The 72,089-nt window shown below is 36.2% G+C and overlaps 1 protein-coding gene across 1 annotated transcript; it reads right to left on the bottom strand.

The window, feature by feature from the left end:
* Positions 1–37,476: 37,476 nt before the first annotated feature.
* Positions 37,477–40,034, bottom strand: LOC132275488 (lysine histidine transporter-like 5). The gene is made up of 7 exons (XM_059777011.1): positions 39,967–40,034; positions 39,369–39,752; positions 38,696–39,098; positions 38,461–38,566; positions 38,163–38,254; positions 38,011–38,079; positions 37,477–37,664 (listed from the first exon to the last, which is right to left on the bottom strand). Exons 1-7 carry the CDS (start codon positions 40,017–40,019, stop codon positions 37,566–37,568), a joined length of 1,206 nt encoding a protein of 401 aa, XP_059632994.1. The 5' UTR covers positions 40,020–40,034; the 3' UTR covers positions 37,477–37,565.
* Between the last annotated feature and the right edge of the window lie 32,055 nt (positions 40,035–72,089).

Below are 72,089 nucleotides of genomic sequence, written 5' to 3'. Positions count from 1 at the left end.
GATTTAGACTTGTGAAGTATTCACTTGATTGTGTTATATGCATTGAAGGGCATTATTGTTAAATTTATATTCATGAGAGTATGTTTCTATATGAATATATTGTTGTCTTGTGATTTCGTAGCATTATGGATATGAAATGTTTATTATGCACAAATGAGAGTTATATTGCAAACTTGTTACTATGTAGTAGTAATATGTATAAGTTATGAACTTATTTGGCTTATTTTGGAATCTTGAAACATTGTTGAGTTGAGATGGCTAGGGTTTGGCTCTAGTACTGGGACGTGAGTCCTCTAAGTCATTGAGATAATGCGCACTTAGGGTGGTTTTCCCTGCGGGTTAGTGCCCGGAATAACCATTGAGGTCTCGGCAGAATTCCGAGCGTGATGTCTAAGTCTTCCACTATTTGTTTTCACATTCAATTCCAAGTTGACAATCATGTTTACCTTGTTGACTTATAGTTTTGGCTATTGGCAATTTTGATGTTGTTAAGTATATCCATACTAAATTGATATATTTAGTTGATTTCACACTTTTAGATTTATAGTTGATAACCTAGAGAATCTATGTCTTGATGTGTGGTATTAGATATTCTAATTATGCTAAATTGTTATATTTAGTTGATGTTGCATTTTAGACTTCAAGTTGATAACCTTGAGAATCTATATGTTGTTGCTTTGTGTAAGCATGCTCTTATGTTGTTGCTTTGTGTAAGCATGACCCTATGTTGCTAAAATTGTATGAATGAGGTGATTGATGCTAGAAATGATCTTAGGTAGCTAGGATGCTCATTGAGTCTCACCTTTGACATAGACGTTAGGTGGAATGAACCACAATAATTAAATTTTGCAAACTTGTAAAATGTAGGTCGATGCATGCTCATTTCCTACGAGTAGCTTTATGTTACTCACCCCTATGATACTAGGGCATATTTCAGGTACAAGAATTAAAGTTGGGACTTCCATTATACTTGGATGACTTGTAGACTTGAAGACTTCCATTTTCGTGAAGGTTGACTCGGAATGCCAATTGTAGTTTTAATTGTCAAATGTGTATATTTGATTCGAAACTTGTAATGTGTGCCTAAGCACACTTTTGATTCTCATTTTATGTATATGACATGAAGCCAAGGGCCAAACTTCTTTTAGAATCACATTTATGTCATAGATGTTGATTTTTGCCCTTAAAGAGATTATATGAAATTCATGCGTTTTAGTATGCTATTTTGCACCGGAGCGTGTATTGCGTATGAAATTCATTATCTAGAATTTATTTAACATGTATGAGGTGTGGCCAAAGGCCAAACGGTATTTTGAAGTCATTTCATAGTTTTGAATTCCAAGTTTTCATTCCAATTTACACTTTTGGCATTTTGGCCGTTGCGGGGTCATATTTTGCATTGGACATATTTTTAGGCCATGGACCATTGTAGCACATCTTACTAATTAAGTTACATTTGCGTGCATGGTCGTTTCTGGGCAAAGCTTCTTCTTTGGTGAAATGAGCCTCTTACGGACTCATTTTACACTTTTGTTGCATAATCTGATCTAAGGATATTTTAGGAGTTTCATTTAGGAAATAAATTCCGATCTTCACATGGTCACTTAGAAAATGAGATTTTAGGGGGGGGGGGGGGGGGGGGTTTCTTCTTTGTTTTTTTCCAGAAAATGTCGTCTTGGCATCCGAAATCGATCCCGAAGTTTAGCTTCTGTTTTTCCATTTAGCAGCTTTTTGGACCCTCTGGACCAGTTTTCTTGGGAGGGAATTTTAGGCAATTCACAGTGCGTATTTTTCAATTTTTCTTACGATTTATGTAGAAAATGCAATTTTGAGGGGGGTTTCTTCTTTGTGTTTTTCTAGAAAATGTCATCTTGGCCCTCAAATTTCCATTTTTTCTGGGAAAACCCCTTCTGCCAGGTTTTTGGGCTGCCCCTTCTGCCTCCTTCACATGTAAACGGTTAGAAGGGGCTTCGTAACCGGTTACATGTGCATGGGCAGTGTTTTGGTCGAAATTTTTGGTCTCCTAACCGATTAGGAAGGCTTGGTAACCGGTTAGATGTTCTTAGTTGTCACCTTTTTGACCGTTTTGCCCCTTCTTCTTCCGTTAGCCATATCTTCTTCATCCAGATTCCGAATCAAGTTATTCTTGAGTCTAAATTCATTAATTTTTTGTTATCTTTCCAATGGTGTACTCGGTGGCTCCCACTTTTAAGCTAGAAATGATGATTTTGCCCCTAGGTTCATTCTTGTTCATTTTTGAAACGTTGCTTTCGCATTTGATTCCTTTGGGTTCCGTGACCTCGTTGAGGGTCATAATGGTGTCTTAGAGCCATGTTGTACCTCTAGAGACTGTTATTTTATCTTTTGCTTCCGCATTTCAGATCCGTTATTGGGTCATTTTTTGGTTCATCACTAACGCACTGGGTTGAAAAACTTGGGCCGTCACAAGTGGTATCAGAGTTCCTTGGTTTGAAAACCTTAGAACGATGGATTTGGGGTGCATATCATGCTTTTGTTGTCATACTCTATATGTTTATATGCTTTATGATAACATGTTTATGTGCTTACGTGCTACATGTTGTATGCCATTTGTTTAACATTGTTTTATTCTAATGTAAAGAGCATGACATGTGACGTATGCTAGATTAGAATTGTATATACATAATTGTGTTATATATTTGGCATGACATGGGATTGGTCATTGAGGCACGAGTTGAGGTTGATGGTGATTGTAGTCACAGTCTCATTGTGGTATAGGTTGTTGTCGACCTAACATTGGTTTTGAGGTAGGTGGAAGGTCACCTTTTGTTTAGGCTCTTGTGAGATGAGTTATTTGGCGTTACCGTAGTGGTGGATTTGTTGGTTTTGGGCCATGATGAGGTTATAGACCTCTTAGGATCCTTGATTATTCAAAATGATTCCTCTAGAACTTGCGTTTTTTCGTGGGCGGGTACGTTTGTGTGCGGGTGCATGGCACTGTCATGCTGCCAGACTGGCAAGCTACAAGTACAGTTTGGATGGAATCAATATTGGTTTTGTTTTAATAGGTGTTGTCCTTTTTATCGATAATGATGATGGTTGTTTTGGAGATTAGTCATAGTGATTGATTTGGTTGTTATTAGTATGGCTGTAGTTGCCATTTTCCTTGAGGAGTTCTTGCGTGATGACGCTTTTGGGATCAAGTCGATTGATTGATGTTACGGATAGTGAGAGCACTGCACTGTTAGTGTCACTTGTAGTGTCACCTCTAGATTCGGAGATGGATTGTTAGAGTCTTACCATTATAGTAAGGGCTCACGTTTGCTTTGAGACAGGTTGTTGTCGCATTGGTTTTGGAGACAGTTTATGACTAGGAATTGTCCTTTCTTTTCTTAGACACTCTAGGACACGATGTCCATAGGGTTCATTATTGCATCATGTTGTCTTATGCAGTTTCGTTTACTGTCATGTTAGTAGTATGATTTATGATATTCTATTGCATGAGTAGGTGGAGGTATATCCACATTTGCCTTCTTGTTGTGTGGCATTAGCATGCCTTCTTTATATGCTTAGAGATGCCATGTTGTTACTGTATTTTACTAACATGATTTTTGTGCTTACGTGGAGATGTGCTGCATGTATCTTTGGTTTTTACCTATACGAGTAGATTTTCCTTCTGGTAGTTGCATTCCTTGTCATATGCATGACTTCTAGGTTTTGTATTCCTTTTTGTTTTCCCTCGGTCGCACGTAGCATGTATGCGAATTTCCATAATGGTTTCGTGTTTGGTTCGAGTAAGGGACTTCACATGGAGTGAGTCTCTTCTCTTCATTTGCGTTGTGTACAGTTTTGGGGTTGACTGATCCATGAGGTTCACCATCGTTGTCTTGAGTCCTTTGGTGAGGATTTGTTGGATTTTGGTCGACTTACTTCCATGTAGGGGGTGAAGTCTTTGGCCTTGTTGTCTTTTGTTACAGAGATGGAGTCGTGGAGTTATCCTTTTTATGACTGCTAGCTCCCTTTCTTTTATGTCTTCCTTTGGGGAGTTTCTACCTTAGTTGTTGACAGAGTTGTAGTGCTCAGAGTGAGTTGATTGGTGTGAGATCATTTTATGGGGACTTGTGTCCATATCATTGAAGATTTGTTTGATTGTGAGGTGATCTCGATGCTCTTTTGAGAATGTCTTTTAGAGACTTGTTTCCGTTTTGGAGACCTGGATGTGGTTAACTTTTAGGAAAAGTTTTGAAGGATCGCTATTCAATATAACTGTTTGTGGAGTTTTCTCGTCCTAGTTATGGCTAGGGGTAGTTTTGAGGAATCGTATTTCCAGTGGTTGTTTATGGATAGATAGAAATTGAAGAATTTTGATTTAGCTTAGTGTTGCCAAGCATGGTTTTGAGAGATTCATCTTGTGACCTTGGTTGTTGGCATTTTGATGTATGTGTCACTTGGTGGATTTGTATTTTGAGGATTTAGTTATCCATGATAGGGATGCGGATCTGATGTTTGATTATGGTGTAGTCTTGTAGTTAATCTGTTTCAGGGAGATATGAAGGACTTTCGATGAAATATCTTATTGTGAGGTTCGTTTTGATTTCTGTAGGCGTTGATTTGCTTGTTAGGTTTTGGATTCTTGATTAATGTTGTTAATAGGGGTATTTTGAGACATTGGAGATGTTGGTTTTGCTGTATTGAGGATTTGGGGCTTTAAGCAAAGCGGTACCTATAGCATTGTTGTCAGAGTTTTAGGATTGGCCAGGATGGTCTGGCCAGACATCTTTGGACCATATCTCAACTCTCACAAAATGTTGGTCTCCGTAGTGCTTTTGGCAATGATCATTTTTGACATTGATGTCATTTGTATCGAGAGATTTCTTAGGTAAACCTAATGGGGGGCAGGTTATGAATTAGTGCCTTATACTATCATGTTACTGTACAAGTTGTGTGTTGTGGGCGAGTACTAGTTGCCATCGATGCTACCTTACTGATGAGTAATTGTGGGCGGGCACTAGATACTGTCATTGCTACCACACATTTGAGTACGTCGTGGGCGAGTTCTGGTCGCTATTCGTACTGCCACGTTGTGTTTGTTCTGTACCCAGATTTGATATGTGGTTATCTCTGAGTTCTTTTGGTGGTTGTTTTTGGTTCCTTATGATGGTTTGTCAAGAGGGACGCTTACGGTTGTTGTTTTTCATTCTTTTGTCTGACCTTGGGTTCTCTTTGTGAGTTCAGACTTGTCGTGTGGCCATGTGGTCACTTTTCCCTTCAGGGGTTGTCTTGTCATGAGCACGCGGGTGCAATTGACAATGGTTTGTGTGTTCCTTTCAGCTTCGAGGTCGCTGGTGTAGCACGTTGTGAGGGATACTCGGAGATGTACTCTATAGTTATCCTGGTTTTGCTTTCTGTTTCGTTGGGCTGGATTTCGGGGACGAAATCCCTTTAAGGTGGGAAGGTTGTAATGACCTGGATTTTTCGGATAAATTTTTTCTGTTGTCTTTTCCCTTCTGAGTTTGGTTTCTTACCGATTAGTGTTGTCTCGAGTGCTCTGGAGTGATTTCCGAGACTCTTTTCTGCGGATTGACAACTTCCTTTGAGGATCGAGTCATTCCCACATTTTTCATTTTTCAACACTATTCACTGTTTGTCTTTTTTCCTATTCCGTCTTTTCCTCATTTGTCACTCTGTTTGGGTAACCACACTTCTTGTGTTCAGAGTTGGTTTCTGACTTCACGTATCTTCATTCCTAATGATTTCTATGAGATACGTATCTTTACTTTCGTGAGAAAGTACTTTGGTTGCTCTAGGTGTCCATAGGGGCATAAATGCAAAGTTCTTTGGAAACTTTTTCTTTTCTTGGAGTATTTTTCATAAATATCTTTTGAAGATATTTTATTTTAGGGGTATCTAAGAAAATATCTTTTGGCATTTTGGGGCAGTTTTGCAGTTTTCACTTTTTGGAGGGGTCATTGTGCAATTAATGAAAGTTATTGCTCAATGCCTTGTTTTGAGCCTGGATCCTCGTATGGGATTCATTTTTACATTTCGTCGAGTCGTGGACTTTTAGAATTTCCTCCTGGACGATGTTTTCCAGTTTTAGGGTTTCTGGCCCCGGTTTGCGCCAAACTTGTTTTGGGTATAACTCTCTGCTCGGGACTCGGTTTTCGACGCCGTTTCTTCCGTTATTCATATTTTCTCATTTGGAATCTTTTCATTCACAAAGTTTTACCATTTGAGTGCATCTGCTCAGATTTCACTTTTCTGGACCCGGTGGGGCCCATTCGGGACACTTTTAGAGTTTTTCTATAAATAGGGGGCCTTTAAGTGAAAAATCAGATTTTTGCGCTCTCTCTCCTCTCTCTTGACCAAATCTAGAGGCAACCATGGCTGCCATCTTCTCTCTCTTCTTTTGAGCTTCTTCCCTTCAATGAAATACCTTAATGCCTTAGTGTTTATTGTTCCCCTCAGCGAGGCCTTCGATTCCAACCGATTGGAATCTCGTTTTTACCATTTCTTGAGTTCGGGTTTGAAGTAAAGTTGTATTTTTGGTGGGGCTTCCTTGGGATTCATGTTCGTGGAGTTGTCCCCGATAAAACCTAGGAGTTTCGTCGGATTCGGAGCCGATTTATTTTGGTGAGGATTTGAGATTTCATCTCAAATGGAGGTAGGGAATGTTTTAGGCTTTTGTGTGTGTTGTATTGAGTGTTTGGCATGATTATACAACTTATATGTGTGCCTTGTATCAAATCTAGAAAGTTAGTAATTTTTAATTCTTTGTTTAAGATTTAAAATTCATAATGATATATAACCTTGATTTGAATTGTGGCATGGTAGAAAATCTTGTTTAAATATATTGGTTAACATATATTAAATTTGGATTAATTAAATAAGAATTGCTCTTTTTAATTAATATTCATCTTTTGTGAAATATTAAAGTTCACAGCCATACCTTGCATGAAATTGAGTTGTATTATGCTTCTAAATTAAGTTTTGGCATGTTTATTAACATACTTTAATTTGAGAGCATTTGGTTGAGTTTGAAAATCTAGAGACTTTAATTAAGAGAATTAATTAAAATCTATTTTGTGGTTTCATGGGCCTACTTAAGCTTTTGTGGGAATATATGTAATGACCATGATATATCTATTAGCATATATTAAATTGGGGCCAATTGGAAATGATTTGAAATCTAGAGAGTTTAATTATTTTGATGTAATTAGATTCTATCTTGTTTATCCATGGATTTAATCATGTTTTAGAAGGTGCATCTATTTTAAGATCATGGATTTAGACTTGTGAAGTATTCACTTGATTGTGTTATATGCATTAAAGGGCATTATTGTTAAATTTATATTCATGAGAGTATGTTTCTATATGAATATATTGTTGGCTTGTGATTTCGTAGCATTATGGATATGAAATGTTTATTATGCACAATTGAGAGTTATATTGCTAACTTATTACTATGTAGTAGTAATATGTATAAGTTATGAACTTATTTAGCTTATTTTGGAATCTTGAAACATTGTTGAGTTGAGATGGCTAGGGTTTGGCTCTAGTACAGGGACGCGAGTCTTCTAAGTCATTGGGATAGTGCGCACTTAGGGTGGTCTTCCTTGCGGGTTAGTGCCCATTGAGGTCTCGGCAGAATTCCGAGCGTGATGTCTAAGTCTTCCACTATTTGTTTTCGTATTCAATTCCAAGTTGACAATCATGTTTACCTTGTTGACTTGTGGTTTTGGCTATTGGCGATTTTGATGTTGTTAAGTACATCCATACTAAATTGATATATTTAGTTGATTTCACACTTTTAGATTTATAGTTGATAACCTAAAGAATCTATGTCTTGATATGTGGTGTTAGATATTCTAATTATGCTAAATTGTTATATTTAGTTGATGTTGCATTTTAGACTTCAAGTTGATAACCTTGAGAATCTATATGTTGTTGCTTTGTGTAAGCATGCTCCTATGTTGTTGCTTTGTGTAAGCATGACACTATGTTGCTAAAATTGCATGAATGAGGTGATTGATGCTAGAAATGATCTTAGGTAGCTAGGATGCTCCTTGAGTCTCACTTTTGACATAGACCTTAGGTGGAATGAACCACATTAATTAAATCATGCAAACTTGTAAAACGTAGGTCGATGCATGCTCATTTCCTACGAGTAGCTTTATGTTACTCACACCTACGATACTGGGGCATATTTCAGGTACAAGAATTAAAGTTGAGACTTCCATTATGCTTGGATGACTTGTGGACTTGAAGACTTCCATTTTTGTGAAGGTTGGCTCGGAATGCCAATTGTAGTCTTAATTGTCAAATGTGTATATTTGATTCGAAACTTGTAATGTGTGCCTAAGGACACTTTTGATTCTCATTTTATGTATATGACATGAGGCCAAGGGCCAAACTTCTTTTAAAATCACATTTATGTCATGGCTGTTGATTTTTGCCCTTAATGAGATTATATGAAATTAATGCGTTTTAGTATGCTATTTTGCACTAGAGCGTGTATTGCGTATGAGGTGTGGCCAATGGCCAAACGGTATTTTGAAGTCATTTCATAGTTTTGAATTCCATGTTTTCATTCCAATTTACATTTTTGGCATTTTGGCCGTTGGGAGGTCATATTTTGCATCGGCCATATTTTTGGGCCATGGACAATTATAGCACATCTTACTAGGTAAGTTAAGTTTGCGTGCATGGTCATTTCCAGGCCAAGCTTCTTTTTTGGTGAAATGAGCCTCCTACGGACTCATTTTACACTTTTGTTGCATAATCTGACCTAAGGGTATTTTGGGAATTTTCTTTGGGAAATAAATTCCGTTCTTTACATGGTCACTTAGAAAATGTGATTTTAGGGGGATTTCTTCTTCGTTTTTTTCCAGAAAATGTCGTCTTGGCATCAGAAATCGATCCCGAAGTTCAGCTTCTGTTTTACCATTTAGCAGCTTTTTGGACCCTCTGGACCAGTTTTCTTGGGAGGGCATTTTACGAATTTCACAGTGCGTATTTTTCAATTTTTCTCGCTAGTCATATAGAAAACTCGATTTTGAGGAGGGTTTCTTCTTTGTGTTTTTCCAGAAAATGTCATCTAGGCCCTCAAATTTCCATTTTTTCTGGAAAAACCGCTGCTGCCAGGTTTTTGGGCTGCCCATTCTGCCTCCTTCACATGTAAATGGTTAGAAGGGGCTTCGTAACCGGTTATATGTGCATGGGTAGTGTTTTGGTCAAAATTTTTGGTCTCCTAACCGGTTAGGAAGGCTTGGTAACCGGTTAGATGTTCTCGGTTGTCACCTTTTTGACCGTTTTGCCCCTTCTTCTTCCGTTAGCCATATCTTCTTCATCCGGACTCCGAATCAAGTGATTCTTGAGTCTAAATTCATTAATTTTTCATTGTCTTTCCAATGGTGTGCTTGGTAGCACCCATTTTTAAGCTGGAAATGATGATTTTTCCCCTAGGTTCATTCTTGTTCATTTTTGAAACGTTGCTTCCACATTTGATTCCTTTGGGTTCCGTGACCTCGTTGAGGGTCATAATGGTGTCTTAGAGCCATGTTGTACCTTTAGAGACCGTTGCTTTGTCTTTTGCTTTCACATTTCAGATTCGTATCGGGTAGTCTTTCGGTTCATCACTGACGCACCGAGTTGAAAAACTTGGGCCGTCACAGATTTATTATAGATTAAATCTCAAACCGATCAATTTTTGGCGCCGTTGCCGGGGATTGTAAACGGTTTTGTAACTGAGGCTTTAGGATTAACTTTGGTTTTATTGTGAATATTATGTTCTTGTGGATATTTTCTTGTTGGTTTCGACTAATTTGTGTTTCAAGTATTTTAGTGAGATTCTAGGTACTCAAGGCTTACTGAGCGAAGGCTAGCAAATTTGTAAGTCTAGGCGACTTCAGGTAAGATTTTGAAGTTCTAGTTTCAAAGTTGTGAATATCTTGCATGTGTATAATTTAGAGATACTTAGCTAGTGGAGCCCTTATCAAGGCTATTTTATTGTTTGTCTATATTGCAAAGCATCGGTCCTTGTCGTGGCCATTTACTTTTCTGTCTTGATTGATAATTGAGGAGAACGGGAACATCGTATGCGGATGTGATGGTAAAAGGATATTATGTTTGTTGTGAATTGCGTAGTTGATGCTGGGCCGTAGGTCACTATCCTTGCCTACTCTTGAAGTGCTAATTGATATAAATTCACTTGAAAGAACTCTTAGAAGAAACCTTAGGGAATCAAAAAATTTAAGAGGACTTGATCTTGAGATTAATACAATGGCCAACAATTAGGGAAATGTTAGGAATGAGGGGATCCATAATGATAGGGCTGAAGTTCCAAATGCTCCTATAACTCTTCGGGACCATTTCATCCCTACAACTTATGCCTCTCCCTCTTGCATAGTGTTGCCAAATATTGAGCCCACTCAATATGAAATCAAATCTAGCACCATCCAAATGCTTCCATCTTTTCGTGGCTTTAAAAATGAGGACCCCTATAAGCACCTTGATGAATTCCTTGGAATATGTTCTAGCATCAAGCTGAGGGGCTTCCTTGACAATGCTCTCCATTTGCATCTCTTTCCATCCTCCTTAAAAGAAAGGGTAAAATATTGGTTGAACTCCCTTGCTGCAAATTCCATCACTACATAGGCTCAATTGCAACAAAATTTCTTAAAAAAGTACTATCCAGTGAGTAAAACCAACCTAATGAGGCATTCCATTCTTAGCTTTTCACAAAGCGAGGGGGAACAACTCCATGAGACTTGGGAAAGACTTCAAGACCTCCTTAGGAAATGCCCGCACAACCTAATTCCAAAATGGCAATTGGTGCAAGCTTTTTATGCTAGTTTAACTGATACCCATAGATTCATGGTTGACTCATCATGTGAAGGGATGTTCATGTCCAAAAGTGCGGATGAGGCATAGACCCTACTTGAGAACTTGAGTAAAAACTCACTGTAATATAATTCTAGCAGTGCTCCGACCTCAACCAATATAAAGAACACCAACTCTTGTCAACCAAAAACAATACGAGAAGAATCCTCTCAAGTGGATGCCATAACTCACAAATTCTATCAATTGATGGCACCACACCTCTCTCCTTCATTGTCTCAAAATTTGGCAAGTGTGGTATGTGCATCATGCACAAGTCCTTTCCATCTCTTGGAAGATTGCCCCACACCGGAGCAATTTCCTAATCCCAATCAAGAGCAAGCAAATGCGATGTTTTCCAGGCCCGGAAACAACCCCTATTCAAATACCTATAATCCAGGATGGAGAGATCATCCGAATTTATCATAGAGGCAACAAGCCCCATAAAATTCGTAATTTTAAAATAAAGGGCAATAAAACTAGCCCCCTTCTCAATTTCAAAATAGGCAATTTCAAGCTTCTTCAAGCTACCGTCCCCCTTATAATCCCAATTTCTCCAATCAACCTCCGATTTTTCCAACTGATGAAATTTTTGCTGCAAACAAGCAAATGATGGAATCTCTAAACAAGCAAATGATGAAATCTAACAAGCAACTATTGACATCATTGCAGCCCACTCTCCAAATGGTTCATTCTCATACTCAGTCCATTGCAAAACTTGAAAATCAAGTAGGACAAATAGCAACTTCAATGAACCAACTTCTTCAAAGAGATAAGGGGAAGCTTCTCCCTCAACCATTTGAGAATCCTAGAAGGATGCATGTGATTGACGAAACCCCTCCTCCGAGTGGGCCTACTCATGAACAATTCCAAGCAATCACCACCCTTAGGAGTGGTCGAATTGTGGACAACAAGGTTGATGGAGGAAAAGATAGAACAATCCTTCCTTCCAAAAATCCCAATCTTCGCTCTTCTAATCCAAATCTCACTTTTGAAAATCCAAAGTGTAATGCTGAAAATTCCAAGCTTGTCAACCCAAATGTGGAGACATTTTATGAGCCTAAGGCTTCGTTTCCTTAACACCTCCAAGAGTCAACACATTTTGGGAACAAAAATTATAAAATGTAAGACATGTGGGAAGTCTTCATGCAAGTAAAAATCAACTTGCCTCTCTTAGAGGCTATAAAGCAAATCCCTCCCTATGCAAAATTTCTCAAGAATTTGTGCACTCAAAAGCGCACTTCCAAAAATCATTTGCTAAAGAAGGTAAGATTAACTAAAAATGTGAGTGCAATCATTCAACACAGTGCTTCTCCAAAGTATAAGGATCCGGGAGCCCCAACTATCTCGTGTGCCATTAGCGACAACAAGATAGAAAGGGCCCTCCTTGATTTAGGAGCTAGTGTAAATTTGATTCCATATTCAGTTTACTTACAGCTTAGATTAGGAGATTTAAAGCCAACTTCCATGGTTTTGCAGCTTGCCAACAGATTGGTTAAGCATCCACGGGGCATTCTTGAAGATGTCATAATCAAAGTGGACAAATTCTACTTCCCGGTAGATTTTGTGGTTCTTGACACGGAACCGGTCCATGAAAAAAAAAAGCATATTCCCGTGATCCTCGGTAGGCCATTCTTAGCTACGGCTAATGCTTCAATTAATTGCCAAACCGGGGTGATGGACATCACCTTTGGAAATATGCAAGTCAAACTCCATATTTTCCATGCCACTCAACATCCTTCTGAAGAGGATGATTGTTTTCTTATTGATGTGGTAGATGAAGTGGTCGAAGAATCTCTTCCCTTCATTCTAAGCAAAGATCCTTTGGAAACTTGCATGTCACACTTTGACTTCTCCAACTTTGATATTGACCAATCCATCGAAGAAGTAAACTCTTTGCTTGACATTAATGCTATCATGAATTGTCCTCCTTGGAAGGTACTAAAAGAACCACTTCCTCAGCTTTCCACTACTCCTCCGGTCCCTTCCTTGAAATCTCCACCACAACTTGAGTTAAAGCCACTCCCGGCCCACCTCAAATATATATTTCTTGGTGTAAGTCAAACTCCTCCAGTCATCATTGCTTCGGACCTGTTAAAAGTATCAAAAAAATAGCCTTTTAGTTGTGCTACAAGAGCACAAAAAAGCTATTGGCTGGGCAGTGGCTGATTTGAAAGGAATCGACCCTTCTATTTGTATGCACCACATTCATTTGGAGGACGACGCCAAACCTTCTAGAGAAGTACAGGGCCGTTTGAATCCCAACATGAAGGAAGTGGTCATGAAAGAGGTGATTAAGCTATTAGATGCAGGAATCATCTACCCCATATCTGATAGCAAGTGGGTGAGCCCCACTCAAGTTGTTCCTAAGAAATCTGGCCTCACTGTTGTTGAAAATTCAGCGGGAGAGCCGTGCCACAATGCACCACCACCGGGTGACGTGTGTGCATTGACTACCGAAAGCTAAATTCTACCACTAAGAAGGATCATTTCCCACTCCCATTCATTGATCAAATCCTAGAGAGGTTAGCAAGCCAAAGCTACTATTGTTTCCTTGATGGTTATTCCGGCTATAACCAAGTGGCAATTGATCCGCAAGATTAAGAGAAGACCACATTCACATGTCCCTTTGGAACATTTGCCTATAGGCGCATACCCTTTGGGCTATGCAATACACCGACAACCTTCCAAAGGTGCATGATGTCCATATTTTCTGATATGGTTGAAAAATTCTTGGAAGTGTTCATGGATGATTTTTCCGTCTTTAGATCTTCCTTTGACTCCTGTCTCCAAAATCTATCCCTTGTGCTTCAAAGATGCAAGGAGACAAATTTGTTTCTAAGTTGGGAAAAGAGCCATTTTGTGGTCCAAGAAGGCATTGTCTTAGGACATGTCATTTCAAAGAGGGGAATTGAGGTCAATAAGGCTAAAGTTGAGTTAATCTCTAACCTTCCTCCTCCCAATTTCGTTCGTCAAATCCGTTCCTTCCTTGGACATGCCTGCTTCCACCACCGCTTCATTAAAGATTTTAGCAAAATCTCTTAGCCCTTGTGTAATCTTCTTGCCAAGGATATTTCGTTCAATTTTGATGAAACCTATTTGGAAGCTTTCAAGAAGCTCCGTTCTCTTCTCTTATCAGCCCCAATCATGAAACCGCCCAATTGGTCTCTTCCATTTGAGATCATGTGTGATGCATCCGATTATGCATTGGGTGCGGTTTTGGGCCAGCGTGTGGACAAGCTTCCGCATGCTATCTATTACGCTAGCAGGACTCTCTCTAATGCTCAGTTAAATTACACCACCACTGAAAAAGAATTACTGGCTGTGGTGTATACCTTGGATAAATTCCACTCTTACCTTCTAGGATCTAAGGTCATTGTCTTCTCAGACTATGCCGCTCTAAGGCATTTACTCGCCAAAAAAGAGACCAAACCTCACCTAATTTGATGGATACTCTTACTCCAAGAATTTGACATTGAAATCCAAGACAAAAAAGGGACAGACAATGTTATGGACGACCATCTCTCTCGTTTGCTCATTGATAAATCTTCTGAATTTGCCGCAGTTCGTGATTCCTTTTCGGATGAGCAACTGTTTCATATTTCTCATTCAAATCTTCCATGGTTCGCGGATATTGTCAACTATCTTGCGGTAGGAAAAATTCCCTCCAATTGGTCAAAACAAGAAAGAGACCATTTTTTCTCCTAAGTCAAGCATTTCTTTTAGGAAGACCCGGAGTTATTCAAATATTGCCCGGACCAAATTATTCGGAGATGTATTCCCAAAAATAAATTCCCAATGTCTTAAATTTCTGTCGCACCCTTGCTTGTGGGGGTCACTTCAGTGCCAAAAAGACCGCTGACAAAGTCCTTCAAAGCGGATTCTATTGGCCTTCTCTGTTTCAGGATGCTTACAATTTCTGTAAATCATGTGAGCGTTGCCAAAAGCTTGAATACATGTCTAGAAGAGACATGATGCCCCTCAGTCTAATCTTAACCATAGAAATTTTTGATGTGTGGGGGATTGACTTTATGGGACCATTTCCATCTTCTTATGGCTATGAGTATATCCTTGTAGCGGTGGATTATGTGTCTAAGTGGATTGAGGCCGAGGCTACCAAAACCAATTATCATAAAGTTGTGGTCAAATTCATTTAATCAAATATTTTCAGTCATTTCGGTACGCCCCGAGCACTCATCAGTGATGGCGGATCGCACTTTCGAAATCATTATCTCAAATCCATCCTTGCTAAATACTCTGTCATTCATAAGGTTGCCACACCTTACCACCCTCAAACGAGTGGTCAAGTGGAAGTTTTTAATTGGGAAATCAAGCATATTTTGGAAAAAACGGTTTGACTGGACCACAAAGATTGGTCATTAAGACTGAACGATGCGATGTAGGCCTACCGGACAGCGTATAAGACGCCCATTGGCGTGTCGCCATATCGACTTGTCTTTGGCAAAGCTTGTCATCTCCTAGTTGAACTAGAGCATCGTGCTTGTTAGGCCATAAAAAGGCTTAACTTTAATCTTAAACAAGCCGGCTCTAATCGTAAATTACAGCTCAATGAGCTTGAGGAAATTTGAAATGATGCGTATGAAAGCTCCAAAATCTATAAGGCAAGGACTAAAGCTTTTCATGACAAGCACATTGTCAACAAGTCTTTTGCCCCTGGACAAAAAGTTTGGCTTTTCAATTCTCGCTTAAGACTCTTTCCCGGTAAACTCCATTCACGATGGGATGGTCCATATATCATCACTTCCGCCTTTCCTTATGGTGCAATAAAACTTCAAGATCCTACTGATGGATCTCTCTCTAAGGTTAATGGTCAACAGCTCAAGCCTTATGTTGACAGCATAGTCCCTATCAGCAAAGTAGAGAAAGCCCTATTAACGGACCCAATTTACGAGGACTAATGCGCGATCTTGGTTCATCTAGCTATTGACGTTAAATTTAGCACTCATGGGAAGCAATTCTTCCATCTTCCGAGCTTCCCTCTTCCAAGTGGAATGTGCACTCTTTCGGAATTGTCTTATCTAGCATTCCTGCGGTCACATTTGGTTTTCTTCATCGTTTTCAGGTCTCCATACCACTTCTGGAATTATTCAAGGTCATTCAGGCATTTGTTTCGTCTAATCCAAAATTCAAATGACATTCGGATCTCTTGGCTCTCACTTGTGCAATTGAGCACCGTGTGACGACCCTGGTTTTTAGGCCAGCGTGTCCTGTAATTGACCCGATAACGGATCCGAATGCAGAAGCGAAAATAGAAAAAAAGACTCTAAGAAGTCAAAGTGACCTTCCATGAGGTCATGGAACTCAATAAGTACTAATGCGGGAACGAATAATTAGAAAAAAAACACCGAACAGGCCCCCAAGGGCAAAATGGTTATTTTTGAAAATTATAGATTTGGGTGCCACCGAGCACACCGCTGGAAGGGCAACGAAAAACTAATCAAGATGGACTCAATAATCGCACGATTCGGAGTCCGAACGAAGGAGAAACGGCATGACGAAGAAAAACGAGCACTTAAAGCAAAAAGGGTAAAATGGTAATTATCTAGGAAGAACCAGGTGCAACCGAGCACATCGTTGGAAAGACAGCGAAAAATTAGTCAAGTTAAAAAAAAAATTTCACTTGAATCGGAGTCCGGACGAAGGAGAAAAGCCCAAAAGAAGAATTGATGTCGCGGCGGCCCGACGAGGGGCCATGGCGCACACGGCGCCCATGCGCGAGCCCACCGGCGTGCATGCCGATGCCCAAAGACATGGCTGGTGGTAGCCCTTGGCTGCTGCTACATTTTTTTTTATCTGCCCAGAACTGAGGCTTGAAACGGAGGTCAAGACGAGTTTTTCTGGAAAAACACGAAGAAGAAACCCCCCTTAAAATCGAGTTTTCTACCTGACAACACAGACGAAATCGAAAAAAACTCACTGTGAAATCCCCAAAATGCCCCTAGATCAGAACTGAACAAGAGGGTCATAAAGCTACTAAATGAAAACTGGAAGCTGAAACTTCACGAGGGATTTTTGGTACCAAGACGACATTTTCTGGAACAACATGAAAAAGAAACCCCCCCTAAAATCACGTTTTCTAAGCGAACATGTCGAAAGAAGAAAATAAAACTGAGGTGAAAGGTCCATAATGCCCCTAGATCAGAATATGCAAAAAAAAAATGCGAAATGAATTCACAAGAGGCTCAAAACACAAACGATGAGGTTTTGCCCAGAAACGACTATGCACGCAAACGTAACTTACCTATTTAGACGCGCTACAATGGTCCATGGCTTAAAAATATAGCCGATACAAAATCCGACCCCCCAACGGGCAAAAAGACAAAAATGGACTTGGAACGGAAAACATGGAATCCAAAAATGCAAAACAGGATCAAATGACCGTTTAGCCCTTGGCCACACTTCATACAAGATTAATAAGACCCTATGAAAGAATGAAAATGGAATTCCCACACCTGATGCAACCATGGTGAAGCAATGACTTGCGATTTTTCAAGGTTTTCATAATATTTCATGAAGTTAAAAAGTTGTATAAAATACAATATACATGTCATTGGCCTCCGGCCTCATCTCATACATATTAAATACATTGAAAGGAGTGTACTTAAGTACACATTACATATATGGAATCAAATATACATATTTTGACATATAAGTCTACAAAATGACATTTCATGCTAATATTTGCGTGAAATGGAAACTTGAAAGCTACACGACATCCAAGGAATGCTAGGCTTCACGAACCAAGTCTTCGTACCTGAAATATGCCCCAGTATCGTAGGGGTGAGTAACGTAAAGCTACTCGTAGGAGATGAGCATGCATCGACCTAGCATTTTACAAATTTATCACCTTAAGGTGAAACATGTTAAAGGGGCTCATGCCACCTAACGTCTATGTCCAAGTGAGACTCGGGGAGCATCCTAAGCTACCTTAGAGTCTAAGCAACAAGAATCATGATATACATACGTGTATGAAACGAATCATGGTTGGGATAATCCACAGAACATGACAAGAAGAATGCTTGAGCATAGATTAACATGAATTGCATTTTCAATACAATTGAACTAGGTCTAGAGTAATCCATACAACATGACAAAAGCATATTTGAATACAAGTTAACAAGAATCACATTATCCATGCAATTCAACAACAAAAGAGCATGTTATACAATGCAACAAGGTTTAAGTTCTCAAAGCCATCAACTTAGAATCTAAAGCACAAAATAACAGTAGTGGTTCATGCCACCTAACATCTATGTTATAAATGAATCAATAGGATCAATCCTAAGCTTTATTAGAACGTTAAAACACGATTTTCAATATCGATGCAATTTAACCAACATTGGAACTTCCAATACAATGCATAAAGCATAATTTCGCAAAGTTAACATCATGTAACTTAAAATGGAACGACAAATAAGAAACAACAAGTTACAACATCATCTAGTTATCAACTTGAAAATGAAATGCGAAATTATACAAAGTGGATACTCGGACGTCACGCCGGATCAGACCGACAACATAGTTACTTTAGGGTTACTAGCCCATGGGTAACCTCCCTATGTGCGCACTAGACTATATATAGAGGGACTATCCCCCGTACTAGAACCACGTCCTAGCCATAGCCAAATAACGACATCCCCAAGTTTCCAAAATCAACAAGTTATGCAACAACACATATATCAACTGGAATATGCAAGATAATCAACTATCTACCAAGCACAACCAAATTTGGAAACCTATACAATACATGCTTTAAGTCCACAACTAATATGATGTGATGAATGTCGAATCTTCAGTGTGCGATTTGTTACACGCTATGCATGAATGATGCTAAATATGAAATGTGCAAATCATTACATAAGGCAACAATATATTCAATAAGGAAAATATATTCTCATGAGTATAAACATAGCAACTATGTTATCCAATGCTCAAAACATAACCAAATGAATATACAACAAGTCCATGTCCAGGATTTTGATATAGAAACGACTTTCAAACACAATTAAATCCATGGCTCAATTCGATAGAATTTAATTAAATAAAAATAATTAAATTCCCTAGATTCTAATTCAATTCCAAATAACCTCAAATTAATACATATTAAAGAACATGGCATGGTCATCACCTATATCCATTCTAAAACTCAATTAGGTTATTGGAACAACAAAGTAGTACTTTAATTAAATCATGCTAATTTAAATCCCAAGGTTCTAAAACAACTTCAGATAGTCCCAAATTAATATATACTAGTAAACAAGTCATGGCCAATACAAATATCAAGTTAAAACTTTAATTAAGCTAATGGGACCGCAAAATAGATTTTAATAATTCTTTTAATTAAAATCTCTAGATTTTCAAACTTAACCAAATGCTCTCAATTTAACATATCTTAGAGAACATGCCAAGGACTAATGTAATATCACATTACAAGCTTATTTCATGTAAGTTACACCTATGTAAATTAAACTTTCACTAAAGTTAAATATAGAATAAAGGTTGTAATTCTCATGCAATTAATTCCAATTTAATATATGTGAACAACCACACCAAAGCTTAATTTTCTAGCATGCCATAATTCAATTCCAAGTTGTATATCACCATGAGGATTAAATCTTAAACATGGAATTTAATTAAATGAAAGGTTTCAAAACCTCACCGAATATTCTAAATCAAATATATGTGAAGTTATATGGCATGTAAATCAAGAATATCAAGTCGGAATTCAAAAGGAGTGAATAGTGCACTCGGGGCAAATTAATTAATCAAATTAATTAATAATTACTAATTTTCAAAACCCCTCCAATTACTTTCAAATTCAACTATGTTGAAGAGCATGCTAAGGCCTAATATAATATGCTAACACATATTAACTTCAAGCTAGTTAAGACCATGTGAATTAATCTTTCACCTAAGATAAATATTAAATAAAATCTTTAATACTTATTCAAATGTTCCAATTTTAATACACGACAATGAGCATATCAAGGGGCAATATAAAATCATGCTACATGTTTAAATCAAGTCATGAGCAACCGGGAAAATTAGATCCCGTACAAGAAAAATAAATCATAAAATCTCTAGATGTTATATTTAATCATGCAAACAAGTAGTATAAGCATCACAAGCATGCTATATAACAAGAATTTAAACCTAGAACATCTCCTACCTCAATTTGAGATGAAAATCCCAAAGGCCCACCAAAATAAAAGTGCTCCAAATTCGACGATACCGAGAGATTTTGTCGGGGACAACACCGTGAATAAGAATCCGCAAGAAGCCCCATGAAAATCATAACTTGACCTCAAAACCAAACTCAAGAAATGGTCAAAACTGAATTCTAATAAGGGGGAAAGGTAGAGCACGGCGAGGGGAACAACAAACGTTAAGGCCGAAGACTTTCCATCAAGGAAAATTGAACCAAAAGAGGAGAGAGAAGATGGCAGCACCCCTTGGGCTGCCATGGGAGCTCCAGGTCATGCATGAAGAGGGGAGAAGACGAAAAATGAAATATCTCACCCCCCTTTTATAGAAATCTCAAAAAGTGCCCCGAACGGGCCCCACTCGGTCCGAAAAAGTAAAATTTGAGCAGACGCACTCAAATGGCAAAACTTTGTGAATGAAAAAGATTCAAAATGATAAAATATGAATAATGGAAGAAACGGAATCAAAAACTGAGTCCCGAGCAGAAAGTTATGCCCAAAACAAGTTTGGTAAAAACCGGGGCTAGAAACCCCGAAACTGGAAAGCATCGACCAGGAGGAAATTCTATGAATTTACAAGTCAACAAAAAGTGAAAATGAATCCTGTAAGAGGATCTAGGCTCCAAACAAGACATTTTGCAATAACTTTCGTTAATTGCACAATGGCCCCTACAAAAAGGGTTAACTGCGAAACTGCCCCAGAATGAAAATATCTTCCAAAAGATATTTTCTTAGATGCCCCTGAAATAAAATATCTTCAAAAGATATTTACGAAAAACACCCCAAGAAAAGAAAATAATTTCAAAGAACTTTGCATCCATGCCCTTATGGACACCGGGAGCAACCAGAGTACTTTCTTGCAAAAGTAAAGATACGTATTTCGAGGAAACCACTCAAGATGAAGGCACGTGAAGTCAAAAACCAACTCCGAGCATGAGAAGTGAGGTTGTGCCAACAATGTGACAAATGGGGAAAAGACAGAATAGGGAAAAGGATAAAATAGCGTATAGTGTCCAAAAACGAAAAATGCGAAAATGACTCGGTCCTCAAAGGAAGTTGTCAATTCACATGAAAGAGTCTCAGAAACCAATTCTGAGCACTCGAGATGATACTAAGCGACACAAAACAGAGCTCAGAAAAGAAAATTAAACGAAAAAAATTCATTCTTAAAATTTCAAGAAAAAGGAAAGGAAGGCAAATGACCGAGTCGTTACAACCTACCCTCCTTAAAGGAATTTCGTCCCCGAAATTAGGAACATACCAGAGAGAACAGAATAATGACCAAACAAAAGGTCAAATCGAAGGACAGCTCACAATGCACTGAAGGACAAATCCTGAAGTCTAAAGATCAACTGAAAGAACGCGAAACCATGAACTAAGACAACACCTCATACGAACCGGCACGTTAACTCAACGTCAACCACCGAGAGAATCCCAAGAAAACAAAACGTCGAACACAGTGAAAGAAGAGAGTGACAAGGCAATACAAACAGTGACCAGAACCCGCCCACACTTACTCGTCAGCAAGGTAGCATGACGGTATAAGGCACCAGTTCATAACATGCCCCAACCAGGTTAACTCTGAGAAACCTATTGATACGGATGACATCAATGTCGAAAATGATCATTACCAGAAGTACCGCAGGAACCAGGCATCTGCGAGAGTTGGGGTAGCTAATCCCAAAACTCTGGCAACAATGACATTGGCACCATTATGCTTAAGGCCTTAGATCTAAAAGCCACGATGGAAAAGGAAATGAAATGGTGCCTCCCTGGCCCATGTCTCACTCCACTAGACAAGGAAAAGGAAATGAATCGTAGTCGTCTACGCTCACATGAGCCTCACTCACATCAACCAACAGAACAGACAAGAAGGTTCCCTACATGGGTCCTCATAGAATGAATTTCTCCTATCCAATGAAGAAACTCGTGAAACAAGAACTCATCCAAGGGATACGATAAATCCTAAGAGACAATGCAAAAACCTGACATAAAGTAAACAAGTAGCATGCAACATAGCATAACTATCTACTCACATAAGTAGTAAACAAGTTGCCACATAAGCAAATAGGCATGTTATCAAATCAAACATGTTATCAAGAAGCACGCAGACAGGTTATCACACCAGAACATGATAGTGACACAGAACATGTTATCAGGAAGCATGTCTACACAAAAGTATACTCAACCAATGATAGATGTCTCAAAACACCTGAACATGTGAACATGTTATCATACAAGACATGTTATTAAGATACAAATGATAAATCAAAGCAAAACAACATGAGCATAATATGCACCCAAAATCCGTCGTCCAAGGTATTCGACCTGGAAAGCATCGACCAGGAGAAAGTTATGCCCAAAGCAAGTTTGGCGAAAACTGGGGCCAGAAACCCCGAAACTGGAAAGCATCGACCAGGAGGAAATTCTATGAATTTACAAGTCAACAAAAAGTGAAAATGAATCCCGTACGAGGATCCAGGCTCCAAACAAGACATTTTGCAATAACTTTCGTTAATTGCACAATGGCTTCTACAAAAAGGGTTAACTGCAAAACTGTCCCAGAATGAAAATATCTTCCAAAAGATATTTTCTTAGATGCCCCTGAAATAAAATATCTTCAAAAGATATTTATGAAAAACACCCCAAGAAAAGAAAATAATTTCAAAGAACTTTGCATCCATGCCCCTATGGACACCGGGAGCAACCAGAGTACTTTCTTGCAAAAGTAAAGATACGTATTTCGAGGAAACCACTCAAGATGAAGGCAGGTGAAGTCAAAAACCAACTCCGAGCATGAGAAGTGAGGTTGTGCCAACAATGTGACAAATGGGGAAAAGACAGAATAGGGAAAAGGACGAAATAGCGTATAGTGTCCAAAAACGAAAAATACGAAAATGACTCGGTACTCAAAGAAAGTTGTCAATTCACATGAAAGAGTCTCAGAAACCAATTCTGAGCACTCGAGATGACACTAAGCGACACGAAACAAAGCTCAGAAAAGAAAATTAAACGAAAAAAATTCATTCCTAAAATTTCAGGAAAAAGGAAAGGAAGGCAAATGACCGGGTCGTTACACACCGACTCCTGTTCCGGCGGTTCCGCACTATTACTAAGGTCTCCATGAGCTTTCAATTCATGTTTGAATTGCCTTTAATCTCATCCCAGCCTTTGTAGGCCACGATTCGCTGCTAAAGGTAGTTTCTGAAGTAAACCTGCGGGCGCCCGCCAGATTCCCGCTGGCACTCCCAAAAGTGGGCAGTGAAGTCCAAGTAACTGCGGGCACCCGCCGTAGATTTGCAGGCCCCCGCCAATTCGGGCAGTGCGCCCATGGCATCCCGCGGGTGCCCACCAAAGCACCGTGGGCGCCCGCCACCCGTTGCTTCTTATTCTAAAATGGGCTTGCAAGCCCATTTTAACTCTTATAACCCATCCTTCTCTCAAGCCCATTTTAACTCTTATAACCCCTCCTTCTCTCCCTCTTAACCTACAACCCCCACATCTCTCACTCTTAACCTACAACCCCCACATCTCTCCCTGCCTATCTCACTCTCATTTTAATCTCTTCATCCATCTTCATCCTTCATCAACCTTCCTCATCCTCATTCCATTATTCCCCACCAAGCAAAGGGGTATTTCATTTTCCATTGTTGGGTAAGTCTCTTTTCTTTCTTTCTTTCAAATTTTTGATTAATGGAGGATAGGATTAATATTGTGGAAGATTTGCAATTGTTTGGGATTGTATATTGTTGATTGCAGGTCCAAAATTTCAGATTTTTCTATCTTTAAACCACTTTTGTCTCTCTTCCTAATTTTTTCGTGCACACCAGGTGTTTGACAAAATTCCTAAACCAACTCTTTCACTCAAATGGCGCCTAAACCATCTTTAAAGCGTGCTCGCTCATCCGAGGGGCCTTCCAATGTGCCTCCCACGCCAAATTGGGTTAATTGGCCAATTGAAACCGAAGCCAGATTCGACATCGAAAATGGTTTCGAAAATAATCCAAAGACGGCATGGGCAGTCCTTGAATTGAGGGAACGTGGCCTCGAATCTCTTTTTAAGCCACGTGCTAGTGCATACTATCCACGTGTGGTCCGCTTATTTTACTCAAACTTATTCCATTCCTGTGCGGAGTCGGAGATCATCAAGACCACCATTGATGGCGAGGCTTTCGAATTTACCCTCGATGATCTTGCTGCAGCTTTAGCTTGCCCACTGGCATCATCGGTGGATGATGCGGGCTTGCCCCTATATGTTAAAGCTCCGGCTCAGCTGTCATTGTCGAACATTGTGGGGGAGATTTCCCATAATCAAAACACTGGCAATCGAACCACAAGCACCAATAAATCATTTTTGCCGTGTCGACTGTGGTTTCTGGACTCAGTCCTGGCCAAAAACGTCCTTCCTGTGCTGGGCCATTCCCAGCGTAAGGGGATTTTTCTGTAAGCCCTCTATGCCGCTAAAAAGGAGCATTGGTTTTGCGTCCCGCAGCTTGTCTGGGACCAAATCCTCAAGATTTACAATGAATTAATTTTGGTCAGGTCGAGCAGCGCTATCACTTGGGCATTTCCATTTCCATATCTTGTCACCCGACTGCTCAAAAATGCAGGGTTCAGGTCCCCCGCACCATGAGGAGAAAAGGAAGGATTTCTTTGATTTCAACCTTTGGGTTTGGAAGTCAAGCACCATGTAGCGTAAGATGCCCTGTCAAGCCTGAATTGGCGATGAGTTGGACTAGGGTGTGCCGGCTCCCCCTATGGCTCCTACTCCCCCTGTTCATGATGCCCCCGCTGCTCCAGCTGCCCCAATTGCGCCGCCATCGCCTGTCATGAACCAAGCTCATTATTATAATCTCAGTGCTCGCCTTGATGCATTTCACATGCGCCTCGAAAGCATAGAGAGCACCGTTAAGGCGACTTAGGAGAGTCAGCAGGTTTTGAAAGACATGCTCCAGACATTGATTGACCGTGCAACTGGCGCGCTTGGCTGTTCATCTTTCGCTCCGATAAGGGAGTGATTTTATGTTTTTTGTATCAATTTTGCTCGCTAGCAATACTTCTTAGACTTATTTTGGGGCCACGTTTGGCATTTACTTTCCAGTTCCTATTTTGAACTTATAACTGCAACTTTTTTGCTGCTTTGCATGGATTTTGGTTTTTAGATAAATAAATTGTAGTTATTTCTATTCATCTTTGTTTGGATTAATATGATGTTGTTGTGTATAGATGTCTTTTGACAGTTTTTTGAAATCAAGTTTGGGGGCATGCTCTTGGAATTCACATGGTGGCTCATTTTTACACTACCACTTAATTCCTCTTCAACTTGGTACTTTTGTTCTTGTTACACTCCTCATTTTTCATTCATTATCTTTTGTCTTCTCACATTGAGGACAATGTGACATTCAAGTTTGGGGGTGCATTATTACATTTTTGCTCGCATGGAAGTTAATAAAATCAAGGCAAAAGTGCAAAAAAATCCCTGAACTATTCAGTTTTTTGCAAATACCCCCCTAAAGTACCAAAGTGTGCAAATACCCCCCTGAGACTCACCGGATCAACTTTTTTGGCGTATGTTGATTTAAAATGACCGAAATAACCTTATTTATTACATTATATATATAAAAAAAGCCTAATTATAAAATACCAATTATACCCCCATTGGATGACGTTAAGAAGAGTACCAAAAAAGCCATTCCTTGACCTCATCGTTAGATTTTCTTTTTTTCACTTAACCACACACACACACACACATATATATATATATCAATATCATTCCCTGGACAGTGTAAGAATTGGATGGCAGATCTTCTACAACCACCGGTGGGTCAGATTAACAGCGGAACTAATTTGATGGTGACTTCATAAGAGAACGTTGGTACGAAATGGCAGCAAAGGCCGAGCGTCTCTGATTAGGGGACATCGGTGATTAGTACGATTCGCACGTTAATCGAAGAAGTAAGCAATGGAAGCTTCTGATGAAGGAGTCCGGGAAGGCTTCAAAGACACGAGCATTGATGAATTTAAGCGGTGGTGGCGGCGGAGGAGGAGGAGGAGACTATCATCAAAACCCTCTAGACGACGAAGACAGAGAGGGTAATCTAAAATTGTTGGTGGCAGCCATTAAATCCACTAGCTTAAGTTTCACAAGCGGTTTCTGGAACAACGAAACCTGAACAAGCTTGTGCACCCTCAATTTCTCAATCCAACTATATCATCATCCCCTCTTTCAATCCAATAGTAACTACTCTTGGCTCCTCCAATTCAACTTCTTAAAGCACCACCACCCCAACCCAAACCCTAACAACATCCACACCCCGGCACCAAAAACAATCACTACAACTCTAATTGCAAGATTCTTATTACTCAAACCACCACTCTCTCCAATTGGATTCCCACAAAGTCCACTATTCCTAGAAAAATCCGTCGCATCAAAATCTTCAAAATTCATCGAAATTGTGCTGGAAAGATCATTGTTTGCAACAGAAACTTCTTTCCAAATTTGATAATTTGAACCGGCGGTGAGATCGTTACCGGAGAGATCGAGAGATTGCAAGTTATGACAGTAGTGTAGAGACTCCGGAATTTTGCCGATGAGATGCATACCGCGAAGCCCGAGGTTGAAGAGATGGTTTTCAAAATCGTTCCAGCATGAAACTCTGATGAATTCACATAGAAAGCGGATTGAACTGTTGGTGAAAGTCCATGAATTGAGCTTGCCATGGGGGTCAGTGAGAGAGTTCTTCACACCTTGCAAGCACTTCACATCGTCTTTGACGATGGAAACAAAGACAAAACAGAGAAATGCAATGGAAATATAGCTGAATAATCTGTAAAATTTCATGAGATTGTTGTTGATTAGAGGTGTAAGATTGGTTTTGTTTTGTTAGGGCTTAAGGTTTAAAAATTCAAATTTGTGTGTGTGTACGAATGAAATTTAATTATAAAAATTCAGACATATAATGCAATGCATCACTGTTCTTTCAATGATGGGTGTGATTGGCTTTGTCATGGGTCAAAATGGGTGGTGATGATGGTGGTAGAAGTGGTGGTAGTGGTGATACATATACATATACATACATACATATATATATATATATATATATATATATATATATATATATATATATCTGTAGAAAACCAGCCATTGCTCGCCGGAATTCTCTTTCGCCGTCGTCCCAATTCGTCGCCTTCGTCTTTCATCACTACCTCAATCTTTTCCTCTACTTTAACCTCATCACCGGCAGCATTGGAGGGGTTTGTTAATGGTCCCGGTTAAGTCGTCGACTCATTCACTCCTTACTCTCTATCCAACTCAGTACCCACAATTCGTTCCAAGACGACGACGAACCATCTCATCATCCAGCGAGGCCACCACCAGCATAGCATCCTCATCGAATCACTGTCGTCTCCTGAATAGTACTTCAACTCTGGCAGCATCCACAATAAACCGTCCTTATCGTTCAGTCACTCCGAGAACATATCCTCTGTTCCTTGTTGCTTCGTCGTCATCGGAATCCTCTGTGGTTGTTGATCCTCTCACAGTCCGTTGTGGATCTATTATCACGGTAGACCCAGTTCCCCCGTCTATGGCTCCATCTCTCTCTAACTTTCTGTACGTCTCTCTCTCTCTCTAACATAAACTTAAGTTATTGGGGTATATTTGGTATTTTATAATTAGGTTTTTTATATTTTATATAATGTAATAAGTAAGGTTATTTCAGTCATTTCAAATCAACATATGCCATCTGGTGAGTCTCAGGGGGGTATTTGCACACTTTGGTACTTTAGGGGGGGTATTTGCAAAAAACTGAATAGTTCAGGGGGTTTTTTGCACTTTTGCCTAAAATCAATTTTTGTTTAGAGAAATGATCTTGTAATCATAGAACTCATTGGAAATTGAATATGTGTTTAATACTTTGTGTATAGAAGCCAAGATAGTTTTGAAAATAAAAGAAAAATCTGAAATGATCACGTTAATTCACGATGGTTTGTATAAATGCTTCAATTAGATTTTCGTCGGATTTCTTACTCTTCTATGCTTCACACTGCACAGATGCACATCGGAAACCTAATTGTGAGGCATGTAACCTAATTGACCTTGACCATGAGTCAGTTGAATTGAATTGATGACCCTAATGAATGGATATCTTTGGCATATATATAAAAAATAAAAATAAAAAATAAAAATAAAGGCTGAATAATGAAAATGACTAGTTTAAGTTCGTAGCCTTGCCAATTCGAGTTATTAAGTCCTAGGAGTGTCACTACACTTAGCACCCTAAAGCCATCCGGTTTGGGAGTTGTTGGCCTAGCACTTGCTACATGGGTTGGTTAGAAAGCTTAAGGGACTTAGACATTACACAGTCATTCACAAAAATAAAAATAAATAAATATAGTTCATTGGAGTTCGTAGCCTTGCCAATTCGAGTTATTAAGCCTTAGGAGTGCCTCTACACTTAGCACTCTAAAGCCATCTAGTTTGGAAGTTGTTGGCCTAGCACTTGCTACATGGGTTGGTTAGAAAGCTTAAGGGACTTCGGCATTGCACGACCATAATACGTTTCATGTTAAAAAATAAAATAAAAAAAATTCAGCAGGCAACAAAAGTTGTATTGTGAATAAAGTCATGCCTTAGAAACCTCATTTAAATGGTAATTCAATGCATTGAAGGCTTGTGTTCTTAAGATTGGAAAAAGAGGGTAAAAGCCGCATATTGGGAATCCGGTTCACTTTCAATGAAGCTAGAGTTCATTTTTATTCAAGAAATGACAATTGAAGTATTTATATAAACAATGACGTTGATGCATGAGAGTTAAAGCATGTTTAGCCATTTTGTTATATCAAGGCTTCATATATGCAAGGTAGTCTGCTTAATGAATCTGTCTCCAATTTTTTGTTGTTCCAAGTTATATTTGAGCTTTGTAGGTATTTTCTTGCTCCATGATTGATGCATGTTGATAGCATTTCAAATGTTGTCATTTTTGTTAGGTTCTGTATTTTGGTTTTGCTATGGGACTAGCAAAATATAGGTTTGGGGGTGTGATAAGCGCTGAATATTGCATATTCAAGTGCCCTTATTTGCATTAGTTAAGTACATTAGTTAATTATAATGTATAGTTTAGCTTTATCTGTTTATTTTCGTCTTCTTTTAGGTTGGTTCCCCTGAAAATGGTTAAAAGAGCAGTCTTGACAAACTCTTGAAGAATCTTTTTGGTCAAGCCGCTTGATTTAATCAAGTGTGTGAGTTTTGCGGCATAGTGCTCACGATAAAGACCTCGTCAAACGGACCGATCCAAAGTGGCTCAAGAGAGGAGTGAAGGTTTTGAAGCCAAGCACCGCTGGCGCCCGCCGCAGATCCGCGGGGGCCTGCCAATCACTCCAATAGCATTCCTTCAACTACGGGGCCCCGCCGACACCCGCGGGCCCCCACCAGCGAGCACTGCGGGTGCCCGTCGCAGATCTGCGAGCTCCCGCCAATTACTCCAATGGCCATCCTCGGATTTCAAGCACGCGCGGGCGCCCGCTGATCTACAGATAGCAGATTAACTGCCCCTGAATTTGTGCTGAAAGTTGTCCCCTTAACCCTTTTTTGCGGTCCTGATTTCTCCTAGGGTTGTTGGGGCACGAAAATAGAGGGAAAATGAGATTATTTTGGCTAGATAAGGGCCTTGAGGCTATGGTTGGAAGGATCTCACATTTTTACAAGTTTTAGAGAGAGAAATATTGCAAGGTGAAAGGGTTTGTGGGTCTTGAAGCTCTAGGTGCAAAAAATGGAGTTGAAGATCACTCTTTCTCCTTCCTCTCTTGCATTTATGGGTAACTAACTCCCTATCTAGGGAGGTGATGGAGCACTACTTTGTAAGCATACTTTAGTGTTGGTTTATTTTGGGGGAATGATGTATATTTATGATTTTTTTTTGCAATCTAGAGCACTCATATTGGTGTAATGAACTTAAATGTGTATAAATGATCATAGTGAATCTATTATCTTGTCATAGATTGTATGTTCTCATGGTTGTATTGCTTACATTTTCATAGTGACAATGAAAATGAGATTGTAGAATGGTTTTAATGGCATGATCTATGAGGAATTTGTTAGTCCATAGCTTAGGGTCTCCCTTTGATGGATTAATCTTGATTCTTGATTTCATGTGCTTTTATCATTTGATTAAGGGCTTGATAATCTCTTGCTTAGTGAGCATATCTAAGGTTGCATCCTAGTTTAGGTAGCCAAAACATGTAACACTTTGATACGTTATTCTTGCCTATTAATTTCATGAGCTTCTTGAAGGTAATGAAACAATTTTGTGTTATTGCATTCCGTGGTCATATTTGTATATGTGTTTCCCTAAGTTTATCATAGTTTAGCATGTTTATATCGTAGATAGTGAAGTCACTTCCCTAGTCCTCTCTACATTATCTTCATCTCTTCAATTCCTTGCAATTATTGTTTTAGGCACATTTTGATTCCTAATTTAAGTAACAATTTAAACAAAACTCCATACCTCTTTCATCAAACCTAAAAGTGATTTTAACGACCTTGGTTGCCATAAACTAGTAATCCCAGTGGTTCGACTTACCCGAACAATAACCCTATTTCACAATGATTTGTGCTATTGCAAAGGGTTGATTTATTATAGATCAAATCTCAAATTGATCAAAATTAATTAAGCTACTTAATTAATTTTCTCTAGATTTTCAAACAATTTCAAATGTCCTCAAATTAACATAGGTTAAAGAATATACCAAGGCCTATTTTAATATCACATTACAAGTTGATTTCATGCTAGTTACAACCATGTGAATTAAACTTTCATACAAGTGAAAAATTAAATAAAAGTTGAAATACTTATTCAAATATTTCTAATTTAATATATGTTAACAAACGTATCTAGGCTTAATTTAACAGCATGCCACAATTGATTCTAAGCTACATACAACCATGTGAATCAAATCTTATACATAGCAAATAATTAAATTAAATTCTAGAATTTAACTAAAAGCATGCATACAAGTTGTATATGTTTAGAAAATAATCAATACAACAAAATATAATCCTAATACATCCCCTACCTTATTTTGAGATGAAATCTCAAATCCACACCGAAATGAAACCACTCCGAATCCTATGAAACTTTGGGGTTTTGTCGGGACAACGAGGTAATCATTAAACCCCAAGGAGGTCATACCAAAATCCAAACTTGGCTTCAAACCTGAACTCAAAAAATGGCCAAAAATGGATTCTAATGAGGGGGAAAGAACTGCATCGCCAAGGCCTACGATAAACACTAAGGCATCACCACTTTTTAGTAAAGGGAAGGAGTCCAAAGGAGGAGAGAGAAGGTGCAGCCCCTTCAGTTTCCATGGCTGCCGGCCAAGAGGGGAAAGAGATGAGAAAATTTGATTTTTCATTTTAGAACCCTCTATTTATAGAAAAATCATAAAAGTGCCCTGAACGGGCCCCACTGGGTTCGGAAAAGTAGAATTTGAGCAAACGCACTCAAAAAGCAAAACACCGTGAATGAAAAAGAACCGAAATGAGAAAATATGAATAACAGAAGAAATGGCGTTGAAAACCGAGTCCCGAGCAAAGAGATATGCTCCAAACAAGTTTGGCGGCAATCGGAGTCAAAAACCCAAAAACTGGGGAGATCAACCACAAGAAAATTCTAAGAGTATACGACTTGACGAAATGTAAAAATGAATCCCGTACGAGAATTCAAGCCCCAAGGAGACACTTTGTAATTAACTTTCATTAATTGGACAAAGTCCCCTACACAAAAGGATAACTGTGCAAGTGACCTAGAATGAAATATCTTTTAAAAGATATTTTCTTAAAAACCCCTGAAATAAATATCTTCAAAAGATATTTATGAAAAACACCCCAAGAAACATAAATGTTTCTGAAGAATCCTTTCATCCATACCCTTGCGGGAAAAGGAAACAACCGGCGAGCTTCCCTCCAAAAGTAAAGCTACGCGTTTCGAGCAAATCAGATAGAATGAAAACTCGTGAAGTCAAAACTCAGCCCCGAACATGAAAAGTGAAGTTATGTCAACAAAGTGAAAAACGGGGAAAAAGACAAAAAGTGAATAGTTTCAAAAAATAAAAAATATGAAAATGACGCAGTCCTTTAAGAAAGTTGTCAATCCAATGGAAAGAGTCTCAGAAACCATTTTCGAACACTCGAGACAACACTAAGTGACTGAAACAACCCACTCCATCACATGGTATGATATTGTTCGGTTTGGGCCTGAGCCCGCACGGTTTTACTATTGGGCTTTACCCCAAAAGGCCTCATACCAATTGGAGATAATGCACATACATATAAGCACTTCACCTTTCCTCTACCCAGGCGATGTGGGACTTGTGCACCTGTAGCTCGCCAGTGTGGTAGCCTGTTAGTGTCTCTCGCACCCGCCCACGGCACACCCGCCCACAAGGTCATCACAATCCACCCCCCTTTGAGGCCAGCATCCCCATCTCCAATTGGTATGAGGCCTTTTGGGGTGAAACCCTAAAGCAAAACCATGTGGGCTTTGTAACGACCCACTCCACCACATGGTATGATATTGTCCGCTTTGGGCCTGAACCGGCACGGTTTTGCTCTAGGACTTCACCCCAAAAGGCCTCATACCAATTGGAGATGATGCACTTACATATAAGCACTTCAACTTTCCTCTACCCAGGCGATGTGGACTTGTGCACCCGTAGCTCACCAGTGTGGTAGCCTGTCAGTGTCTCTCGCACCCGCCCACGGCACACCCGCCCACAAGGTCATCACAATCCGCCCCCCTTAGAGGCTCGACGTCCCAGTCGGCACACTTCCGGCTGGGTCAGGCTCTGATACCAACTGTAACGGGTGGGCGCTTACCCATTTACCCAAAAGCTTGAACTATTGGGTAGTACTGCATACCCACCCATTTATACCCAATCACTTTCCTATCCGATTCCGATGTGGGACAAATGACCCTTGTTACATTCTCCCCCACCCAAACTCGCAACGCCCTTGTTGTGATTCGGGCCACCCTGCCTACCCGGGATGCTTACCTGGACGCCTTCCAGGCAGGGCGCTTTGGCATGACACAGGATCAAGGACTGGGTCTGACTCTGATACCATTTGTAACAACCCACTCCATTTTGATGACCTTGTGGGCAGGTCCGAGAGACACTGTCAGGCTACCACACTGGCGAGCTACGGGTGCATAATCCCACATTGCCTGGGTAGAGGAAAGATGAAGTGCTTATATGTAAGTGTATCATCTCCAATTTGTAAGAGGCCTTTTGGGGTAAAGCCTTAGAGCAAAATCGTGCGGGCTTAGGCCCAAAATGGATAATATCATACCATGTGATGGAGTGGGTCGTTACAAATGGTATCAGAGCCTGACCCAGCCGGAAGTGTGTCGACGAGGACGTCGGGCCTCCAAGGGGGGTGGATTGTGATGACCTTGTAGGCGGGTGTGCCGTGGGTGGGTGCGAGAGAACACTGTCAGGCTACTACACTGGCAAGCTACGGGTGCACAATCCCACATCGCATGGGTAGAGGAAAGATGAAGTGCTTATATGTAAGTGTGTCATCTCCAATTGGTAAGAGGCCTTTTGGGGTAAAGCCCAAGAGCAAAATCGTGCTGGCTCAGGCCCAAGGCGGACAATATCATACCATATGGTGGAGTGGGTCATTACAGTGATGAGAAACCGAACGCAGAAAAGAAATTTCAACGACAAAAAAAAAAAAATTATCCGTAAAATATGAGGAAAAAAGAAATAAAGGAAATGACTAGGTCATTACAGTCCTAATCTTTCCACTACTTGATTTCGCATTCAATTTCAAGTTATTAATCATTGATTACTTGTAAATTGTAATTTGGTGTGTGCAATTTCAATTTCATTTAGTATACTTGCGCTTTGTATACTTGTTTCTTGTATTTAAACCTCATATAGTATACTTGTACTTGTATACTTGCTTTACGTGTATTCAAATTTCATTTAGTATACTTGCACTTTGTATACTTGCTTCATGTATTTAAATCTCATATAGTATATTTATACTTTATATACTTGCTTCGTGTGTATTTAAATTCCATTTAGTGTACTTATACCTTGTATGCTCACTTTATGTGTTTTTCAACTCCGTTTAGTATACTTGTACCTTATATACTTGTTTCGGTATATTTAAAATTTCATTTAGTATGCTTATACCTAGTATGCTTACATGTTGCATATTTCATTTTCAATTGCATGAATATTGTGGTTTATGCTAAAAATACTTTAAGGTAGCTTAGGATGCTCCTTGAGTCTCACCTTAGACATTAACGTTAGGTGGCATGAACCACATGAATTGATTTAAATCAATCTAATAAACTTGTAAAACATTAGGTCATTTGTATGTTCATCTTCCTACGAGTAACTTTGGTTGCTCACCTTCGTTGTTGGGATATTTTTCAGGTACAGAGATCATGTTTTGGGATACACAATATCCCTTGGTTATCTTGTAAATTTGAAATACTTCATTCATGCACTTGTTAGCATGAAAAGCCTTGTTTTTGGTTTTATATGTCAAAACATGAATATTCAGTTTTAATTATCTAACATCCACATAAGTGTACCTTTTAGAATATATTTGACATGTATGTAATGTGGCCAAGGGCCGTTTACTTTTAAGTTGCTTCTTTTAAGTATATTAAGTTTCATGTTTAATTATTGAAAAATAAGAAAATATGAAGTTTTAAGTTGTCATTTTCAATTTGGATGGTGCAAAGTGTGCCCAAGCACACTCATTAGGACTCTTTTAATATATTTGAGGTGTGGCCAAGGGCCAAATGCCTTTTCGTTTGCATCTATGCATTTTGGTTTCAAAATTTGTTTTTAAAAGTCATTTTAGGCAAATTTTAGGTTTGATAGGTCGTATTTTGCATCAAGCATATTTGGGGGTCACGAACCATTCCCGCATATCTTAAAACACTAATTACGTTTGCATGCACAATCGTTTTAGTACACAGCTTCATATTTGGTCAAATAAACACTTGAAGCAATTCCATTTTTTAGGTTTTTTGTCAAAACTGAGCAAAAGGGTATTTTGGGGATTTCACATCAGAATTAAAATTTTCTTTTGACATGGTCAGCTTGAAAACATGATTTTAAGGGGGTTTCTTCTTTGTGTTTTTCCAAAAAAAATCATTTAAGGGTCCAAAAAGTACACTGTTCTAGAAAAATTAGCAAAATCAGCTGCTCTCAGCCAAGCCTTGGCCGCGTGTACAGGGGCGCATGCGTGATGCACTCGGTGGCGCGCATGGGCACCTACGTGTGCATGGGGGCTTGCTCCCTTGGTCGTTTCAACCAAAAATTTGTTTTTGCTTGTTCTTCTTCATCTGGGCTCCAAGTCATGTGATTTTTGAATCTAACTTCGTTAATTTTTTGTTATCTATCCAATGGTGTACTCGGTAGCACCCAAATCTTTCTGAAAATTACCATTTTACCCCTAGGGCTAAACTTGTCCGTTTTTAAAATATCGCTTCCGCTTTGTTTGTAGCTTCATGGGAAGTCATTATTGTGTCTTAGGAATGACGTACCTCTCTTGAGACTTTTTTTTCAGTGTGAAAAGACCATTTTGCCCTTAGGAGCATAATTGGTCTATTTTTGAACTTTTTTTCTGCATTCGTTCTCGTTGAGTTTCGTAACCTCATGAAAGGTCACTTTGGCGTCTTAGAGGTGTGTTGTACTTCTAGAGACTTGTTTTCTGTTTTCTGCTTCCGCATTTGGGATCCGTTATCGGGTCAAACTTCGGGTCATTGCAAGACGCACTGGCTTGAAAAACCAGGGCCGTCACACAACGCAAAGCCAGAGGATTGTCAGCAATTGGTGCTTGGTAGAACGATAGGGTGTGAGCCAGAGTCAAAGTTCAGTGTACATTGTTTCAAACATAGTGAATTGGTTTACTTTGGACTACAAAGTCTATGAGGTTTTTTCCATGCAAACAATTGATATATTTTATCAACTGGGGTTTCCTCGCTAAAAATCCTCGTGCAATCATTCTAACCTTACTTGCTTTACTTTTTTAATATTTATGATTGTGGATGATTAATTGATCAGATAATTTAATCAATCATAAATTAAGCAAGTTGACCTAATAATCAGATCTAGGTCATTAAAGAAGTTAATCACAATTAAAATAAACTAATAGTTTCTGCACCCTGCGTTAACACTGTTTTCCCATTGGAGCGTTATTTACCACAGAGGCAAAGTATGTGGCGATGACAGAAGCCAACATGTAAATGATTTGGTTACAAGGTTTGTTGATGGAGTTGGGATTCAAACCAGTGAAGAATGTTTTGGACAGTGATAGTCAGATTGTGATATATCTGGCGAAGAATTCAACATTTCATTAAAGAATCAAGCATATAGGACTTCGGTATCGATCACTCCATCAGATCCTTGTTGGAAGATGGAGTGTTGACACTTGAGAAAATATTTAGCACTGAGAATCTGACTAAAATGTTGACCAAAACAGTGCTCGTGGAGACACTAGAGTTGTGCACAGCTTCAGTCGATTTTCTAGCTTGAAGAGAGAGGTAAGTGTATTGACATGCATTGGACATGCATGAGAAGAAGATGGAAGATGAATGTGTTGATTACGGGTACTTTGGATCGATAAAAAGAGAGATTCATTTAGTATCGGTAAAATTGATAGATTCATTTGGTAAAATGGAGAGATTCATCATCTCTCACTATAATTATTTTCTTTATTCACTCAATAGCGTTAAATTGTGAATATTCTTTGTTGAGCATTCATAAATTGTGAATATTCTTTGTTGCATCTCTCTCTCATTATTTGTGGTTTGCCTCTTTGTTTCTTTTTATTTTTATTTTCTTGATTAAAAAACCAAGATTGACAATTTATAGACTGAAGCCGGATGGGAATGGGGTTGGAGAAATTTTTTTTTGATTTTTTTCTTGACAAGAAGGAGCAAGAGAAATTAAACGGGTTTGAAAAGGGTTTAGGCATCCCTTTTCAAAGTCTTGAATAGGAGGACGCATCTTATGTTCACGTATATCACGACTTGTCAGATATATTGGGCCATCTGAAATTTCCCCATTCTCTCCTCCTATCGAGATACGTTTTATTAAACAGGTTTTGAGAGAGAATAGGGGTGCTCAACTAAATGTAAACGGGGATGGGAGCCACCCCCCACCCCCCCCCCCCCCCCCCCCCCCACACACACACACATTCTTAGTTAATACAACAGTAAATTCATCATTGAATCTAGCCAAGAAACCCACCACAAATAATTAATAACCAAATCCAGTACATGAGGTTTGAGCAACTTTTATATATTGGCAAAAGTCATTTTCCCTCCCAATATAGCCTACATGTGGTAGGGTTGTTGGGTCTATGTTTCACAAATTACCTGGGGTTTTTTTTTTTTTTTTTTCCTATTGGAAACTAAAGGTGAATAATTCTAACATATATAATAAACAACAGGACTACTAAGAAAACAGCTTGTAGGTTTTGGCAGACATGATGATTGAGCGTGCTCCTCCAATAGGTCCAAGGATTGTTATCACAACGCCAACGATGATGGAAATCTGTAAACAAACAAAAAGTATGATATATATTAGTTTAATTCATTCAAGAATGTTATATTAGAAGTTAGTGGAAGTAAATGTTCAAAGCTAGACTACAAAAGCGTTCAGATTTATTAGTTTAATCGAAGACATCAATTATTATGATTATTATTATTATTATTATTATGTTTGAGCAATGGCCTTGGCAAAGGGGCAACTAGTTTGCTTTATTGAGAAAAAAATAGAAAAACTAAAAAATTGAAGGCCACAATAATATGATACACAAGTCATCCATGCTCAACTTGTGAATTTGTATGTAGCTGACAATCCTATATATAAATATATAATGAATGTATATCATACATACCCACGATGCAGTCCAATGAAAGCTCCACCTCTTAGGTTTATAAAGGATGAGCCACATAATGCAAGGGATCTGTTTTAAGTGTACATATTAATCGTGTCAGTGGTTAAAAATTACTACTAAAAATAAGCAAGGTTTAGCAGTGTAGAATTTACAAAATAAGAGGTTGACGAGAATGCTAGTCCTCCAAAAAACCCTAGCAATCCTCCGAAAAATGGAAGGCAAATTCCGACGAAGGCAGTGAGAACTGTCACAAAATTGCAGTGAGATACATATTAGTTGATAAAAAAAAAATAATAGAAGGTGACTTTATTGCATGATCTTTCTAATTCTGAATGTGAACAGTAACTTTTTTCCTTGAAGTAATTGTATTATTAAAATTTGCCACACATGCCATGACAATGCAGATTAGTACGTTAACTAGTTCATGATTCAAATGCAAGCTTTCCTTACCAACATATGTACTACGTCCAATCAGGCGAAGAGGTCGTCCAGGAGTGAAGTGTAGCTTTTTCACCAGGTTAGACTCAATAATGTCAAACATAGGCATCGCAAAAACCTATATGAAAAAATTACCCAAAAAAAAAACTATATGAAAAATGGTAAAAAATAAAAAAATAAAAAAAATAAAAAAATAAAATAAAAAAACATGAGGCAAATCAATATTGTTCTCTATGTATGGACATACCTGGTAACTTCCTAGGACATGAATAAACACCATGAAGTTAGCAATGGCAATAATGGAGCGGGGTTTCTCAAGCGAGACAAGAACATCATCCTCCACAAGATCACCGAAAGCCCAGAAGCCAGCGACCGCAACTGAGAAATAACATAAGGCCACAATGGCATATGCGACGATGCATCCTTTCCACATGGGTGTTTTTGATGGTTTTTGTTGGGATGAAGGGATTGTTGCCTGAATCTCTAGAACTACACTATGGCCTGCAAATGCAAATGCTACTGTTCCAAGGCTATTGAATATATCGAACACTATACTTGCAGTGGTATGTGATCGAACTCCGTATCGAACATGTTCATACTGATGATGGCTACCTCTTATTATAGATGCCACAAAAGCTATCATGGAGTAACTGCATTTATATATACATATATACACATATATACACAGTTAATTTCTATTATAATGTAAGTAATGATACAAAGTTCTGACAGTTGGACAAATCTAACTAATTTTTATGAGTTGAAACTGATATCATGGTGACGTTAGGAATATTGATGACATTATCATAACTTGATGTCACCCTCCACTCATATTAATCAGTCAGCGTTGTCCAACTTTCAGAATCTAGATCATGATCCTATTAGTATATATTATGGTAGCTATTTAGGTGGGTACGTACCTGACGGACATGATTGCAGCAAGCAAGGAAAGACCTTTCAAGGAATTAAAATTTGGGGTTTGGGATAGTAGCAATTGTAAGAATGCGAAAAACATGATAAAATAAGTCTGTCTGAGTTGTCCAAGCCATGGACATACCAAATCAGCACACTTCTTCAATGACTTGCCACCAGTGACCATATACACTATGTCTGAGGCCACTTGAACAATGGCTTGCTGTGGCATAACGATCCAATAACCAAGCTTTTCGCCGAAAGCATGCTTTCCTAACTCTGGGTACCGATCAAACCGCTTCCCAGGCACCATTTCGTGCATTTCAACCATTTGCCACAATGTGTAAAAAGTCACCACCCATGAAACTATTATAGCCAGTGTTCCAGGAACCCTACATTAATATGCATATATAGACATATATATCATGAGACCAAAATATATATATATATATATATATATATATATGTACACACACGTATAATTAATCTTGTAAACAATATTTATTGGTTAATATTGAAAAAAAAAAAAAAAAAAAAAAAAAAAAAAAAAAAAAAAAAAACTGAATAAGAAAGAGAGTGTATATATATATATATATATGTATATACCAGCCGATTTGGGACATGGCGAATGGTAAGCCTAGTACACCGGCACCCACCATAGCTGTTACATTGTGGAAAGCAGAGTACCACCATTTTGCTTTCCTAGATGCTGTTATGGGCAACCAACTATTCAAGTCCACCGCTTGCTGGCTACTTCTCCTGCTGGTTGCATTTGATTCATTCTCACTTTCCTGACATACATGCATTATATATTATTGTTATTATAAATTAAAGAAATATAAAATTGTACTTAAGTGGAAGGGTTTCTCATTTACAAACAAATTTAAAAGTTATGGGACCTGTAGAGTAAGAATGGTAATACTAAATACACATACATGTATGTATGTCTAGTTTTCTTTTCTTTTCTTTTTTTCACGTATATATAGCCTGTACGTACATAAATAACGGACTACAATCACAGGATAAATAACATGGACGTACCTCTGTGTTGCGCATTCTTGTTTTCTTCTTCTTCTTCAGCACAGTATTACTTGTTTTCTCACCAATAGAGCTGTTGAGTTATCTGAGAAAAACTAAAGTTGAGTGGTCAGTGTCGAGAAAGCTAAGTGAATTTAACAGAGATTTTTGGGTATCTAGAGATCCAAAGTTGGCGGGGGTTGAATAAGCCATCATAGAATCTCAGCCACAGTACATACTATATTGACACTTAGCACTACGACTGTATGCTGATGGAGAAAATAAAGCAAACCAGATAAGATTAATTATCCAAATATAACTAACAAATACATACATACTACGTATATATAGGAGGGTAAAGTGTACTAAACTCTCCAAAACTTTGACCTTGCAAAAAACCCCAAGTAAAACTCGCTTAAAACTATCATTTTATTGCACTTGAGTATAAAGTGTTAATGAGCCGTTAACGGAAAATGTAAATTACCCTTTAGAGTATCTCTAATGCTAAAAGTCATTTTTATATGTCAAATTTATATTTTGATAAGTACTACAGTGTCAAAATGCTACATTTTAGTAATTCTACCCCAATGGTGCATTTCATGCAAAATGCTATTTTTTGACACAACCACCATTCTTTTTCAACTATCATTCCTACCATTCATACTTGTATCAGTAATATTAATGTTAGGCATATTCCAAGTCTAAGTTGTAAACATTAGAAGGAAACTAAAATTAAATCTAATTAAAAAGAAGCAAAAATCTAAAATATCTAGTCAAAAAAAAAAAAAAAAAAAGAAAAAAAAAAAAAAAAAAAAGAAAAAAAAAACAAATTGATATAAAAGAAAATCAAAAAATCAAAACCCATATCTTTTTATATATTATATATATATATATAAGTATATTATATATATTTGATTATATTATTATTAAAAATATATATATATTTAGGGCAAATCATTTCAGCCTCCCCAATCGCCTCCATCTCTATTCTCGTACTTCACTTTCCTTTTGCTTTTAGATCTTCGTCGTGGTAATCGTACAACTCATCTTGGCTGACTCTCCCCAGTTGCCCCATGCCTCTTAGCTTGAGTGCATATCATAGGTTTTCATAATGAAAGGGTATATAGAATTGACATCATAGTAGTACAATTAACTCTGAAATTGCCCTCTCTCTCTCTCTCTCTGTGCAACTGCAAACTACAAAATCAACAAGAATCAGAAGTTCAACTCTTAAGCTTACCCCCCTCTCTCTCTGCAACTGCTAACTTGTATATATGGGTTTTGATTTAACTTTTTTTCTAAATCAACTAATCAAGTTCTGTAATTCTCTGTAATTTTTTTTCTAAATCAATTAATCCATGGCAGGGGCGGCCTCTGCTCTCTTCCTTCTTCATATCAAAGGCCGTGTTCTGGTATGACGCAACTATCGTTCTGGTTTAATTAAGGTCTGTAATTCTTGTTTTGCAAACTAAATCCTATTTGGTGAAATTTTTTATGATCTTTTTAAAATATATATATATATATATATGCCAAATCCCAACACAGGTACCGCCTCTCTCTCTCTCTCTGAAATAGCAGTAGCTATTTCTTGTGCTACAATTGGCAAAAGTTTTGGCAAAATTAAAAATTGACAGCCCTTTTAGCATTGCATTGGAGAGCCCCTTTTGAAGTCCCCTTACTATATTTTAGAAATGGCAGCCCTTTTAACATTGGATTGGAGATGCTCTTAGCCCTTAAATTAAACGACATCGTTTTAAATTCCATCCCAACTTCAGCTGCTGATGTGTCAAAACAATTTCAATGTCCACTAGAAAATTGACAACACATCAACCTTATCATCATTTTTTTTCTTTTTCGTTTTTTTTTTTTTTTTTTTTTTTCCTACTTCTCTCTTTCCCCTCTTTTTTTGGCTATTTTCTGATGGTGGTCAGAACCACCATCTCCGGTGAACGGAGGAATAGGCAAGTCATTTTTGATAACCAAAATCCCAAACTATTGCAATCTAATGGTTGCATCCATGTTCGTGAGAAACACGATGGCCCAGCGATATTTGCGTTGTCGCATCCACTGCCAGAGCAATCATCATCGGTGACGCCGATGAAGACTCTGAATATTCATCGCCACCGTGATCGAACACCAATAATTTGATGGAATCAAATCCCCATTATAGTAGGGATAATTTACTATACGGAGAACCCATTTGTGCCATCGCAATTTAACAGTCTGATTTGCTGAAATTGTTTAAATTAATATGAAATTAGATCTTTGGAGATCTGAGTTTGTGAGATTTTAGTTCATTTTTTACTCTGTATGTTGGTTTAATCTTCTTCCTTACAGTGTGGTGGTGTTCATGAAGGAACAAGTTCTAGTAAAGTAAAAAAATGTAGTTTTCAAACTGAAGTTCATGTTTCATTTGTCACCTAATTAGCAAAGTTGGAAGTGGAAGAAATTTTTAACCCACCATAAATGTGTGCGAGCAAAACTGATATTTTCATCTTTCTTATATTTCATTAAAGATGGAGGGCTGCGTTGAGGGAAAGAAGAGGAAAAATGACATATTTTGTCAAAACACATACATACATATATGTTGCCCAAGTATAGACTCTAGAGGGGGGGTGAATAGAGTCTTTGGCAAATAATGGCCAATTTTCAGATTTGTAAATTTTACTAAACCCTTCTAACAATTATGCTATAATCAAGATATAAACATAAGCAATTAATAACATAAATATAAAGGAGATAAGGAAAAAGAGTTTGCAAACATTCACACGGTGATTTTAGCGAGGTTCGGAAACTCCTACTCCTCAACTCAAGACCCCTTTTGAGACTTCCCAATCCACTAGTTCACCTCCTTACGGGTGGAGAGCAAACCTTTACATGAAGCAACTCCTTGCTTCACTTTACTAAGAGACAACCTCTTTTAGTCTTCCTTTGGGTCACACCAACCCTTACAAATATGAAGCTAGCTTGTTTCTTCTTCCTTGGGCTACACCAGCCCTTACAAATTGAAGATCAAATTTGTTGCATATAAATATATCTCTCAAAGATTGATATGCAAATATTAACTCACAACTAGAGTAAATGAATAAATTGAAGCTCAATACTCTATGAATGATATGGGATGAGAGAGTATGATATGAATGAAGAACAAAAGCTCTTTGGATGCTATATGATGTTTGTCTATGGTAGCAACACTTAATCCCGAAGTCCCTAACTCTATTTATAGAGTTTTGATAAGCTAATTCAAAAATATAGCTGTTGTGCACGGAGTACAAGGCAAAATAACCGTCTAGATTCAAATCTGCGCAGGTTTGGTCGACCGAAATGAAACACCATTGTGTTTCGGTCATCCGAAATGGTTTAAGGTTGGCCATCATACTTGTTTCGGTAGACCGAAGAATTCTTTCTTCAGTTTCAGTCAACCGAAACTCCTTCCTCCATTGTTCCAAACCATTCTATGAGAATCGGCTCGTCTGATTCATTTGCCTCTTAGTTTTGGTCATCTGAAACACTTAGTAGTGTTCTTTCATTTGCTCAATTCGGTAAACCGAAATGAATGGGTCCTTTGTTTCGGTAGGCCGAAATGGAACTGGTACTTCAGAAGTTGTTCTAACTTAACAGATGAGATAGTTGAGGAAGTACCCCCTATTTGGATTCAATAAAAAATACTAAAAAATTGAAATCCAACTAAATCAAAATGTAGAAATTCGGTTTTAGTACAAATTTGGATTTCCGACAGTTTTTGTAAAAATGAATCCTTATGTAGACCAATGTAGACTTGGTCAAAAATTCTGATAAAATCAGTTTAGGCTAGTTTAAGTATAAAGAGTTATTGCCGGGAAAAATTATTTTGAAATAATCACTATTTCAAAAATCCATTTTTCATACTTAGCCAAAAACATAGTTTTTCATGACGCGCATTCTGGGGTCCTAATGTCCGTTACCAACTCATGGTAATGAAAGCTTCTCATGCCTTAATTGTTGACCAATATGAATTATATGATTGATGTGCATGGTCTTAGGATTTCCAGCATAAATTATGAGTTCTTTCAAAGCTTATGCAAGCTTGAACTAACTCACTTTTTAGCAAAGACTCCATATGTCAATTGTATATGAATGAAGTGCATAGTCCATTGCTAATGGATATAGGAGCATATGAATGATGATATGTTATGTATGGTCATATAGAGATGAGCTTCAAATGGATTTATAAATACTTTGACATTGAATCCTAAACACTCACCATCCTATCTACCCATTTCTTCTTGCTTTGTCCATGATCGTGTAGGCTTTCAGGTAGACTTGCTCTCTTCCTTTCTTTGAGTTGCTCTCTTACTCATTGTAGTCCAAGCTATCTTTGGATGGACTTTGCATTTAGTTCCTTGCAACTTCATGTTCCTTTTGTCTCATTTGCTTTCCATAGATGTGATCTTGAGTAATGGAATACTTGGAATGATCTTTCGTGCTTCATTGAGGTCATCCTTTGAATGTGAATAATCTATAACACTCAATATAAACATTAATCCTTAAACACCATTAATGATTTATTATCATCAAAACCTCTAGATTGTCCTTGGATAGAATCCTTAAGGTCAGCAATCTCCCCCTTTTTGATGATAACAAAACATTGATGTGTTCATAAGTAAGTGGAGTAGCATTTGAAAAATGCTCCCCCTATCAAAGTGCATTCAATGAATATAATGTTATAGAATAGCATGCTTGTACATTCTTCATGAATTTTAGACGCTAAGATGCATATAAGATCATTTTTCTTTTCAAGAGATTTCTATAAATCTCCCTCTATCAACATGCTTCCATTAAAAGATATATATCATTCATTTAACATGTAAGCACAATGAGATAATGATATATAAAATATCAAGCATTTGAATCACATCACATATATTTCTCCCCCTTTGTCATCTTATAAAGGTAGGAGGCCTAAATAACTTCATTAAGAATTTATCATTTAGCATTGTGAAGCAATGGTTATCATGAAATAGCAATATATTGGTAATGACTATAATATGCTTTAGAGTGCAAAATATAAGTAATTATATCATAAGATACCAATTTGATTGATAGCATGAGTTCAATAGATCATAAAGGTTCATGGCATATACAAAAGTATACATAAAGCATAAACCAAGGATGAAATATAAACTCAATTAGGCGAAAGTATACAAAATTATACATAATAAACCGTAACAAAAAAAAAAAAAAAAAAAATGAAGCATGGATTAGAGTAAACCAAAAGGCAAAAACCTTTGTAGAGGCAAATCTAAAAAGTTAAGTGTGCTTCAATCCTAATATATTTTTCCCATTTGATATATTCAAGAATGAGGGAAAATTTCATTAAAATTATGAAAGTTTATAAGTGTGAGTATTATGACCAACAAGTCATTTTGTAGCATGCTTGACAATTTCCAAAATAAGTCAATTAAGCATAACAAGTCATGCAATAAACATTCAAGAGATTATCAATAATCTCCCCCTATGAGTGTACTTTCATTTGTATCATATATCATTTAATGGATATACCTCATTAAAAGCAATGATATATAAATGAAGTCTTTTATACCAAAAGATCCTCTTTTACAAGCATATAGTTGAATGATAAAAATCACATATGGCATGTAAAGCACAAGACATATGCAAGTAATGTTACTATTCTAGTTATATGTAATGAATTTTCAATTATGCAAAAGCATATTTTCTTTGACATGTATGATTAGAAATAATTGGCTATATGATTGTACATGTGGATGAGTTCAATATTTCTCTTATATGTTTTTCTCAAGAGATAATGTCAAGATATCTCATGAAGTGTATAGAATGAGGCATTGATACCAAAATGTCTTCTTTAATAAATTTGGTGAGATTGGCTACATGACTTTCCATGTGAGTAAGCTTAATATCTCTTTTAGACACATTCTTTAAGAATTGATCAAGAAATATCATATGAAGTTCTAGAGTGCTAAGAAATGGATATATCAAATAAAGTAGAACTTGTGATATCTCATTAGTCATCTAGGTTAGGACAAGGTGTTCTTTGAAAAATATAATCTCAAGACTAAAGTGTCAAATAGATATATGAAATTTAATTTTCATGACACTTGAGGAGTTTCACCCCTTAGAAGAATTCAGATTTACTCATTATGCTAATTTCAATTCATTTTGCATGCTAGTGGTAAACTTCTTTGTACAAAACTTAAATGTTGATTTAAAGATAATATTATCCATATAAGTACAATCAACACAATGTCATCAATGGTTTTGAACAAAATGAGAGAGATATATATATATATTTTGTCAATAACCATTACTCATGAGAAAATCACTTGTGCCTTTCAAGATAAACTCTAGGAGCTTGTTTAAAAGTGCATAAGGTAATTGATAATATTAAACATGTTGTTCAAAATTTTTGTATTTCAAGTCTGGGTGATTTTTCTTTAAAAGACTTTTTAGATATGAAGTCAATAAGTCATGCATTTGATAAAAATCATTTCATGCGAAAACATGTAGCATTCTTATTGCTTTAATTCAAAGTCATATGTGCACAAAGACATATATACAAGGCAATTTATTGGCTGAACTCTTGAGAACATATTCTAACTTAATCACCAACAATTACCCACAATGCATATCATGATGTAGATTTGAAAGCCCTATAAGTATTGGTGCTGCACACACATCGGTCGACCGAAATGACTCTATCGGTCGACCGGTTTACATCCTTGAAGCAATTCTGATTTTCTTATTTCAGTCTACCGGATTAAAGTTTCGGTCTGCCGAAATAGCTATTTTGGTCGTTCGAAGTTATGTTTTGGTCGACCGGTTTGTGCAGGAATGCAAAACCAGTTAATATCCTTATTGAAATAGAACTTGACTTTCTAGATTTGATCCAATTATTTTCAAGTTCAAATAATTTCATATTTTGCGCTAGTGATGCCAAAAGAATGTAATTATAACATTTAAAGACACAAAGGCACACGAATGACCTTATAGATATAGCTACTTAGAATAAATTCAAATTAAGTAGCTTTAAACCTCTTTGGGTGACTTTCTTTGAAGACATTCAATTCCAAGTATCTTTCACAATTTTAGTCTTGATTAACAATAGATGCATGGTAGCATGTTTAAGTCACATAATCCAAGACATGTTACTTTAATAGATTTGAATAACTTTAGATAAAGTAGCTTTAAGGATCAACAATGTGTCTTAACAAACTACTTTTATATAGATTATCAAAATCTATACCTTAGACATTTTAATAAAAAGTAGCATTCATGTCAAGATCACCATCCATATTAATTATGCCATGACTAGATAATAATATAGTTCTTATCTCATAGCACAATTAAGTCACATTTAAGCCCTTTAAATAAAAGCACATTTATGAAAAGGAGGGGATATTTACCGAAGCAATAGCATTCATGTCAAGATCACCATCCATATTAATTATGCCATGACTAGATAATAATATAGTCCTCATCTCATAGCACAATTAAGTCACATTTAAGCCTTTTAAATAAAAGCACATTTATGATAAGGAGGGGATATTTATCGAAGCAATCAATATCTCATTGTAGTTCATCCCTCATCTTATTCATGGCTTGATTTCTCTTTATGTACTTTAGCCCTCTACATTTGTGAATCCACTTGTTCTTGAAAGAAGAGGTCTTTAACATACAAAATATGCTCAAGTGGAATTCTTTAGTACCCAATACTTTTAGGGTCCTTGTGGGTTAGTGCACATAGTTAAGTTTCCTCTTGGGAGCTCAATTCAATACAATGCACAAATGTAATATTGTCTTTGTTCAACATGCTTCATGATAGATTATCAATTAATTTTTCTTTAGCATGATGATGCATTTTACAATTCAAATAATGAATGTCTAGGATTACATTAATGCTCAATAAACCCTAGCTTTTGAGCCTTAAAGGGTAAGTTTGTAATTTAACCTTAGGGACAACCTAAACTTCACTCCCACAGTCTTCAATAGACAATATACACTTGCTCATATGATAATAGCAAATTAAAAAGACAAGGTATAACAATGTATATGCTCACAGTAGCAATATTAGGGTTAAAACCTGATTTTCAGCTATTGCCAAACACTGCCTTGTGATAATTCAAAAACTCTTCAACCAAGGGCTCCCTCAGCATAAAATAGATGAATAACACTTGTTCTACTATTGGGACAAGTTATATCAAATAGGGCTTAACACAGCAACTCATACATCGGGAAAATAACAGCATGTAGTAGGCTTGTTTTCTATAACTGTAATATTCTGGTTTTGAGGGGTAATTTTGTAAATCCATGAGTGGACCTCCTTGATTTCAGTTCTCACAACTTTCATTTAACAAATAAAATATGGTCCAATCATTACACCTCAGTTTATATCAAGTAAATAACAATTTACAGTTGAATATAGGCTTCACAAGTCAGTTTCTGCAGCAGCATTGTTGCAAGGGTAATTATGGTATTTCACTACTGCAAACTAATGGATTTTGGCTCTGTCAAGTATATATAAACTTTATAAACATGCTCAAAAAGAAAATACACCAAGCACAGCACTAAATTGTATTATCAACCCTCAAACCAGATTTATAAACTGTTATAAACTCAAACTAGTGTGGTTCTTAGTACCAGAATTTGAATAGGTCATTCCTCAGTCCAAACCTCAACTTAGACAGCCTCAAAACATCAAACTAAGCATGCTCAGATGATAGATAGTCAAGGTATAGTTTGATTTTAACAAGTTGAGTTTAGTTTCAAAGGCTTAAACCAAAAAATCATGGCATACTAGAGGTTTGAGGTATGAAAGATTATACCAGCTGCAATATGAAGTTTAAAGCACCTTCAGTAGTTGTGAAATGGTAAGACACACTTGCTCAAACCTTGTTTAAGTTTCAAAATGAACCACAGTAGCATTGGATCTCCTCAACCTCCCTTTGCACTAGAAAATCAGCACCAAGGAACCTCCTTGAATGATCAAGCAACCCTACAAGGTAAACTTAAGAAATCTTCATTTGGTACCCAAATTCTCTTGGGTCCATAGGTGTTAGGCAATGGCACAAAAGTTCCTTTTGGGACCTAAATCTTCTTGATCTTTTTCTTCTTTCTAAATGGACAAATGTAAATTTTATGTCCCAACTTTCTACAATAATTGCATGTGAAAGTTTTCTTCACAAAGGATCATTTAATGATTTTCTATTTTTCAATAAACATGCATTATTATTGTAAAGATTATATATCCTATCCTATTTTTGAAGTAAACACTTCTTTGCTTATCAAGTATAACGCTTAAGTTCTCCCTTCCTTTAGTGATGTTAGCTAAATCATCAATTTGGTCCTCATTGGCTAATTTTAAGGACTCATTTTCTGAAATTAAGTCAATTGATTCCTTAAGCAAAACACATTCATTTCCCTTTTTAAAAAGTTCATTTTCAGTTTGAACCTTTTCACGCTTTTGTAAAATACTATGATTTTCCTTTATAAGAGAGGTGCATTCCAAAAGCATTTTTCGTAACTCATTATGTATTTCTTTAAAATCATTTTTCAATTCATCATGCTCATCAACTAATTCATTGGAAGAAATATATTCATCACATAATGAGTTTAGATTAGAGTTTACCTCTTCTTCGAAGGCCATGAGACACAAGACATCATCTTCATGATTTGCATCATTTTCTTTGATGTCACTTGCTTCTTTGCTAGAATCTTGAAGAGCTATCCACTTATCTTGAATTGCTTCTTTTTCCTCATTATAGGAGGATGAGTAAGTTCTATCATGAGCATTCACATGATTAGTAATGTTAGTACAACTATAATGCATCTCATTTATGCTAGAGTGTTTATTTATATATGATTCCTTATTGTGGCTTGATCCAATATAGGCTAATTCAAGCAAGTCCCAAATTTCTTTAGTCGTATTACAAAAGATAATTCTATTGAACTCATTTTTGCTCAATGCACAATAAAGATAGCATATGGCTAAAGCATTACATTGAATCATCTATGGTCATTTGCATCCCATTCTTTCTCTTCTTTAGGAACCATTGTCTTTTCTACTTCTTTCATAGGAATGAATGGTCCATTAACTAAGACAAGCCAAATATGATAGTTTGTGGATTGGAGAAAGTCTATCATTGTATTTTTCCAATAGCTATAATTGATTCCATCAAAAGATGGAGGTCTATCAATGCATTGTCCTTCTAAGTGTGTGACTATGCCATTATTAGCCATGATCGTACTCTAAGACGGTTAAGTCTTTTCAATTAGAGTAGGCTCTGATACCAATTGTTGCCCAATTATAGACTCTAGAGGGGGGATGAATAGAGTCTTTGGCAAACAATGGCCAATTTTCAGATTTGCAAATTCTACTAAACCCTTCTAACAATTATGCTATAATTAAGATACAAACATAAGCAATTAATAACATAAATATAAAGGAGATAAAGAAAGAGAGATTGCAAACATTCACACGGCAATTTTAGCGAAGTTCGGAAACTCTTACTCCTCGGCCCAAGACCCCTCTTGAGACTTCCCAATCCACTAGTTCACCTCCTTACGGGTGGAGAGCAAACCTTTACATGAAGCAACTCCTTGCTTCACTTTGCTAAGAGACAACCTCTTTTAGTCTTCCTTTGGTTCACACCAACCCTTACAAATATGAAGCTAGCTTGTTTCTTCTTCCTTGGGCTACACCAGCCCTTACAAATTGAAGATCAAATTTGTTGCATATAAATATATCTCTCAAAGATTGATATGCAAATATTAACTCACAACTAGAGTATAAATGAATAAATTGAAGCTCAATACTCTATGAATGATATGGGATGAGAGAGTATGATATGAATGAAGAACAAAAGCTCTTTGGATGCTATATGATGTTTTTCTATGGTAGCAACACTTAATCCCGAAGTCCCTAACTCTATTTAAAGAGTTTTGATAAGCTAATTCAAAAATATAGCTGTTATGCACAGAGTACAAGGCAAAATAACCGTCTAGATTCAAATCTGCGCAGGTTTGGTCGACCGAAATGAAACACCATTGTATTTCGGTCGTCCGAAATGGTTTAAGGTTGGCCATCATACTTGTTTCGGTAGACCGAAGAATTCTTTCTTCAGTTTCGGTTGACCGAAACTCCTCCCTCCATTGTTCCAAACCATTCTGTTATAATCGGCTCATCCGATTCATTTGCCTCTTAGTTTCGGTCGTCTGAAACACTTAGTAGTGTTCTTTCATTTGCTCAGTTCCGTAGACCAAAATGAATGGGTTCTTTGTTTCGGTAGGCCGAAATGGAACTACTACTTCAGAAGTTGTTCTAACTTAACAGATGAGACAGTTAAGGAAGTACCACCCATTTGGATTCAATAAAAAATACTACAAAATTGAAATCTAACTAAATCAAAATGTAGAAATTCTGTTTTAGTACAAATTTGAATTTCTGACAGTCTTAGTAAAAATGAATCCTTATGTAGACCAATGTAGACTTGGTCAAAAATTCTGATAAAATCAGTTTAGGCTAGTTTAAGTATAAAGAGTTATTACCGGGAGAAATTATTTTGAAATAATCATTATTTCAAAAATTCATTTTTCATACTTAGCCAAAAACATAGTTTTTCATGACGCGCATTCTGAGGTCCTAATGTCCGTTACCAACTCATGGTAATGAAGGCTTCTCATACCTTAATTGTTGACCAATATGAATTATATGATTGATATGCATGGTCTTAGGATTTCCAGCACAAATGATGAGTTCTTTCAAAGCTTATGCAAGCTTAAACTAACTCACTTTTTAGCAAAGACTCCATATGTCAATTGTATATGAATGAAGTGCATAGTCTATTACTAATGAATATAAGAGCATATGAAGGATGATATAATATGCATGGTCCTATAGAGATGAGCTTCAATTGGATTCATAAACACTCACCATCCTATCTACCCATTTCTTCATACTTTATCCATGATCGTGTAGGCTTTCAGGTAGACCTGCTCTCTTCCTTTCTTTGAGTTGCTCTCTTGCTCATTGTAGTCCAAGCTATCTTTGGATGGACTTTGCATTTGGTTCCTTACAACTTCATGTTCCTTTTGTCTCATTTGCTTTCCATAAATGTCTTGAGTAATGGAATACTTGGAATGATCTTTCGTGCTTCATTGAGGTCATCATTTGAATGTGAATAATCTATAACACTCAATGTAAACATTAGTCCTTAAACATCATTAATGATTTGTTATCATCAAAACCTCTAGATTGTCCTTGGATGGAATCCTTAAGGTCAACAATATATATACTAAATAGAACTACATGCAATATATGTGAGTATAACTTAATAAATATTTTAATATAGTAAAATCGAACAAGTGAAAAATAAAAATAATTTGAAAATCAAATAGGGAAAGAAAATATTAACATGAAATTAAAAATAGTTGACGATAACTTATAAATAAAGGTGTTAAATAATTGACTATTAATCTCATAGATAAACAAGGATTAAAAATCACTAAGTCAATCCTTTCGACACTTTTTATCATCTTCAAAGTTCCTTTATCCAAAACTATATTGAAATCCTAATATTCTTGTATCAATAATCATATAATGCCTCTCTTTCTCACTTCAAATTTTTATTTTTTAAGTTATTTATTATTGATTGTTTATGCAACTTATAAAAGAAAAACAAAACTACTTAATGAGTTACAATGTTAACAAACACACCTTTTAAAAGTAATCTCTTTAATGCAAAACACTTTTAATATTTTAATAATTAGACAGAAAAATAATTAAGACCCTCATATAAATCATATTAATATTTTAATTTGAATTAACATCTATTCCGTAAATATAAAATTTTTTGGTTTGGAAGATTCAAAATTAAAGTCAATTTTATTTATTTTGAGATAAAATAATATATAAAATACCAATTATTTATCCAATATAGATTTTTCTTTACGTGCAATGCACGTGCTCATTTTCTTAGGGAGGTAACTTTTAAAAGGTGTATTTGTTGTTAAGATTGTAACTCATTAAGTAGTTTAGTTTAAAAAATAAAAAAATAAAAAATAAATAAATTACATAAACAATCAATAATAAATAACTTAAAAACTAAAACTTTGAAGTTATTATTATTATTATTATTATTATTATTATTATTATTATTATTATTATTTTCTCTCATTCCAAACAAGTATTAGTTGTTAAATAGGTAACTTGTCAACAATTGATGTATTAGTTTTTATATAGGAAATTGGTTTAATTTGACCAGAAAGTTGCATGAGTTGTTTGTTTTAGTTATTTTTTTTTTCAAATAAGAATATGTGATTTTAAAGATGTGTTAGTTTTTAAATAAACAACTGATTTATTAGTCTAGTCAGTCATGTGCTTCTTTGAACGTTAGATTTCAAACGGTTGGCTAATAATTTGCAACAATTGAAATGGTTTAAGGGATTAAGTGTCTTTCACTCAGTTCAGGATGTTTATTGGAAAAGAAAAAAAAGTTGAAGGAGGTTTAATGCACTTAACTCTTTAAAAAATAATAAAAATGTATATATTATTAATTAAGAAACTTAATCCCAGAGCCGTTCATTTAACCCTAGCATCAAGTCTATCATTTAAACCTCATGTACTAATTATGTATTGTATATATAATGATTCATTCATTAAAGAATTCTATGATAACTAACTGACATTTCAATCAATAATTATACGTGTCAGTTATCTATATATACTTGTACACGTATATTGCATATAAAATACAATATTTCATATATTTTATCCATGTAATTTTTCTGAACAGAAAAAATTTAATATTCATGCATATTTCTTTCACATCGTAATAAAAGAATTCTAGAACTGAACTATTAGGAGAACATATAAAATATAATAACTCCTCATGTACTAATTATGTATGAAACAATAGAAACATATATATGATTAGATATAAAGATAAAATATATAAATCGTTCTTCAATTCAAATTAAAACATACCTTTAAAAAAAATTTGAAAGGGTTTTGAGTTGTAATTTGATGTACATGAACCAAAAGACGAGTCTCTTCTCAAAGCCGTTGAAATTGTTTACGGAAGAAGAAACCTCTAACAAACTTTTTGTGAAGAAATTATTTTCAAAGAGAGATGGAAAGAAATAGAGAGGAGCGAGATATAAGGTGATATGAATGGTAGATAGATATATATATATATATATATATATATATATATATTATATGGCTGAACAAACAGATGTTAATGCAGTTAAAAGGTCAATATTAAAAGAGGTGTTAGTAGTTATTTGAAAAGTCACATTTATTTATTAAAATAAATTAAATGATTTAATTATATATAAATAATAAAAGGTGACTTTTAGAAGGGGTGTTAGTAGTTATTTGAAAAGTATATATTATTATTACAAAAAAGTGTATATAAAAAATACAAATAAAATTTAACAAACAGGTGTTTGCAGTTAAAAGGTGACTTTTTGAAGAGGTGTTAGTAATTATTTGAAAAGTCACATTTATTTATTAAAATAAATAAAATGATTTAATTATATATAAATAATAAAAGGTAACTTTTAGAAGAGGTGTTAGTAGTTATTTGAAATATATATATTACTATTACAAAAAAGTGTATATAAAAATTACAAATAGAATACACTTTTATAGGGTAAATAGATACATATATAATTTATTATCAGTTAATTGTTATGAAGGCTAATTTTGTTATTTTAAAATTTTTGACCCCTCATGTGATAAACATACGTTAATTTTGTTAAATTTTTAACTATGACTTGACATTTGCAACAAGTGGAATACTTTAGGAAGTTCGGGTTTCTTCAAAAAGATGAAAAAAATTTAGGAGATTTAGTGCACTTTTCCCATATATATATATATATATATATATATATATATATATATATATTTCCTTTTGCAGTTTTGTGTTGAGATCTCAACCGTCACGTAGACACACACATCATGTACAGCAAAGTAAGACTTTTTTTTTATGACGTGGGAACCCTGGCCGCTACCTCCCTTCGGGCTGAAGCTACAAGGTAAACCCCCGACTGCCGACGTCGGCCCCACATTATAAGCAGCAAGGTAAGTTAAGGAGAATAATGGGGATGGACGAGTTCGAATCTGGAACATCATGACTCTCAGGTCGTTACCTTACCAACTCTACCAAGCCCTTAGACAGGAAAGTAAGACTTGCACAAAAACAGATGTGACATAAAGTTGGAGTCAAAATAGTGAACGTTTAAGACTTGCACAAATCACGTAGACATCTCTCTCTGTATACAGTGAAAACCTAATATATAGCGAGCACGGGAAGGGTTCAAACAACCTTATGATCATATTTTGAGTATATGATTTAATCATCAAATGTGTTTGAACACGTCTGGAATTTTAAATCTATCGCGATATCTAAAAGGCCATTAATATCTTTTATTTTTATATATGTTATACTTTATTATTTTATATATTGGTGTTTCTTATTTTAACAAACTAAACAAATTATCAATTAAAAGAACATGTAAGAATAGATAATTACATTGGATTTTTTCTCTATCTATAATTTGATTCTCTTCTAATATTTTCAATATATATATATATATATATATATATATATTATCTTATTCACAGTCTCAACTTCTATATATTTTTGTTAGGTATCAAATATAATTATAAAATATAATAAAAAAAATATCAAATCAAAATATAATTATAAAATTGTAACGACCCAGGTTTTATTCAACCCGGTGCGTCAATGGTGACCTGAAAGTTGACCCGGCAACGAATCCAGATACGGAAGCAAGAAATAAGAAAATGGTCTTCCAAGGCACAACACACCTCTAAGACCCAAAGATGACCTTTCATGAGGTCATGGAACTCAAAGAAAACTGACGCGGAAGTAAAAGATCGGAAATATGACAAATAAGCCCCCAGGGGCAAAATAGTCATTTTTGAAAACTATGGATTCGGATGCCACCAAGCACACCGCTGGAAAGACAACAAAAAAATAATCAAGATGGACTCAAGAATCGCATGATTTGGAGTCCGGACGAAGGAGAAACGACATGACGAAGAAAAACGAGCACTTAAGGCTAAAAGGGTAAACTGGTAATTATTCAGGAATGTCTTGGTGCAACCGAACACACTGTTGGAAAAACAGCGAAAAATTAGTCAAGTTCAAAAAAAATTTTACTCGATTTAGAGTCCGGACAAGGGAGAAACGAGGTGTGAGCACTTGCATTTTTAACATTTTCTGGGCATGTTAGCATTTATGCATTTTATTTATTGTCGGAAATTATGATTTAAGTTGCAAATGTGTTTAATTTAATTAAATGTCATTTTTTGTATTTCATTAAGGACATTATGGACTTTTTGTTTTATAAATAACATATATGGTATTTGATTATCTTATAAAGGGCAAAATAGACTTTTATTATGCAAAATAGCATAATTGGTATTTGGTTAGTTGTGTAAGGGTATTCTTGACTTTTATCATGCACATGGCATGAATGATATTTGGCAATTGTTGATGGGCTTATTAGTCATTTTACATAGTCCCACCTTTGACTATGTGTGTGCTTGACACCTATGGGTGTGATAAGGCATCCACCTTTTGCATATTATCACATATCAATTGTCTAAAGGAATGTCATAGAGAAAGTTGGCAGAAACCATTTCGTCCTATTTTCCTTCACTATAGTCATTATCTTCATGTTCCAAATTGAGGTTCTTGTAGTGACATTTTGGTGTTGTTGTAAAGATGAAAAACGTTCCTAAGGTTGTAAAGTTTCCATTAGTATCAAGTTTGAGTTCGTTCCCTTGTTGCTGACTTTGAAAGTTGTCTTGAAAGGAGAAGGGGTTTTTGTTTTACTACAAAGAAGTATTTTATCTTCACCTTCTACTTGTTGATTTTGATCCATTTTTGGAGTGGCTTTGAATTGTTAAGTAAGTGTTCAATCTTCTTTGAGGTAGGATTATTTAACCCTCACACCCTTTACCTTTAAAGAATCAATTCTATGTGTTTTGTGCTTAAAACATAGGCTGCTACTTGTTTTTCACAATTCTGGAATCACAGCGACTTGAACTTCAAAGGATCATAACTTAATCGTTTTAAGTCCAAATTGAGTAATTTTTTAGTCTAAATTAACTAGATCGAAACAAGCTTTCCAATGATACCAATTTCAGCCTTAGATTTTAATTGTGGAGAAAGTTATGACCCTGTAAACATAGGCTGCCAGGTTCGCGCTTTAATCTGCAGAATTTCCTGCACAGCGACCTGAATTTCAACTGACCATAACTTCCTCATTTTAAGTCCAAATTGAGTAATTTTTGAGTCTAAATTGGCTAGCGCAAAACAAGCTTTCCAACGATACTAATTTCAGACTTAGAATCCAACTGTGGAAAAAGTTATGACCTTGTAAACATAGGCTACTACTTAAAAATTAGAATATTGGTTGTTCTGATATTTCTTGAAATGAGAAGTTTTGTACTTGATTTTTTAAATGTTATTAAGCACTGTTATGTTGTTATGTGAAAAATATGAGTTAGAAAGCATGCTTCTAATGTTATACAACCATGGATTAATTAGCCTGTTAATTTACCATGCTTGTGTGTGGATTAAATTGCAATACCATGATATTGTATATGAGTTGAGATTTCCATATTCATTCCATTATCCGTATATCATGTTATACAAATGTACATGCATGTCACATAAGCATGGGGATGATGTTGGAATGAAAAGGAAAGTGAAAATGTTTCATTAAATGGTTTTGAAAACTGGATAACAAGGAGGTGCCTTGTATCGATGAGTTTTGAAAAGGGAATTGAATCAAAGATTTTAAAACCGGATAAGGAGTTGCCTTGTCTGTGTAGTTAATGAGAATCTAGAGGAGACGTAGGGAGTGGCTCTACACGTAGTTGTGTCACTAGAGCCCCAAATGATCACAAGGAGTGGCCTTGTATTAGGGATAGATGACCAACTCTCTTCTCATGGTATTGGGGAGCAGCCTTGGGCGGACTACATTAACTTTTTGTGATGGACATGGGAGTTTTGGGAAGTGAGAAGTGTCAGTGGCATTAGTATTGGCATTGGCATTACATGACACTTCATTTTACTATCTTATACTATATTATGTTTTTCCCGAGCTTGTATGATCCCATTATCCTTTGTCTGTTCTTTGTTTGGATTCACGGAGGTATTAAGGAGTGCGTTTTAAGTAATTCCCGCTGAGCTGTGGTTGCTCATTCCTATTTTATACAAATCTTTTCAGGTCATGGCATGGATGGTGTGAAGGGTGTTCCTTCTCAGCTATAGACAGAGTCTGGGCTAGTGTTGTCATGTTTTTATTCTGCATTATAGACTATGTTTTGTATTATATTTCTTTAGAATACTTTTGGTATGTAATAAATGTTATTTCAGACGTTAAAACTTTAAAGTTGTAATATGTGCATCTTACCTATTTATTTTTAGTCTTGTTTTACGAAAAGGGAAATTGATAGGTGGATGCTTGGTTGAGACAGGTTACAGGGATATTTATTAATTTTGAGACTGTGATTGCTTACGTGTTATGTTCACAATCCAGACTATGGTCATGGGGCGTGACATGAAGGTTTGAAGTTGAGACGCCGCGGCGGACCGACGAAGGCCATGGCGCACACGGCGCCCATGCACGAGACCACCGGTGCCCATGCCGGCACCCAATGGCATGCACAACCTGACAACAAAAAAAAAAAAAGTGAGGTTCCAGAACTGAGGCTTAAAACGGAGGCCAAGACGAGTTTTTCTGGAAAAACACGAAGAAGAAACCCCCCCTAAAATTGAGTTTTCTATCTAACCTCATGGACGGAATAAAAAAAAAAACTCACTGTAAAATTCCTAAAATGCCCTTAGATCAGAACTGGACAAGAGGGCAAAAAGCTGCTGCAGGATCTGTCTACATCTGAGATCAAAAACGGGCAAGAACATGAATTTTTCTGAAAAAACACAAAGAAGAAACCTCCCTCAAAATTTAGTTTTCTACATGACTCATGAAAGAATTCAGAAAAAACGCAATGTAGAATGCCCAAAATGCCCCTCCATGAAATCTAGTCATGGAGGTCCAAAAAGCTGCTAAATAAAAAAAACAAAAAGCTGAACTCTGCGATAGATTTCCGATACCAAGACGATGTTTTTTTGGAAAAACACGAAAAAGAAACCCCCCCTAAAATCACGTTTTCTAAGTGACTATGTTGAAAGAAGAAAATAAAACTGATGTAAAAGGTCTAGAATACCCCTAGATCAGATTATGCAACAAAAGTGCAAAATGAATCCCTAGGAGGCTTAAATTGCCAAGGAAGAGGTTTTTCTTGAAAATGATCATGTATGCAAACGTAACTTACCTATTTGGATGTGCTACAATGGTCCATGGCTTAAAAATACCACCGATGCAAAATCCGACCCCCCAACGGCCAAAAAGGCAAAAATGGACTTGAAATGAAAAACATGAAAACCAAAATTAGAGAATGGTTTCAAATGACCGTTTGGCCTTTGGCCATACTTCATACAAGATTAATGAGACCTAATAGAGGTGCCGGAACACACTTTACACCACCCGATTTGAAATGAACCCTTAAAGGCTCAGTTTATACTATTTAGCCCAAAAATGCAATATGTGAACTAGAATGCAAAAATGAACACTAAATGGTGTTTGGCCCTTGGCCACACCTCACATATGGCAAATGAATGCTAAATGATGAATTACATACACAATGCACACACCGGTGCGAAAATGACATATTGAAACCCAAGTTTTCATACTTTTCTCATTAAAGGCAAAATTCTACATTTTTCAATATATATGGATTACAAATGAAGCTTGACCCTTGGCCACATATCATATACATAGAATGAATACCAAAAAGTGTGCTTAAGCACATAATACAAGTTTGGAATGGCTACAAATGGCATTTCAAGTCGACCTTTATAAGAATTGAAATCTTTAAGTTTATAAATCATCCAAGCATGATAAGAATCACGAACCAAGTCTTCATACCTGATCAAATCCCCTAGTAACTTCAGGGTGAGTAAACAAGACTTACAAGTTTACTCGTAGAGAATGAGCATGCATCAACTCGATTTCTTTAGAGATTTTTAGGACTAACATGATATAGTTCAAAAGGGATCATGCCACCTAATGTCTATGTCAAAGATTAGACTCAGGGATCATCCTAAGCTATCATGGAGTATAAGCAACAAGAATCATGATATATATACATATATGAAACAAGTCAAGATTAGGATAATCCAAAGACACGATAGGAAGGATACTAGAACATAGATTAACATGAATTGCATTATCAATACAATTAAGCAAGGTTTACTATAATCTGTATAACACGATAAGGAGGATACTTAAATATAAGTTAACAAGAACTACATTATCGATGCAATTAACATGATTAGTACATACCAATTAACATGACAGAAATAACACACGAAACCAAGAGCAAGGCATAAAATCTATGCAACTTAACATGATTGGAGCATTCCAATTAACACGATAGGAATAATATATGAAGTCAAGAATAAGACATAATATCGATGTAATTAAACAAGATTGGAGCATTCTAACTTACAAGATATGAATTATACATAGAATCAAGAACAAAGCATAAAATCTATGCTATTTAACAAGATTGGTGTATTTCACATAACACGACAAGTTTAAATCTTCAAGGAATAGCAACTTGAAATTTGAAGAGAGAAATCAACCAATGTGGAAACTCGAATATCGCTCGGATTAAAACCGTACTCTTGAGATCACTTTAAGGCTATTAACCCATAGGTACCTTTTCCCTAGTGCGTACTATAATGTAGGAGGACAATCCCCCGTACTAGAACCAAGTCCTAGCCATGACAATTCTTAATTGATATCCCAAGTCCCAAAATCAACAAGTTGTGTAAGTCAAGATTGTATCAAAATACAAGAAATACATTAACCACATATCATGCACAACCAAGATTTTGGAACACACAAGTCATGCCCTAAGTTCTCAACTATGATGGCATGTGAAATGTCAAGAAATCAATGTGTGCATTTATATAGACCACAACCAAGATAAATAGCACATGGAATCCATCGAAGCAAATATACCATAAGTATAAGATACATGATATCAAGGCATGATTAACTCGAGGGAGACATAAAAGGAAATTTAATCTACTTAAAGGATTAAATTATCAAGGTTACATGGCAAGTCCAGATGTTCTACGAACAAGTTATTTCAAGGGTCATGTCAAGGCCAAGTTTGGAATCAAGTTACAAGTTCATTTCATACAAGACACAACCATGTGGATTTGGTTCCATACAAAGGAAATAATTAAGTATAAGTTTCAAAACTTATCTAATTATTCTCAAATTGATATAGGTGAAGGAACTTGCCAAGAAAATCACGAATACAAGGTTAGAAACTTAATTGAGCTCATGGAAACATTGAATGGATTTTAATTAACTCATTTAATTAAAATCTCTAGATTTTGATATTCATCCAAATGATTTTAAAGTAATATATGTTATGCAACATGTCAAAACTTGATTTACTAGCACGATACAAGTGATTTTCATGCAATGTACGGCCATGAGTATTAAACTTTAATACTAGAAAAATAATAATTGAAAGGTTTCAAAACCTAATCAAATATTCTAGATTTAATATATGTGAAACTATATGCCATGCACATCAAAAATTTCAAGTCGGAATTTCAATGGAGGAAATAGTACACTCGGAGCAATTTAATTAATCTAATTAATTAAATATTACTAGATTTCAAAACTTCTCTGATTACTCTCAAATTAATCTATGTTGAAGAGCATGCTAAGGCCTAATATAATATGCTATCACATGTTGATTTAAAGCTAGATAAAGCCACATGATTTAATATTTTATTCAAGATAAATATTAAATAAAATCTTCATTACTTATCCAAATAGTCTAGATTTAATATATGTCAATCTACATATCAAGGGGTAATATTCTATTATGCCACATGATTAAACAAAGCTATAAACAACCGGGAAAATTAAATCCTTAACAAGAAAAATAAATAATAAAATCTCTAGATTTTGTGATTCAAGCATGCAATCAAGTTGTATAAGTATCACAAGCATGTAATATAACAAGAAAGTAAATTATAACACCCCCTACCTCAATTTGAGATGAAAATCTCAAATCCCCACTGAAAAAAAAGTGTCCCGAATTCGCCGAAACCGAAGGGTTTTGTCAGGGACAACACGATCTACATGAATCCGAAGGAAGCCCCATGAAAATCATAACTTGACCTCAAACCCACACTCAAGAAATGGTCAGAAATGAATTCTAATAAGGGGGAATAATAGAACATGTCGAGGAGAACAATTAATGTAAAGGCCGAAGGATTTCTACCAAGGAAATCAAGTGGAGGAGAAGGAGAAAGGGTGGCAGCCAAGGAGCTCCCATGGCTGCCGGCTAAGAGAGTGGAGAAGATGAGTGAAAATCTGATTTTTCACTTTAGGGCATCCTATTTATAGTAAGTCCCAAAAACTGCCCCGAAAGGGCCACGCCGGGTCTGGAAAAGTGGATTTTGAGCAAATGTGCTCAAATGGTAAAACTCGTATGAGGATCCAGGCTCCAGACGAGGTATTTTGCAATAACTTTCGTTAATTGCACAATGGCCTCTACAAAAAGGGTTAAATGCGAAACTGCCCTAAAATGAAAATATCTTCTAAAAGATATTTTCTTAGATACCCCTGAAATAAAATATCTTCAAAAGATATTTATGAAAAACACCCCAAGAAAAGAAAATAATTCCAAAGAATTGTGCATCCATACCCCTATGGACACCGGGAGCAACCAGAGTACTTTCTTGCAAAAGTAAAGATACACATTTCGAGGAAACCACTGAAGATGAAGACAGGTGAAGTCAAAAACCAACTCCGAGCACAAAAAGTGAGGTTGTGCCAAAAACTGGCAAATGGGGAAAAAACATAATAGGGAAAAGGACGAAATAGGGAAAAGGACAAAAGTGAATAGTGTTGCGAAAATGACTCGGTCCTCAAATGAAGTTGTCAATCCATACAAAAGAGTATCAGAAGCCAATTCTGAGCACTCGAGATGACACTAAACGATAAGAAACAGATCTCATAAAAGAGAATTAAACGGAAAAAATTCATCTGTAAAATTTCAGGAAAAAGAAATGGGAGGAAAATGACCGGGTCATTACAAAAATATAATCAAAAAATATCAAATCAAACTATAATTATAAAAAGTTTTAAATAAATTATGTAAATTAGAATTTTTATTTACGAGAAAGAGACCAGTCATTCATCCTTAAAATTTATAACTTCTAATTTTTTATTATTTAAAAATTTAATAGAAAAGGTCTCCCAAAAGAAGTTTTATTTTTTTATTCTTATTTTTCTTTGTTGGGTAAGTAAATAATTCCCATTTTCCAATAAGATCTGGATGGATTGGATTTCCCTCCATCACATGATGTCATGTTGTGCCTCAAATCATAGCGTTTTGAGGCTTTACAAAATTTAACTTATTTTTTCTTTTTTCTTTCTAGTCTTTTATTTATTTATTTTTGCGAGAAGCAAAAATTAACTTAAATTAGTTAAAACTTAAATACATTAAAAAAAATCAATATACGGAGTACTATTTATTTTCCTTTCACGGAAAGACCGTCAAAATTAGTGATCTAATTTCCTTTGCATAAAATTTCTCACTCCAGCAAGTTCTCCCTATTCGATTAACTCTTATTGCAACAAATAAAAAATATTATTTGGAATATTTTAGAAGACTATTGTACACATCTTGTAGGATTTCATAAGTAACTATTGTGTAATCTCATATTTAGCGTTTAAGATTTCAATCCCATTGTTTAGGTTTTCCAATCACAAGATACCACATGTCAATTAAAAAAAAAAAAAAAAAAAAAGGGCAGCCAAAATATGTTGGGCCAAAAGCCTAAAACTCCACCAAGCAACTAAAAGTCCAGAAAAAGGACACTGAACACCAAGTCGGCCCGAATAGAGGAGCAAAGCCAAGCAAACCCAACCCAAGGTCCACACGATTAGAAAATCACAAAGAATTAGGAGGGATTAATGCCCATATACGAAATAGTCGATAACCGTCCCATAAAAATCTCTTTGTAAAAATATAAATAAAGGGGTAAGACCCAAACTGTCCAGAATATAAACAACCGTGTTCTTCCTTAATCTTGTCACTCTTTTTTGCCCATGTTCTTCCTTAATCTTGTCACTCTTATTTCATTGTTCCTCGGCTATTGATTTCTTTTTTTTTAATAATCTTATATTTAGTGTTCGAGTGTTCAAATCCTCAAATTGAACCATAATGTTCGATTCGAGATTTTTTGCACCTACACTTTAGCGCCGTTTGTGAGAAGGATTATGAAAAAAAACCTCTCCACCGCAACAAATTTGGTCTTTGGCGACAAAAGAGTTTGTCGCTAAAAGTACATATTTTGTCTGGCTAAGGTGAGGGTTGTTACAAATGGTATCAGAGCCTAACCCAGTTGGAAGTGTGGCCAACGAGGACGTTAGGCCCCAAAGGGGGGTGATTGTTGCAACCTTGTCGGCTGGTGTGTGTGAGCATATGCAGGTGGCACAAGTAGGCTGTAATGACCCAGTCATTTTCCTTCCTTCCATTTTTCTCAGATTTTATAGATAAATTTTTTCCGTTGACTTTTCTTTTCTGAGTTTGGTTTTTTGTTGCTTAGTGTCATCTTGAGTACTCGGAAGTGGTTTCCGAGACTCTTTCCTTTGGATTGACAACTTTCTTGAAGGACCGAGTCATTTCCACATTTACGTTTTTTCTACAATATTCATTTTTTGTCCTTTTCCCCATTTGTCACTTTGTTGGCTCAACCTAACTTTTCGTGTTTGGAGTTGAGTTTTGACTTCATGAGTTTTCATTCTAGTTGATTCCCTCGAAATGCGTAACTTAACTTTTGGAGAAAAGCTCGCTAGTTATTTCTTTCTCCCGTAGGGACGTGGATGAAAGGATTATTTAGAAACATTAATGTTTCTTAGAGTGTTTTTTGTAAATATATTTTGGAGATATTTTGATCAGGGGTTTTTAAGAAAAGATATTTTCATTCTGGACAGTTTTGCAGTTATCCCTTTTTGTAAGGGCCATTGTACAATTAACGAAAGTTATTGCAAAATACCTCATTTTGAGCTTGAATCCTCGCACGGGATTCATTTTCACATTTCATCGAGTCATGTACTCTTAGAATTCACTTCCGGTTGTTTTCCCCAATTTTAGGATTTTCGGCCCCAATTAGCGCCAAACTTGTTCTGGGCATATCTTTCTGCACGTGACTCGATTTTCGACGCTGTTTCTTCTTTTGTACATTTTTTTTTCATTTTGATTCTTTTTCATTCACAGTGTTTGACCATTTGAGTGCGTTTGCGCAAATTCCATTGTTCCGAACCCGGCGTAACCCATTCGGGGCACTTTTTGGGATTTTCTATAAATAGGGGGTTTGAAAAATTAAAACATTTCATTTTCCCCTTCTTCTACATTGCTGCAGATTAGATTCCTTGCCCTTCCATGGCTGCCACCCTCCTTTTTCTAAATCAACCTTCTTCTCTTAGGTAAAACGCCGTTGCACCTTAGTGTTTATCGTAGGCCTTGGCGAGGCGGTCCTTTCCCCCTTATTAAAAGCTGAATCTGACCATTTTTGAGTTCAGGCTTTGAGTTCAGGTTTAGATTTTCATGGTGCCTCAAGGGTTATTGTTGTTTCCCTCGTTGTCTCCGACAAAATCTAAAAGTATCGTTGGATTCGGAGCGGTTTCCTTCCAGTGGGGATTTAAGATTTCATCTCAAAGTGAGGTATGGGATATTTTAGGTATATATATGTGTTGTATTGATGATTTTATAAGCATATACAACTTGTAAGCAAGCCTTTGTATTAATTATATAATTTAATTTAATTATTTTCTTGTATAAGATTTAATTCACATGGTTATATATAGCTTGGAATTAAATTGTGACATGTTATTAAATTAGGCCTTGATATATTTGTTAACATATATTGAATTGGGATTATTTGAATAAGTAATGAAACTTTTATTTAATTATTTTCTTGAATGAAAATTTAATTCACATGGTTGTAATTAGCATGAAATCAACTTGTAATGTGATATTAAAATAGGCATTGGTATGTTTTTTAACCTATGTTAAATTGAGAGCATTTGGAGTTGTTTTAAAATCTAGAGAAAATTAATTAATTAGATTAATTAATTTTATTTTAATTGTTCTATTCACTTGAATGGATTTTTAACTTGATATTGTTGATGAGCTTGGCATGTTCTATCATATATGTTAAATTGAGAATATATGGATAAGTTTTGAGAACTTTATTTAATTATTTTCATGGCATTGAGTTTAATTTACCTAGTTGTAACTAGTGTATAATTAACTTGTAATGTGGTTTAAAATTAGGCCTTGATATGTTCATTAACATACTTTAAATTGAGAATAATTGAATGAGTCTTGAATACTTTATTTAATTATTATCTTGCATGAAATTTAATTCACCTAATGATGCCTAGTGTAGAATTAACTTGTATCATGAAATTAAAATAGGCCTTGATATGACCTTTGACATATATGATTTGTAGAATTTTTGGAGTTACTTTGTAATCTTGAGAATTTAATTACTTAAGTTAATTAAATTCCCTTTTATGCTCCCATTGAGGTAATTAGGTATTGATGTTGTATTCTTACTTAATTTGTGGTTTGGAACTTGTTATATGATTATATGATAGTATTCCATGAGTTGAAGTTATGATTTAATTTGTAAGTATTCTCATTTTACTTATATGACATTTAATATGCCATTGTACCTTGACTGCCTAGGCCATGACTTGTATGTATTTCATGACTTAGTTGTGCATGGTAATTGATTTTGGTGCATTGTGTATATGTGATATACTTGTTGCACAACTTGATAATTTTTTGGAAAGCTTGTATGGACATTGGAAATTGTTATGGCTAGGGCATGGCTCTAGTACGGGGGATGAGAGTTCCCTCTATTTCATATAGTGCAAACTGGGTAGTATCCTGAAGGCTAGTAACTCAAAAACACAGATATAACGGTTTTATTTCGGGTTTAGTGTGCACTAGGTAGTATTTTGCGAGTTAGTAACCCGGAATTACTTGCTTGGTCATTGAGACCTTATGTCCTTTGTCTTTCCGCCATTGGTTAATTTCGCATTCAATTCTTAGTTGTAATCGTGGATTACTTTTAACTTGTGCTTTGGTGCATGATATTTCATTTTTACTTAGTACACTTGGATTTGTATACTTGTATGTCTTGTATATCAAAAATGCTAAGTATACGTGTGAATGTATACTTGTATATATGTTGCATTTCTATTTCAATATTGCTTAGTGTACTTGGTGTGTACACTTGTATATTGATGATTTAGTAAAGTAGATAACCTAGTATACTTGTTGCTTGTATACTTGTCTTACGTGTATTTTAATATTGATTATATACTTGTGTACGTATACTTGTATATTAAATATCTTGTTGCGTGTACCGTATGCTTCTATGTTATTTAAATTGCATGAATGATGTGATTTATGCTAGAAGTGCTTTAAGGTAGCTTAGGATGCTCCTTAAGTCTCACCTTGGACATAGATGCTAGGTGGCATGGACCTTATATATTGATTTATATCAATTTAATGAACAGTAAAACGTTAGGTCTATGTGTGCTCATATCCTACGAGTAGCTTTATGTTACTCACCCACGTAGTGAGGATATTTTTTAGGTACAGGAATCAAGATTCGGGATTTCTTGGAAGTTTCATAGACTTGAAGTATTCAATTCATGCAAATGTTACAATGAAATGCTATTTGTAGGTTTATCTGTTAAAACTTGTATAATTGGTTCTAAATATGTAATATGTACATAAGTACACCTTTTGTGATGTATTTGACATGTATAAGATGAGGCCATGGGCCAAAGACTTTTATTTTGTATCCTAAGTATTTTCACCTTCAAACTATATTGTTGAAAAATTGAAAAAGAGCATGCTTTAACTTCATTGCATTTGTATGGGTGGTGGGAAGTGGACTTTAGCACTTGTAATGACCCGGATTTTTCGAATAAATTTTTTCCGTTGTTTTTTCCCTTCTAAGTTTAGTTTCTTGTCGATTAGTGTCGTCTCGAGTGCTCTGGAGTGATTTCTGAGACTCTTTTCTTTGGATTGACAACTTCCTTTGAGGACCGAGTCATTTCCACATTTTTCGTTTTTCGATACTATTCACTTTTCGTCCTTTTCCCTATTTTGTCTTTTCCCCGTTTGTCACTTTGTTGGCATAACCTCACTTCTTGTGTTCGGAGTTGGTTTTTGACTTCACATATCTTCATTTTGTGGTTTCCACGAAATACGTATCTTTACTTTTGTAAGAAAGTACTCTAGTTGCTCCCGGTGTCCATAGGGGCATGGATGCATAGTTCTTTGGAATTATTTTCTTTTCTTGGGGTGTTTTTCATAAATATCTTTTGAAGATATTTTATTTCAGGGGTTTTTAAGAAAATATTTTTGGAAGATATTTTCATTCTGGGCCAGTTGTGCAGTTTTCACTTTTTGGAGGGGCCATTGTGCAATTAACGAAAGTTATTGCAAAATGCCTCGTCTGGAGCCTGGATCCTCGTACGGGATTTATTTTCACATTTTTTCGAGTCATGGACTCTTGGAAATTCCTTCTGGTCATTTTTCTCCAGTTTCAGAGTTTTTGGACCCGGTTGTCGCCGAACTTTTTCGGGGCATAACTTTCTGCTCGGGACTTGGTTTTCAACGCCCTTTCTTCCGTCATTCATATTTTCTCATTTCAAATCTTTTTCGTTCACAAAGTTTTTCCGTTTGAGCGCGTTTGCTTGAAATCCACTTTTCCGAACCCGGCGGGGCCCTTTCGAGGCACTTTTTGAGACTTACTATAAATAGGATGCCCTAAAGTAAAAAATCACTTTTTCACTCATCTTCTCTAGCTCTTGGCCGGCAGCCATGGGAGATCCTTGGCTGCCACCCTTTCTCCTTCTCCTCCACTTGATTTCCTTAGTAGAAATCCTTCGGCCTTTACATTTATTGTTCCCCTCGACGTGCTCTACCGTTCCCCCTTATTAGAATTCAGTTTTGGCCATTTCTTGAGTTTGGGTTTGAAGTCAAGTTTTGATTTTGATGGGGCTTCTTGTGGGTTCATGTAGATCGTGTTGTCCCCAACAAACCCTTCGGTATCGTCGGATTTGGAACACTTTTTTTTCGGTGGGCTTTTGAGATTTTCATCTCAAATTGAGGTAGGGAATGTTTTAGGATTATTTGTGTGTTGTATTGTGTGTTTGCCATGATTATATAACATATATGTATGCCTTGTATCAAATCTAGAAAGTTAGTAATATTTAATTCTTTGTATAAGATTTAATTTTCATGATAATGAGAAATTTGGATTTGAATTGTGGCATAGTAGAAACTCTTGTTTTAATATGTTGGTTAACATATGTTAAATTGGGATTAATTAAATAAGAGTTGCTCTTTTTAATTAATATTTATATTTTGTGAAAGATTAAAGTTCATAGTCGTACCTTGCATGAAATTGAGTTGCAATATGCTTTTAAATTAAGTCATGGCATGTTCTTTAATATACTTTAATTTGAGAACATTTGGTTGAGTTTGGAAATTTAGAGACTTTAATTAAGAGAATTAATTAAAATCTATTTTGTGGTTTCATGGGCTTAATTAAGCTTTTGTTTGAATATATGTAATGACCATGATATGTTTTTTATCATATATTAAATTGAGGTCATTTGGAAATGATTGAAATCTAGAGAGTTTAATTATTTTGATGTAATTAAATTCTATCTTGTTTATCCATAGATCTAATCATGTTTTAGAAGTTGTTTCTATTTTAAGAGCATGGATTTAGACTTGTGATGTATTCACTTGATTGTGTTATATGCATTGAAGAGCATTATTGTTAAATTTATATTCATGAGAGTATGTTTCTAATATAAATATATTGTTAGCTTGTGATTTCATAGCATTATGGATATGAAATGCTTATTATGCACAATTGAGAGTTATATTGCTAACTTGTTACTATGTAGTAGTAATATGTATAAGTTATGAACTTATTTGGTTTATTTTGGAGTCTTGGGACATTGTTGTTACATATGATATGGCTAAAGTTCGGTTTTAGTACGGGAGGTATGAGTTCTCCCTAATTGAGATAGTGCGCACTTAGGGTGGTTTTCCCTGCGGGTTAGTGCCCGGAACAACCATTTTGTTCTCGGCGGAAATCCGAGACGCGATGTCCAAGTCTTCCACTAATTGTTTTCGCATTCAATTCAAGTTGACAATCATGTTTAATTGTGACTTATGGTTTTGGTTGTTGGTAATTTGATGTTATTAAGCACATCCGTACTAAATTGCTTTATTTAGTTGATTTCACACTTTTAGATTTCTAGTTGATAACCTAGAGAATCTATGTCTTGATGTGTGGTGTTAGATATTTTATTATACTAAATTGTTATATTTAGTTGATGTTGCATTTTAGATTTCAAGTTGATTACTTGAGAATCTATATGTTGTTCCTTTGTGTAAGCATGCTCCTATATTGTTGCTTTGTGTAAGCATGACCCTATGTTGTTTAAATTGCATGAATGAGGTGATTGATGTTAGAAATGATCTTAGGTAGCTAGGATGCTCCTTGAGTCTCACCTTTGACATAGACGTTAGGTGGAATGAACCACAATAATTAAATCATGCAAACTTGTAAAACGTAGGTCGATGCATACTCATTTCCTACAAGTAGCTTTATGTTACTCACCCATGTAGTGGAGACATTTTTCAGGTACAAGAATCAAAGTTGAGGTTTTCATTATACTTGGATGGTTTGTAGACTTGGAGACTTCCATTTTTGTGAAGGTTGGCTCGGAATGCCAATTGTAGTCTGATTTGTCAAATGTGTATATCTGATTTTAAACTTGTAATGTGTGCCTAAGTACACTTTTGATTCTCATTTTATGTATATGACATGAGGCCAAGGGTTAAACTTCTTTTAGAATCACATTTGTATCATGGATGTTAAATTTTTGACCTTAATGAGATTATATGAAATTCATGCATTTTAGTATGCTATTTTGCGCTGGAGTGTGCATTGTATATAAAATTTGTCCATTAGCATTCATTAATCATGTATGAAATGTGGCCAAGTGCCAAACGATATTTTAAAACCATCTCATGATTTTAAATTCCAAGTTTTCGTTACAAACTTCGTTTTTGGCATTTTGGCCGTTGGGGGGTCATATTTTGTATCGACGATATTTTTAAGCCATAGACCATTGAAGTACATCTTATTAGGTAAGTTACATGTGCGTGCATGGTCGTTTCCAGGCAAATCTTCTTCTTTGGTGAAATGAGCCTCCTACGGAATCATTTTACACTTTTATTGCATAATCTGACCTAAGGGTATTTTGGAAATTTCCTTTGGGAAATAAATTCCATTCTTTATATGGTCACTTAGAAAATGTGATTTTAGAGTGGGTTTCTTCTTCGTGTTTTTCCTGAAAATGCCATCTTGGCATCAGAAATCCATTGCAAAGTTCAGCTTTCTGTTTTCCATTTAACAGCTTTTTGGACCCTCTGG

This window comes from Cornus florida, unplaced genomic scaffold (assembly GCF_030987335.1).
Source record: "Cornus florida cultivar Cherokee Brave unplaced genomic scaffold, ASM3098733v1 CherokeeBrave_3.0.0_Hap2_Chr09, whole genome shotgun sequence".
NCBI classification, from domain to species: domain Eukaryota; kingdom Viridiplantae; phylum Streptophyta; class Magnoliopsida; order Cornales; family Cornaceae; genus Cornus; species Cornus florida.
The sequence above is the reverse complement of the archived record's forward strand: the minus strand, read 5'-3'. Positions and strand labels throughout refer to the sequence as shown.

Bases quoted from the DNA above. Each gene is read 5' to 3' on its own strand.
- LOC132275488 (XM_059777011.1), bottom strand. From the start codon at position 40,019: ATGGTGGGTGCCGGTGTACTAGGCTTACCATTCGCCATGTCCCAAATC. The intron at 38,567-38,695 runs GTATGTCCATAC...TTTTTCATATAG, and splicing joins ATGTCCTAGGAAGTTACCAG to GTTTTTGCGATGCCTATGTT. The intron at 37,665-38,010 runs GTATGTATGATA...GTTTGTTTACAG, and splicing joins TTCATTGGACTGCATCGTGG to ATTTCCATCATCGTTGGCGT.